This window comes from Lissotriton helveticus, chromosome 5_1, assembly GCF_964261635.1.
Source record: "Lissotriton helveticus chromosome 5_1, aLisHel1.1, whole genome shotgun sequence".
NCBI classification, from domain to species: domain Eukaryota; kingdom Metazoa; phylum Chordata; class Amphibia; order Caudata; family Salamandridae; genus Lissotriton; species Lissotriton helveticus.
Window position 1 is genome coordinate 2,135,784,072 of NC_136065.1, and position 72,089 is coordinate 2,135,856,160.

A 72,089-nucleotide genomic window follows, 5' to 3' on the forward strand; every position below is an offset into this window, starting at 1 on the left:
AAAAAGGCGAAGACAATCCTCGTGGACAATCTACCCCTTGAAAGGACAAAAACTTATCCATATCTTGGCATCACCATTGATGAGGAGTTCAAATGGAAAGAAGTAATAACCTCCCGTAAGCTATCACTTATAAGAACAGTAGGCGCCCTAAAAGCTTTCTCTCTTCGCCTAGGAAAAAAACCCTTGGTAGAGATGATAAAGATCTACAATGCTAAATGCATCAGCACGGCCATCTTCGGAGCAGGAGTTTGGGGAATAGAAAATGCAGAACAAATCCAAAGAATTGAAAATTCTTTCCTCAAATTCTTATTAGCTGTCCCAAAGAGCACGACTACCTTCGGATGCCACTTAGAACTTGGAGTGGACCACATCTCAGATCTCATCAAGATCCAACCCATAATGCTATGGCGTAGAATATGGGCTACAGACGAATGCAAACTTACCAGAGCAATTATTGAGGACTGCATGAACCTAGAGCATATGGAAAAGATAAAGTGGCTAAACTATGTAAAATCCTTCCTTGCAGATATAGGTCTATCAAGGTTTTTTGATGACCCGCAGTCAGTAATGGACATAGCAAAAAAAGAACTAAAAAAGACATGCCTGTCGCACTTAATCCAATTACGGATGATGACAGAAATAAACAAATCATCCGTACAACACTGCCTCATGATACAAACTGTTCCATCTATACAACCATATCTGCAGCAAGACCTGACCTATTTTGAAAAACTACTTCTTACCCGTTTCAGGTTTAACCTTTTCCACATCATGGTCTCATTTCCTACTCAGAGCAACTGGACACATAATACTACAGCGTGTCCCTGCGATTCCAAATCCCACCAGTCCATAATTCATGTCCTCTTTTTTTGCACCTTTTACACCCCATCTCGTAAAAGGTGGATTTTACCAATTCTAAAAGTAATGAAGGTCAGAAGATGCCGTCCAGCATACTTGGCATTGCAGTTCTTGGAGAACACCTTAGTGTCAAAACCCGTGGCACACTACCTTAGAATGTGCCTTAAACATCGTATGAACTTATGAGAAACACAGAATCTGCCTTATTATGAACTCGAGTAAACATTAGCATTAAGAGACTTTAATTTTAACATATCATGAATTTTTAACGTTTTTAATGGTTTTTTATTGTATAAATTTGTACTTTTGTGGCTTTCACACTGAAAACCGAATAAAGTTGATTTGAATTTGAATTTGCTTAGTGAAATAGACAAAGACACTCATTGGGCATGCAAGAAGAAAAATGAAGTTACAGTCTGAGAAAATCAATAAAGAATTTGAGAAATACAAGGAGGATGGCACCCTGAAAGATCAACTGAGTAGGATGGAGAAGTCCTTACAGAAATATGTTTATGAAATAATGGAAAGAAAAGCTGGAAAATTCATGAGAGACAGGCTCTATTACCAGTATGGCCGAGTCTACACATTCGCCAAAAAGTTTGATAGCTTGAGAGCGAAAGATAGATCTGCTCCAATTGCATGACCAGTACAAAGCGAGAGCGAAGTAAGTTCAGACGCTGGATCCAACATATACATGTATATACTGTAAAATTTAAGTAATAAATAAAGTTGGTAAGACTCCAAGTAATATAATTGCAGGTAAAGTTTATTCCAGTAAAGTGATCCCATCCATCCGGCAGGAGAAGTCAGGTGCAACTGCCCATCAACTGCAGAAGCATCAGGTTCTATCACCATGGTGCACCTTTAAACATAAGCAGCATCTGTGTTATGATAGGTACATCTGTGAAATAAGAAACTTTGAGTAACTTCAGGATACTACACATACATACATGCACATATATATATATATATATATATATATATATATATATATATATATATATATATATATATATATATATATATATATATATATATATATATATATATATATATATATACACATGCACACACCAACATATTCTTTCATTTCTAATGCCTGCCCTTATTCAACCCTTCCCTATCGTTTTGTGGGCGGGGCTTGTTTCGGGCTGTGCGGTGCCCTGCATGCGTTACCTTAAGCGTGGGCAAGGCATCTCCCCGGCTAAAGGATCCGCGAGATGCGCATGCGTACTGCGTTTGGTCAGTACAAGCGTAGCGCCAGGCGGAAGTGACCCCATTCCAACGGAAGTGATCCTTGCGCGGGGCGGAAGAAGCCGCTTGCTCCCGGGCGGAAGCAGTGCTCAGCGGCTTCCGGTGTCCGCTGTCCCCCAACTGCCTCGACATGGCTCCAGGGCTGTGGCTGCTGCTGCTCTCCGCGCTGCCCTCGGCCCTGACCCTGGAGCCCGTCAGCATGGGCCTGGCCATCGCCGCCGCCTCCGCCCTGACCGGCTTCCTGTCCTACCCGCGCTTCTACTGCGGGCGCTTCACGGAGTGCTGCGAGGAGGGGGCGCTGAACAGCACCGGTGAGGGGGCTGGGGCTGCACCAGTGCTGCACCCCTGGGGGGAGTGGTGCCTGTGGGGGTGGGGCTGCACCCCTGGGGGGTGGGGCTGGGGCTGCACCCCGGGGGGAGGGGGAGGGGAGTGCTGCCTGTGGGGCCGGGGCTGCACCCCTGGGGGGGGGGGGGGGGGAGTGCTGCTGCCTGTGGGGCTGCACCCCTGGGAGCAGTGGTGCTGAGGGGAGAACTGCCTGTGGGGTTAGTGCTGCACCCCTGATGGTAGCGCTGCTCCATTGGGGGGGGGGGAGTGCTGCCTGTGGGGCTCGGACTGCACCCCTGGGGGGAGTGCTGCACCTCCGGGGGGGAGTGGTGCATGTGGGGCTGCACCCCCGGGGGGGGGGGGGTTGCTGCCTGTGGGGCTCCTGCTGCACCCATGGGGGGGGGGGGAGAGCTGTCTTTGGGGGTCCTGCTGCACCCCTCGGGGGAAGGCTGCACCCCTGGGTGGGGAGTGCTGCCTGTGCCGCAGCTGCATAGCTGTCAGGTTGCTTATATGTGGCATTTGTGTGTTTTCCATATGCTTAAGTGTGACACTGAGTGACGCTTTAATACGAGCAGAAACTATAGGTTATGTCTCTCTCATCCTTGTCTCCTAATCTTTATCACACCCCCATCACATCTGTCTCTTCTCCACTCGAAAATAACCATCAGTGGTTCTCCCTTTACTGTGCACTTTCCTCTTCACAGACACTCAAGTGCTCTGTCCCCAGCGTATCTAGCAGGACACAGCTCCTCACCTGTACCAAGGAGTCTGCGGATTCAAATTTAAATCGCGCTCTGGCAGCTGCTGCTCGGGGCTCACCTGATTTGCGTGATAAATCAGACCCTGCGGGAATGCACCTTAAGTGCGTTAGTTTAACTCTCAATGTGACACATGACAGGGCTGCAACTGAGGCAGTGGCTTGGGGAGAAGAACACGGCTGGCAGGCAAGGGTGGGAGTTAAAAGGGCTAGAAGTCGAGGTACCAGAATTCTTCAGTCTTATAGTCCCAGGCTGCCCCTTTCTTATTTTTAACTTTGCATTTTGGGCTTGTTGTTTTATTTTAAGCGTTAAAAATTCAGGACTACGTCTACCAGAATGCAATGGGAAAAACTGGACTTGATTTTGTACATGTGCTTAGACCGGGAAAGCTTGAGAACTCTTAGTGAAAAAAAGTCTGGTTGAGCAGCGTTATGATGCTGCTGTTCGGTGGTATATTAGTGCTTTGCAAACATCAACATCATAACTGATTTGGTGTTGAGATTGGTCATGGGAGTAGTCGGCGAGGTAGGTGCTGGTTACATAGTCAAGGCTGCATTTCAGCTTCTACATCTATAGACCTTTTATGTTGGCTTCGTACACTGGGTCTCCTAAATGGACTCCCGGACCGACCCTTAGCACCCCTTGAAAGTGGTGGTGGCAGAAATGTTAGTACAGGAGTTTGTACCGCTACTTATAGCTTGAAATTGCATATTGACTCACCAGTAAATCTCTGCGTAGTCTTCCCTAACTGGGGTCCCTTGCCTATCATGCTGTGGGTGGGGTGTGTTGTAGGCGTCTGTTAACTAAAAGAAAGGTGTCCATTGGGACACTACACAAATCTAGTGTAGTCTCCCTACAACATCATTTTTTTTGGTCCATGGTGAACATGACAGCCTTCTCACCTCTGATATGTCTTTGTGAACTTAACAGCCTTGGCTCAGTACATCCTCCCTGAAACTAGTCTTCCCTCTAGAATTGGGAGTGGTGGCAGGATTGCCATGCTTTCCATTTTTAGGTCTCGCCCTGGCGAAAGCGTGAAGCGTGCTCTCGCCGCGAGACTATAGTCGTCGGCTCAGCCGACGAGTGAAGGCAAGAGATGGCCACGCGCAGCATTGTGCAATGGGATTTGGTCGCGCGCGTGAGCTTCTGCCATAGACAGCATGGCAGAAAGAATCGGATCACGACGCGCCTCGTGAACAGGACACCTTTTTAGGCTTTAGGTTTCGGTTTCGGTTTTTGGACTCGTGCATGGTGAGGCACCCCCGGTGGAGAGGAGCCGTTTTGCAAGTGATACCGCCTTTGTCTTATAGCGCTGCATTGTTGTGTAATGGATCTTTGAGGGAGGCTTTATCATCTATACGCATTCTTCCCCCCCCCCCCCCCGTATCGCATGTTCAGTGTTACACTGCTACAATATTAATATCCATGTAATACCGGTGCAAAATGCTGAAAGACATTGTCTAAAGTGCTGTACGATATTCAAATGCGCGTAAAGTGCTGCTGGGTATTAATAATGGTAATAGTGAACCATAGGCTGCCGCGGGATATTGATCTGGGTTTGTGATCCCCGGGTGCACATTGGATGTAAATTGCCAGCTGTGAACGAGCCAGGGAGTTAGGTAGGTACTCGCACGAGCAGGGCTTAAGATGAACAAGCAGGCCGCGCCCCCATCCACGTCTAGAGACCGTCAGTCCGCACGTCGCCTGGTGGTAGGATCTCCCTCGCAGCTGCAGCCTGCCATTACCACCTTCCCTCGGGGCCTCTCGCTCCGCAGTTTCAGGCTCATAAGCAGCAGCATCGCGTGCAGAGACGGGTCGCGGGTTGGAATCCCGCACATTCAGCGGGCCTGGTGCTGCAGAGACGCAGCTGCCCCAATAACATGGAGTCCCCAGGGGTGGACATTGGTTAAAGATCGGTGACCTGGCCTGCCATTGTCCTCGGTACTTGTCCGACCTGCGAGGCACCCTTGACCTGGTGGCCGGGCGATCAGAGTGCAGACCTGAAGAGTTCTTTACTGCTCATTGTTGGCCACAGCTCAGCCACGTGCTAGGCGCCCACATTCTGGTCACCCACGCATTGCTACCACAGCGTTACGGGTGCCCAGGTAGCCCATGCCAACATGTCTGGCATATGGGGTGTCAGTAATGTATCCTTTTAAATGGCTGTGATCCTCTGTCGCACTGGTGCGGCATTGGTACGATTGGTGCAACGGGTGCAGTGGCACCGAGGCCCAGAGTGAGAGGAACCCACGACACTCCCTTATGGTCGCTCTTTAGATCTAAGCCATGGGACATGAGGGCAGTTTCTCTGCTTGCACTATATCCTATTTGTCTAGTGCTAGAAAACTTCATGATGGTTGCGTTTTGTGTCGGAGTGCCGAACCATCACCACCTGCCACGCCTGTTTGTCGTGTTTGGATGTGTAACCACAACACTACGAAGTCAACTAGGTACGTAAGCTGCAGCAGAATTAAGTTTACACCTTTCATCGGTAGACTAGCCTGCCCAGGTTGGACGGCCACCTCTAGGCTGCCATGACTCACACCGCTTGATACCTTTCGCTGAGGGCTAGGCAGTGATCACCAAGTCTTCTCTCTGATATGGAAGCTATGGGTCTTTTTTCTGAGTTTTATATAGCGCAAATTTGACCCGAAGATATCGGAGGCTTTTACATGAACCCCAGTTGCGTTACAGACGGAAACATTCATTTTTGGTGGGCACGGGGAGATTTAAGTGATTTGCCCAGAATCACAGGATGTTGAGTGTCACTGCCGAGTCTCGAACTTGGTTCCACAGCTTCGAGGTCTACGGCTCTGGCCCTAAGGCCACATCCTCTCCCCTTAATACAAGCAGCAAGGCAGAATGACTGAATACAAGATTACGGTTCTGTATCAAAGCTGGTGGTAACAGAACAAAAAGATCAACAACCTTTTAGAAAGGAGCCAAATCAGCATGAGCATAACAAAAGCTACAGAACACATGTTGCTGTCTAGAAGCGAAAGATGGTACCCCATATATTGTAGAAAGAACACACCACCAGCTGTCAGTGCACGCTTTCACCAGGCATACACACCACTAGCCTTCCGTGCACGCTTCCACCAGGCACACACACCACCAGCCGGCAGTGCACACTTCCACCAGGCACACACACCAACAGCCATCAGTGCACATTTTCTACAGGCACACACACCACCAGCCATCAGTGCACACATCAATTGTTAACGCATCCACAGTTAACTATTGTAGCAATCGCAGTATGGTGCAGTTTACTTTTAAAATGTACAGAGAGGAGCAGTTGCACACCTGTTTCTCAGTTTTTCTCCAGTTTTTAGGGAAAGAATCCTTTTATGCATGCAGACTGGTAGCATGCCTCGCCTCAGCGCATGTAAATGAAGTTGAATCAATACCTTGCAGCAGAACTCTGGTGCAAAACCAGTCGCACAGCGTCTACAGAGCACGTCACAATCTTATTTTGATTAAAGTTTGCTTTTATTCTGTCGTTTTTCCACATGTAATCAAGTTTTTCTTGCTTAAACACGATGAAAACAGTCCACATATCCTTTAGCTTCACATAAAATAGTTGTGCCCATCCAGGCCTCGTGCTACTGCACGGTTTTGCACATTAACATAGGATTATGGGAGGTGTAGTTTTGGAAAGGTAACAGGAAGGAGAGTGAGGCGATTGGAAGGAGGCACGGGTTTCCGACACTTAATTAGAAGCGCTCTAGTTGAGGGGATTAACATAATTGGAGTCAGTGGCGCGAATAGGAGTGTTTAAATCACACAGCTAACGGCATTAGAGCTGCTTGAGAGCTAGACGAATAACGCATCACTGATGGTGTGCCGGTAGTATGAGGAAGGAGGTAGGTTGGAGTTTCTTTAAAATCTGGGAGATGGAATTGGTGGAGAAAGAGACAGGTCGAGTGCTTGTTTAAACTTAGGTTTATCCTCCTGGAGAGATCCCCGCCCCCTTTATGTGTATCATTAATACTGCCATGTGTAATTATCACGTCTTTAAAACAGCAGGTGCTAAAGGCATATGCACTACCCGTTCTACTTGCTTTAATAAAAAGAAGTTGGGATGGCCATTTAGAGTTTTCTCATTTTGGTAGATATGCCCCCTTTTGAGCACATTTTTGTTTTTTCCGGGGCAGCTAATAAAGAATGACTGACATCGAGTTGACCGTGATCAACGGGGAGAGTAGCACTTGCTTATCTTCTCTCCTCTATATCACTTGAGACGGACAGAGAAATATACATTTTCTATTTGGTCTGCTGTCTCTATTTCGTATCGCAGAGTGCGTATTTGCTCTCCTCGCTCAGTGGACCTTCTCTCTGCTGTCCAACTCTCAACTGGCAGAGCAAGACTTGGTTGTCCTTGCTTTGACAACTGTTTTAAGTGGCAGAGCAGAACCAGGCCTTCTTTGCTGCATCTCCCTTTTAGGTGGTAGGTTTCACCTGATGTTAACCTCTTAAGTGGCAAACTCTTTCTCCGTTCCCCTAGCTCTCCAGGCTCTTTCTCGGTCTTGCTGGTTAAAATAAAAGGTCTATTTGATTAGGAGATAAATTCTATTCAAGCAGAACTTTGGTTGGTCAGTCCTTCCATTTCTGCAACCATGTCACTTCAGCGTTATAAGGACTCGTAACCAGGTGCTGAATTTTAGGTGTTGCTTAATCTCCCTTGGTCTAGAGTTAAGCATTGATTCCTATTGTTGTGATGCGTTGGAAGTGAGAAGCCGGACAGTCCTGTTAGAAAGGAGCTGTAAGGATTAATGGAAGACTTGTACATGGTCTAGCTGACTGAATGTCTAACAGGAGGATGACTCTGAACTGAAACCATCTAGGAGCCAGAACCTTCCTGCAAGACTAAGTCAGAGACTAGCATTTATTTCATCATCGCTACTGAGGCTGCAGCGTTCCTTTCCTTTAGTTAGTCTATAATTGCCCCTCTCCAGTCTTAGAGGAGCCTAAACGACCCTCCACAACAGGTTATGGAGGGCTTACATGGGTCCAGATATCTTTAACCCCTTGGGCACGGCCGTGATTCTGCGCCTGTGCGGCCGTTTTAAAGAGTGGGCGGGTTCATGACGGCCCCCATCCGTCATCAGCTCACGGCCACCGTGGGGGCCGTCATCAGCATGGAAGGGGTTAAGGACTCATTCACCCCTTAGCAGGACTTAAGGTGTCAGTAGTGGCCTTTGGGCCTGTAGTGTTTGCAACTAGCGGCCCTAAAGTCTGGGGACTTCATAGTATTTGCTCCGTCTGTGTGACTCTTCCCCCCCCCCCGCTCCCCTAGTTGAAGATGTTCAGAGAATAGTTGTTTAGGTCTTGCCTACGCAACGCGCATGTGCTGCATAGGAGGAGACCTTTTGAAATCTATTCCCTTTTTCGCCCAAAAGACGTGCACACATTGCATTGCTTTCAATGGCAACGCGTGCATGTTTGGCGATTCCCTTGCGGGAGCGTGCTTTGGCGACATCTGTTTGTAATTAACTTGCAAACAGATGGTGCCCCTGCTCGCTCCTGCAAGGGAAACGCTGCGTGTGCTCTCGGCAGCACTCCCCCTGCCCCCCCCTCCTCGCTCGTTACTTTAGTCCTTTTTCTTATCGTGGGTAGCATTAAATTGTATACGATAAGAAATTAAAACAATATGCACACAAGTAATAGTGTCCCGCGTTGTATATTTGGGCCTGTTCTGCTGTGCAATGTAGCAGGAAGTTTTTCAGCCAAACTGCATCAAATGGGGGGCGGGGTTATCCACAGCAATAGAACCGGGAGATCAAAACAAGCAGGTCGGCAGGCATATTATAAACATCACAGAAAACTTGAAAAATGTGTGTTAAAATAGGGTACTAAATATATGGTCAAAAGTTCCCTCCCTAACTACTACCAGGGACGACAAAAACACATCTCAACTTTCAGCACTCCTTTAAAATGCTTAAATAGTAATCGAGCACAATTCGTTTATTTATGAAAATGTGAGTAAAAAAGACGTGTTATTGCAGCAAAAGTAATCGGGGATGAAAAAATGGCAACTCTGGTGAAGTTTTTATTAAGCGTTTACAAACTATTCGCAGCCCTTGACTCAGCAGATGTCTTAACCGAGACGGTGAAATTCCAGAGCATGCAAGAGCTCAGGGGAGACCGACGTCTACACAGTCAGTGCAGAAGCGGAGGGGACTGGGGTCAGTAGAGTGATTGTCACAGCAAACAGGTGGCTTCAGGTCAGCGCTGAGGTTTCTTTGCAGCTAAGAGGCAACTCGGGGTCAGCATCGGAGTCAGTCTGTATTAACAGAGGGGGTGTACTAAAGAAGCAAGCAGTATTGATTCACGTACCCATAGCCTTTTGTTCATTTTTGAAAATGTACTCAATTAAAAGAAAAACGAAACTTCGACAAGTCATTTTTTGCGTGTGCACTTTTTAGTTGGGGGGGGGGGGGGAAGAGCGGTAGCGCACATTTCTAAGGATTTTGTTTTTGTCTCGGGACATTAAATCCTTTACCAGATCTGACCCGGTCACCACTGGGTGAAGGCAGCAGTGCTTAAGCCACTTTTTAGGTCTCGCCTGAGCCAGCGCCTACCCTCTCTCGCTGCTGAGAGTGACAGCACAAGGGACTTAAAGCGCCTCAGTACGGACACATTCAGGGAGTTCACGCAGCTCGCCTCTCTTCTAGGCTGTGCTGTGTGCTGCGTGCTGCAGTCTGCGCTGAGGCATTGCCATCCTGGTGAGATTGGTGAAAGGATTCGCACTTATCAGCTTAACCTGCAAGTTTACACCTTCAAAAGCTGAAGGCTCATTCAGTATTTCCTAATTTTTAATTGTAAATTAAACAAATGGCATTATTTATTAAATTAGCACCTAGCATTAACTGTCCCAAAGGAAATTCACTTTAAAAGTGCAATACAAATATGGTCTGTTTTAACGTACATTCAACTCAAATGGTTAAGTAAGCCAGTCTATCGACTGGGAGCCAGGCAGCATTTGAAATCGGTACCAGTTGCTGTATCCACAGCCCCTTCATCATACCATCTCCAGAGCCTCCAGGCACATTTTAACGCTACCGCAACCTCTTACCCACCTCAACTTATTTAAAGCTGTGAATGTTACATGCCTTCGTAATTTACTGACCCTTTCTTCAATTTTATGTTTTAAATCGCATAGAATTATTATTAATTACCCCAAACCTAGCCCTAAATGTAACACGGCGATCGCTGTTTTTAATTTAGTTCAAAGGATTTTTATTCGATTTAAATCTAATATATGATTCCTCTGAATGCATGCCATCACCGTCTTCTTCCTAATGTACGTACGCAGTTTTGACGCCGGTACATACCCGCATGAGGACAGAGCCGAGCGCACAGGATACATCATTATCTCATGGGCAGAAGTCCCGGTGGAGGCAGGACGCTGTGAGTTCCAGACCCCCCATCTTTCTGGTAAAAGGCTAAATGCTGGTTTCAGTTTTAATTGCACATTACGCATGAGCGCCTTTATAATGGGAAAGCAGGATTCTCTTCCGGCAATGTGCCTTGTAAAACATGTGATTTGATGATGTCTCTTTGAGCAAACACTGGCTTGAGCACACACTATGTTAACTACCTTGTTGCATTCTGTTGTACATTTCATTCTGCCTTGCCCTTTCTCCTTGTTTTCCCTCTCTGGATCTGCTGCCTGGAATGTATGATGCGTGCCTGCATCTTACATCCTGGGTTCCAGATTCCAGACCAACTGTATCACAAGACCTGTACCTGAACCTGTTAAGATGTGCTGTGCTTCAACTCTTGCTATTATATTAAAACTTTCATGAAAGTCAACTTTAATCTGCCTTGGATCATTTTACTGGCGACGAGGTAAACCCTACTATTTCTGCCACCATCCTTGGAGCACAGGAGCAGAAAATTTTAATTTTTGGAACCAATTTACAAAGGAGGAAACCTGGGATACATCAGTTTGTCATCCTTGACAACACCAAATATTACTGAAACGTCGATTTTGCTACAAATTACGACATACCAGCGTTTTCCTGCTTATTTTAAACATTTCATGTCTTCAGCAAAAAAACGAAGACCACAATTTTCACAACGAAAGAACATCGCTTCTACCTCCATAATCGGCGCTTTTCCTGGCGTTTCCACCACTTCTACTCCGGCGGATGGGTGAAGTATAAAACTACTTTTCTTCAATTTGAAACGTTTTACACATTTCTTCTGGCGCGAGGCTTTTGCCAGCTCGAGACTTCCTCTGTTTCACGCGCTGTGTCGTCATCACGCGCTGCGTGATCACGTGTAACGCTTCACGCGCTGTGTCATCATCACGCTGCACGCCTCAGCGCCATCTTTGTTTCTATAGCAACGGAGTATACACTCTCCGTTGCGCTGAAAAACCGATGTCTCCTTAACGTTTCCACACGCCGGAAGAAAAAAAAGAAACTGCTTTTACACGCCGGAACGGATGTCGATGTTCTACTTAATGTTTCCACACGCTGGAAGGTAAAACAAAATACATTTACACGCCGGATGACAAAACAATACTGAAATAACTTTATTATCGCTTTTATTCCACATTCAAGTACTCTTACCGTTTTTTTTTTACATTCAGCATCTAACGAGAGGATATTTACTTGTGACTGCTATTTTACTATTTAAAAGGAATACTTTAAAACTCTTTTAACTCTTATGTACGTTATCATTTTGTGATATTTTTTTTTTTAATCAAAAAAAAAAAATAATAAGAGCAAGCTACAATGCAGTTTGACCCACCCTCAAAATTTTTGCAAACCAAAGGTGATCCACCCATCCCTTGGACCAGATGGAAAGAGGAATTCTTTACCTACCTTAAAGCCATGGATGGCGAAAGAATGTCTGCAGAAAGAAAAAAAAACATTTTCTTACATTGTCTTGGCTCAGAAGGACAACTTGTCTTTAGAACTTTACCTCCTGTGAGGTCAGGTGGTGATTCAAATGTTTATGATGAGGCTGTACACAGAATAGAGGGAAGGTTTAAACCAGTAACTAGTGTTGCCTTAAACAGGTTTAAATTTTATACCAGGGTACAAGATGAGAATGAGTGCTTTGATGATTTTTTAACTGCTTTACGTGCACTTTCCCTTCATTGCAATTTTGGTCTTATGACCGACGAAATGATTAGGGATCAAATTGTTGTGCATGTCAAAAGCAAGAAAGTACAGGAGCAGTTATGGATTTTAGGGGATCCTAGTTTAGAGACTGCCATTAGTACAGCTAAAGCATTGGAACAGTCCGACAAATGGATCAAATCTTTAGACAAAGCCTCTACTCAAGCTACTCCGTCCATTTCCACGGGTGAGGTTAGCACTGTAAATGTCAAAACTCAAAATTCCAACAAATATGAGGGCAAAGGTAAACAATTTTATTGTTTTAGATGTGGAAGTCCGGATCATATTGCCTCTTTTCCACAGTGTCCTGCTCTAAATAGACAATGTAACAAGTGTAATCGCACTGGTCATTTTTCTAAATATTGCAAAACCTCTGCTAAACCTGTTAATGATTACAAGAAGTCTTCTTATAGTACTCCCAGACGTACTAATAGTAATGTATCCTATGTTGCGGAGAGAGAGGATAATAATCCACTGGTTAGAGAGTCCGGTATTGTAATTTCTATACAATCTTCATTCGACATGACATTAGCAGATACTTTGCCTCCTCCAAAGAGTTCAGTGAATATTCTAGGCAAAACTCTGGAACTCATGGTGGACTCCTGTTCACCGTGGACCATAATCACTCATGATTACTGTGTAGAGTCATTTGGTAACCTAATTGATGTTAATTCTTTGTGTGAACCTGATATTGATGCCTATAATTTTGATACTTCCAAAATTAGCTTTATAGGTTTTAAAGAAGTCCCTATTATTGTAAAAAATAATTCAGCCATTATTAAGATGTATATAGCATCTAAAGGTGTGAATGTTCTAGGTTGGCGGGACCAAGCTAAGTTGGGGATCTCGTTAAATCCTAGGTTGAAAGATCCTGTGTGTGTCCTTGCCATAACAGATGGGGACTATGACTTGACATCCATGTCTAAAGAGATATCCATCTCTTTTCCCAATGTTTTTTCTGAGAAGCTTGGAAGATTGAATGGTTTTACGCATAAAATCAAAGTTAAACCAAATACTGTACCCCTAAAGCAGAAGTTGAGAGGTGTTCCCATCAGTGTCAGAGAGGAGCTCAGAGTCATGCTTGACAACATGGTTAAAGATGGGGTCATAGAAGAGGTAGAATCCTCAGAATGGGTTTCGCCTATTGTTTTGGCGATTAAACCTGACAAAACAATTAGGTTGTGTGTAGACCTGAGAGCGTTAAATAAATGTTTGGTTACTGACTGTCACCCGTTACCCAACATAAATGAAATGTTGTGCATGCTTGACGGTGCCTGTGTGTTCTCCACATTAGACCTAAGGTCCGCATACCACCAGATAGAGCTCACAGAAGACTCAAAACACTTCACCGCTTTTATCACTCCCCATGGATTGTTTCAATTTAAAAGAATGCCTTTCGGCCTAGCGTCGGCCGCTTCTGTTTTCCAGAGGGCAATGTATCACATATTCAGGGATCTGAATGTATATGTCAAATGCTTTCAAGATGACATTCTTGTCTTTTCTAAAAATATCTCTGAGCACGATTGTCACCTTAGAGAGGTTTGTTCCAGGTTGGAGAAATTTGGCTTGACCATTAAAGCTAGTAAATGCAAGTTTTTTTGTAAGACGGTAGACTATTTGGGCCACTCACTTTCAGGGGATGGAGTTGTACCAAAAAGAAACCTTGTTGATGCTATTGTTAAGGCCCCTTCCCCTGACAACAAGGAAAAGTTGCTATCTTTTGCAGGGCTTTGCGAATATTATAGCAAATTTATCAAAAACTTTGCTAACAAAATGGAGCCTCTCAGAGAACTTACTAGGAGTTCTGCCCAATTTATTTGGTCGGAGAAGCAGGAACAAGCTTTTAAACAAATCAAAGAGGAAATCGTTAATGCTCCTACTTTGAAGTCCTTTTGTGTCAACAAAAAGTGCATTATTACTGTTGACGCCAGCCTTTATGGCATTGGTAGTGTGTTAAGTCAGTCATCTGGTAAGGATGAATGGTGTGTTGCTTTCTCCTCAAGGACCTTATCTCCCACGGAGAGAAGGTACTCGGTAATTGAGAAGGAACTTCTGGCCTGCATTTGGGCTGTTGAGCACTTCAGGAATTATGTTTGGGGAAATCGTTTCGTACTACGTACGGACCACAAACCGTTGGTTGGGATTTTATCTCCTGGAGGTGGATGGAACTCCACTGCGCGCATAGCTCGTTTGTCCTCACGTCTTCAAGAGTATGATTTCGATATTGTGTATGTTCCTGGTAAATGTAACGTGACTGCTGATTTTCTTTCAAGGTTTCCTTGTGAAGATGCTCCAAACACGGATAATGACATTGATGTTGTTGCTTCTATTGGAGATTGTGTTTCCAAGGAATTCATCTCGTTACCGGAGGATGAATGGTTTGTTGAACTTGGCAAGGATGTGGTCTGCCAACACCTGTTTGATTTTGTTAGGAATGGTTGGCCACCCCATAGGGGTGTTTCTCCGGATATAGCTCCTTTCTGCCAGGTTTCATCGGAAATTGATGTGTTTTCTGGTTTGCTGTTCAAGGCTGGTAAATTAATTCCACCTCAATCCTTACAAGAGAAGATTCTTCGTCTCGCTCACCAGAGTCACATTGGCATGTCATCGATGAAACGCCTAATTAGAGAGAGCTTTTGGTGGCCGGGAGTGGACAAAATGGTGGATAGGCTGGTGAGAGATTGTTCGCATTGTGTTAACAGTGACAAAATGCTTCATGTGACCTCAGCTCCCCTCAAGCCTGTGTCTTGGCCCACTTTTCCATGGCAGAAAGTGGGTTTTGATATATCTGGCCCATTTAAACAGTTGCCCTGTAATGCTCGGTATGCCTTAGTTTTGGTAGACTACCACTCCAAGTGGCCCGAAGTAAAATTCGTTAGCTCTGTTTCTTCCCAATCAGTCATTCTTTTCCTAAAGGAGGTCTTTGCCAGGGAGGGATTTCCTGAAACCTGTGTCACAGACAATGGTGTTCAACTTGTGTCAGATGATTTTGAGAAATTCCTTAGTGCATGTGGAATCAAGCATTACACCACCTCTCTCTATGAGCCTAGGGAAAACGGCCAAGTTGAACGCTTTAACCGTGTTCTCAAGGATTGTTTGAATGTTGTGCAGACTTCGGATGATAGTTGGGTGGATGTTGTGAGGAAAAGATTGTGGACATATCGTATCACTCCTCACTCTATTACAGGTGTTAGTCCCTTCAGACTCCTTAAGGGTAGGGAGCCTCCTTCTGATATATGTCCCTGGTGGATTAAAAAACTTGATGTAAGACTTGATGTTAATAATTCTGGTTGTGACCTTGCTGCTGTGGCCAAACGGGTTGAAAACAAACAACTACAAATGAAAACCATGTTTGATTCCAAAATGAAAACCAAAGATAATGACTTTGTGGTGGGGGATTGGGTACGAATTAGAAAACCTGGTTTTTTGGTCAAGGGTCTTTCTAAATTTTACCCTCCTATCAAAATTGTTAAAGTCTTTAAAAACAGCGTTGCCACACAGGATGGTAGAGTGTGGAATGTCCGCAGAGTGGCTAAATATTGCAATCCTGAAAATGTACGTTGCTCTTCTTCCTCTACTCAGCGTAGTTACCAGAGGAGACCTGATGTGTTTCCCGTTTTGCCTCCACCCAGTTCTGTTCATCTGGATTCCTCTGTTGCCTCTAGAGTTAAAATTTCCAATAGGCATAAGAGTGTTCCCAGCAGGTATCTAGATTAATGTTTTTTTTTAAGGGATAAGATGTGTTGCATTCTGTTGTACATTTCATTCTGCCTTGCCCTTTCTCCTTGTTTTCCCTCTCTGGATCTGCTGCCTGGAATGTATGATGCGTGCCTGCATCTTACATCCTGGGTTCCAGATTCCAGACCAACTGTATCACAAGACCTGTACCTGAACCTGTTAAGATGTGCTGTGCTTCAACTCTTGCTATTATATTAAAACTTTCATGAAAGTCAACTTTAATCTGCCTTGGATCTTTTTATACCTTATTATTCTCACAGATCCTCTAAGGATCGGGCTGGCTTCAGTCTAATGGCCATATCCTTCATATGCTCATGTCAGATTGCCCTTCTCTGGCATCCTTTCAAAGACTTCATTCCTTTCTTGAGGATGGGTAACCTTTTGGTTTACACTCCCAAGTAAAAGAAATTCAGCCCTTCCAAAAAAAAGGCAGTTGGTAAAAGAAGAAAACGCATATTGTAAAGGAGGCTCAACACTGAGGCAATTCAAAAGGCAGTTTCAAAATAGTGTGAGGTTTAATCAATGCATCATTCTCTAACAGACTTTCCCAGATGTCAAATGAAACCGGGAATACAACGTGCTATTATATATAGATGTTTGTGCTCAAGCATGTAATAATGAAACACTCATTAGTTCAAATGCATGAGATAAACCACGAGCAGATAATAATGGTAAAACACACACAAATAATAATTGAACAGTCACAAGTCGAATGCAAGGAAGCAAAACATAAGCAGATAATAAAAATGGATGTCCAATGCAAAAAAAGCACTGCAGCAGGAATAAACTCTGTCAAATGAAAGTATCAGTTACAAAGAGCACAACATGAAAACTTCCCAGAGCAAGGAAACTCCTAGCTCTTGCAGCTCAGCATCCCGATCAGCTTGACCGGGAAGCCCTTTCAGTCATCCAGATGTCTCAATGGGACATAAAAACTTGCCCCGTGACGGTACGTCAATCTCACGAGTGATATTCTGTATGAGCGCCAATATTTCCTGTCTTTAATACCTTTTACTAAACGTGGAGAGAGACTTCTAGAAATTCCCCCTCCCTTTTATCTATTGCAAAACCAAGACTGACAGTACTGGTCTGTTCCAAGGTCAAGACGGAATCCGGCCAAAACTCTGTGTTTTGACTCCCAAGTGTGAGAGGGATGTCCTGTGTCTCAAATGCACATCCCTCACGCTCTGTTCCAGCAAGGCTGTTTTGCTCTGTGCTTAGAAGAAATGAAATCATCGTACTCTGAAGCTGCGAGACGGTATGAAATCAAAAGAGCGCAAAAATTATGTTGTACATTTAATATGGAGTCAGTGCAAATCAATTCAGTCAAAGGTCACCACAATCTCACAATGTGAAAATACTTGTAGCCCTACCGGTACAGAGAAGAGGTGTGGCGCAGCAGCCAGGGCAGCTGACTCCGGAACCTGGGGGCTCACCGTTCGATCCCCGGTGCTAGATCAGCCCAGCACCATGTGACTCTGGCCAATAGCTCACTTAATCTTCCCGGCGGCCCCCAGCGCCTTGACACCCTCGGGTAATTGTTCACGCTTTACAAAAACTGGACATTTACATCGGTGTGCTGCCCTGGACTTGGAGGGGGGCTCCATATCGCCAGAGCTGACGTCTTTCTCTGCAGCCAACCTGCCCTTCTTCCTCCAGGGCAATCTGTTCCATATCCAATGCTGTTTCCCACTCTCCCTTTCCTTCCAAGCACACCCTTCTTATCTTCCCCTTTGCTGCATCTCATCTGCCTGATGGGCCATCCTTTGTTTCTCTCTCAAATTACCTTCTCCGATAATCCTTAACTTCCTGGATTTCAGTTGGAGTTTGTCTCTGCTAGGTCACCCCCCCCCCCCCCCCTGCCGCCCTACCCTAAATAGAGGCGCATCCTGAGGCAGGGGGAAAGTTAACTTGAAATCGGGGGAGAAACACATCTAGGGGGAAGCGTGCACAAAAGTGCTCTCCTGAATCTTTCCACCTTATCTTCACTCTGCCCTGCTCTCTCCTTCCAAGCATTTTGCTATGTGGCTAACCAAGTGTTCCCTGTCCTTAACCATGTGACCCTCCACCCCCTGTCAGCACACATTTTCTTGAATTCATCCATGGACAGGTCCTGCAGTTCAGCTTTCTTTCCAGTGTTATCTGCCATTTCATATATAGCATATGGGTATTTAATGTACTTGTCAGCTGGTATCGGTGCCCACTGAAGTGCCCACTAAAGTCTAGTGATAAACACCGCTTATCCACCAGTGTGACAACTGGGTTCCTGGGGCACCAGGACAGCCAGCGGTGAACTACTCCAGTTGATGCAACTGAATCTAGTAACTCTTCACTGCCCTGTACCCCAGATTCCCGGCTGTGTCGCACATTATTTGCTATAAGGAGTGCTTTTCATTTTCCTCATTTGAAACCATGCAACCCCATGTCTTCACTGCTAAATGTTGGTACAAGAAAACAATTGTATTCATAAACTCAGATAAGAGCAAAGCTTGTCATTGAGATATTTTGTCTTTGTTCTGGTCTAGCTCTACAGCTTGCTTTAGAGCAGAGGCTGTTCGGACAGCACCTGGCCAATAAAGTGATCCTCCAAGCACTCAAGGGCTTCATGAACAACCAGGACCCAAAGAAAGCTCTGACACTGTCTCTGCATGGCTGGACCGGAACCGGCAAGAACTACGTCAGCAAGATCATCGCTGAAAACATTTACCCACAGGGACTGAATAGCAAGTTTGTGCATGTATTTGTGTCCGCCATGCACTTTCCACACGACCACCTCGTTCCCAAGTACAAGGCAAGTAGTGGTGCAGCAGTTCACATCTGGTTTAATTCTGTTGAGGTTTTGCAGCAGTAAATCTACTTTTCTCTTCAGACCATGCTAACCTGATCCCTACAGAGGATGGGTCATGCCAGTCCAATTCCTCCTGAATGAATGGCCATGCCACCCCTACTCCATCTCTCTGGCCACCACACCATCCTTATGCCTCAAACTGGGGGCTATGCCCACCTCATTGCTTCAAAGCCATGGTGGTCCCCAACCCACTCCATCTGTGCAGAAAGAAAACCAGTCGTACAAGAAAAATTACAAACCTTAGGAAAATAAGTTATAAAAGAACCTCTCTTTTTATATACCTAGATACAATTCCGTGCTTTGCATGTGTTTTAATTTTATTAAAATTAACAACCAGGTAATAAAAACATATTTTAACTCCCTGTTCTCTAATGAGCATAAAATCTGGGGTGGAAAACTAGCAGTTCTGTGATCACGGTCTTGTCACTGTGCTGCTGATTGGGCAACAAACATATATTTACCACTTATGTTATTGCTGCGTCAGGCTAGGGATTGGGTTGGTTTACATTTTTCCAGTCACCCATCAGTTGGATCTGGGATGGTAATGTACTGAGCATTTCTAAAGCGCACAGCTCCCTCTATGCGTTGCTGTGAATGACCTTCCACCCTCTCTGCAGGACCAACTTCAGATGTGGATCCGTGGAAATGTCAGTGCCTGCCCTCGTTCTGTTTTCATATTCGATGAGATGGATAAACTCCACCCTGGACTCATTGACGCCATCAAGCCCTTCCTGGATTACTACGACGAAATTGATGGTGTGTCCTATCGTAAAGCCATCTTCATCTTCCTCAGGTACGGAGAGGGTGTCTCCTACGAGGAGGGAGCTTTGGGTCGTGACCTTAAGTTTTATAAATACCAGAGTTTATGGTAATGATTCTGTAGTTGTGGTTAGGTCTGAGTTTCCATGAAAAAGGTGGTTTTTGATTGCTTAATACTTTGGCACCCTTTGACAAATCTGTTAGGAAAAAAAGTACAAATCTGGGTTAGTTTAGAAATGCTGCATAGATCAGCTTGGAAGGGCACAAAAAACCAAGCATTGGTATAGCCAATAGGTCTCGCTTTTGGGACCTTATAAGTGTTTAGTTATCCAGCACAATATCCTTGATGCAACAACATCAACTGTTGCATGGCTAAACACTTATAAGGTCCCAAGGGCGAGACCTATTGGCTATGCCAATGGCTGTTATAACAAGCATTGATAGCATCAACAAGTCTACTTAACTGCCCATGCCTCATCAGCTGCTGTCTGTTATTGAGGATGGACCACTGGATTAATGCAAGAATGAGTTAATGGTTAGATCAATAGCCTAATGATTGCGAGGTTAAGTGACTATGGATGAGATGTGGCAAGAGCCTGGACATACTGGCTCATTACTGAATTCACCCAGACGCCCATCCACTGTGTCACTCACAAAAAATGAACTAACAAATAAACAATTAGGATGAGCTTTCAGTTGGATGCGAGGCCTACAGGCTTTGTCAATGCCTTATTATGTTGCCACCACTCTCAATTCACATACTGCGGTTCAGTGCTCAGAGCCCCGATTTTATGGACTAAGACGCTACATAAAACAAACCATTACTGGGTTTGGAGCTCGAAGGGTCCACTTGTAACGTTTACATTGAAAACTCTAGGGCTCTCTGCTGCCACTAGGTTCACAAGGGGCTTAAGAAGCACAAAAAGATGCCTGTTGCTGTGATACACGACGCAGTCAGTCTGTGCATGTTTGTCCAACCAGTATTTGCATGCTTTAGCATCGGGGAACGGATGGGCTCAAATGAATCACCGAGGCATGCCGTTGTGAACAGTACGGTACAAAAGGGGGTGGTGATGGACGGAGCATCTGAACCAAATAAACACTCACACCCAGTCGAAAGATCTGGGTTTGATCCATCACCGTTCTTTAGCCCACTCTGCCACCCCAGTTCAGACAGGGCTATATGCAAATCAGTCTGACCCTGTGCCTCATGGGAACAGTCCAGCCCGAACTGCCAAGCCATGCCTTCCCTGGACCGGAAACAAGCTTCCGAGGACCGGTTTCTGGCATTACAGCCGTCTTCAGCCCGGCTTGCTTGAATCCAGTGGAAAAGTAAGCAAGGGACTCAAGTCTGAGCATACCCTGCCACACTTATGGCGGCCAAAGCGGTACAAAAGGGGGTGGTGATGGACGGAGCATCTGAACCAATCAAACACTCACACTTGTGAACAGTGCAGCATTCTATAGCGCCAAGAGACCCTTTCCCCGTCCAGGCCTGTACAAGGCAGGACACTGCATTGCAGGACTTACTATTGTGTGTGAAAACATACCAACACGTAAAGGAAGCGTGGCTACAAACAGGACTGCAGAAGCTGTCAAACAAGACCATGGACTCGCATATGCACTAGGTGTTCTAGCAGCAGTTCTAAACCAATGTACATGGAGGGTTCAACATTGCCCGAGCCTTGTTGCTCAACATTCACAAAGCATAAGCCTGGGAGTAGTGTGCACGTGCGCTAAAAGAAACCGGCTGCGAGTGATGTACGATGTGCGCGCACCATGACGAGAGATCAAAGCCAGATGGCGCCTCTGCTTGTCATTGTGCGCGTAACCGCACGCTCTATGCCAGCCAAATACCTGTGGTCGGCTTTTTAAAGCCAACGCACTAAATGTCTCGCAGAGCAGCGCATGCGCTGGCTCAGGCGAGACCTAAAAACCGTGGTGAAAAGTTTGCATGTTGCCTTTTAATTCTCATTAACTTTGCTCTCTAACACAGCAGCAGGCTGAGCAGTGTTATGGCAAACTGTATAAAAGTAGAATTTTGCTTGATCTGGTATAAATCGTTAAGTAATTCTTGAGTCTATTCTTTGAAAAAGCTCAGGCTGAGTTTGAAGGATTCTATTTTTTTTATTTGCTTATACATTTCACACTTTTTGGTGCAGATTTTAATGTAATTAGGCAGTTTGTTAGCATGTTTTAGCTGACTTTCAAATGGCTGACCTCTTGTTTTGTGCCAGATGAAGAGAGCATAACCTTAAGATGTCTCTCCCCTCTTGAAATCTCAGCAATCGCGCAATACTTTGGGAGGGAACCATCACGTTTCTCAAACCTAATCTATTTTTGTCTCTACACTTTTTTCAGCTTTGCTGGTTGGATCACAATTAATTGTTGCAGCTGTTTTGTTTCTTAATTTTACTCGTATTGTAACATTAACTTTGATCTTATTGTATGATGGCCACCATAGTTTACGGAGCCTTGACAGAGGAAGAACAGCCTCCCATCACTTTGTCTGCTCCACCTGTGTTGTGATCTGTGCGGTGCTTCTCAGGCTGCGGTCCTCTGAGTGACGCACTTGGGTGAGATGCTAGTGAAGTATGGGGTTCATTATTTCTTTTCTGAAAGAGAATATTTGTGCACAAGTTTTATTTTTCTTTCATTAATTTATATATTACAGATGCCAATTTTAGTGCAGGCGCTTGGCTGTTGTCCAATCTTAACTACCTTTACCTTTTACCAGACATGCTTGAATGATGCTGTCAAATCTGCCGAGAGCTGTAGGTCTTGGTCTTGCGCATGTAGTAAATATTAGTGTGCTCCTGGTTGCCGAGTACTCGGTGCGCTAACAAACATCACAGGCCACGCATCTGGGTTTTCTAATTTAAAATATAACACAAATCTGTAACGACCATGGGTTTAAATGCATGGATTTTTTTTTTGCCTCTTCTGTTGACCAGCGAAGGTGTTGTCGCTATGACGGGTATTGTGTTCTACAAGGGTTGGAGCCCGCCCATTGCTTATCCTTTGTTGGCTTCACTATCGCTGCCAGTCCAATACTTTTATTTGGCTGGTAGCCATAAAAAGATAAAAACATGCATTCAGATAAATAGTATTACATCACAAACAAAATTATACATATATTTCCCGGGGTACATAATGCAATTTAATGACATTATAAAAACTGACCAGGTTGTAACAGTCAAGGAAAATGGCCAGTTTGGCAAAGACTGTAAAAGCGGGTTGCAAACAAGGCAGTAGCTCTAGCCTGGGTTAGAAAATGTGGGCGTCTCAAGAAACATTAATGTTCTCCGTTTATTTAATTCTGAGCCCTTGTTGAGTATAACTTATGACGGCTTAACAGTGCTCCGAATCCAAACGCTGCAGACTTAAAATGTGTGTTCTAACACAATAATGAATATAAAAAAAGTTGCGATGTGGGGCAATCATAAAAAACACAAAAGAGCATAAAATGGACAAACGTTTGCTTGGATATGTTCTCACAAGGATAATGGGGTAAAGTTGGGAACCAAGTGCCCTACTGATGATAAGCTACAGGAAAGTGCTTAATCTAAAACTGGTAAAGTAAAATCTATATTCGGGATTCAAGATTGTTGCGGGGATTCTGCTCATGCACAGAACTATGCGCAGGAAACCAGGATCTCATTGAATTGTGGTGTACCAAAAAACTCACCTCCGTGCCCAGAACCCCAAACCGACTAGCATCAGTGTCTCATTTGTTCTCCGTACTACAGCAAAGCTACCAATGATTAGACAACCCTGAACAATGATTTAGTGAACTCTCAGGAAAAGTGGGAATCAAGTACACTCTTTTGTTTTTATTCTCATACAAGTCCACTGCGTGAGTAATCGGAGATACAGTAAAGTTTAAAATGTTTATTTTAACTACGCGCTCTAAGATGCAGTATTTTTTGGCTAACATAATAAGGCAAATGCTTAGAAATAAACCAATCAGCAGTGTTACAATTCCATAAAACTCAAAGGGAGAAATCATGTTATAATGATAGTGGAACCAGGTTTATAGCGCTTTGTGTACCACCCTCCCCTGGCTAGGAGCTAGGTTTTATAATAGATCTCTAGGTTTAAACGGGGAACCCCTTACCTCCAATATCAGATGCGGTGAATCACATCACAGGATCAGCACAGCTATGTAGATGGAAAGGTTTTCTCAAAGTGCCAGAATCATGCATGCAATGCAATATTAAAGGCACCCGAGTTTGGTATTTGCAGCTGTGTGCGTGTTGTGTCTAGAGCGTGGGCCGATAAACCTGAATCGATAGCATACATTGTTATTTGACCTTGGAGACAATGCACACACTGTACAGACTGAGGTCGCGGTGTAAGTCTAGGGATGTGAAAAACAGACCGTTCTAATGTGAAGAAAAGCAAGCAGTTTAACTTGCAACAACAGATGCATGTAGTATTGTGTGCAAAAGCGGCAAAGTGGCAAAATGGCGTTTAAGCTTTTAATATGCTTACGCTAACATAGCAATGTGTGCAAGCAGAACAGTGTCTTCACTACACGATCCACAATAAATATGGTTCCATTCCTTCTGCTGGTTTTATCTAGGAAACAGCAGAGCAAACTCGGAGATTAGCTTTTAGAGGGTCTGCCCTGATCTCTAAGTTGATAAAAGAGAGATTTCACCAAATTCTTTGTGCTGTTCTCAACGAAGGGGTGGGGTCCAAACAGTCTTGTCTGAAGCAGTTCTCAACGATCAATCGGGTAAATGTGGTGTGGGGCGAGTACCAGATCTTAACCCAAAGAAGCAATGGTGCAGCCTTAACCATGTCCTCCAAGACTGAAGTTCAAGTTCCAGGTGGACAATAAGACTGGTGATACTCTTGGAAGGAGCCAGCAATCTGCACCTACATGTATTCTCAATCGATTGCAAGCTTCCAGTGGAATGAAAGCCCCCATAAGCCAGCCCCATTAATTACCAGAGAAAACATTTGCTTTTATGCAAAGTAGTTGGCTCCTTGTGAGTCTTTTGATCTAATTTCTTGGGGTATTTAAAATTTGCGTCTATAGCCCCGGGGAATTTACAAGTTGTCTGGCTCAGGAGCTTGTCCCATTTCAAAGTATCCGTCAGCAAAACCTCAAGATAATTAAAACTCTGCACCTTGGTGATTGGGATACTATGTATGGTGTGTGTGCGTGAACGGGTTGTTTTCGGTCCACAGATATGTCATTTCTTGGTGGGTTATTCTCAAATTTAACCCCACTCTGGCTTGAAAATCATTTGCATTGTACATAATTAAAACTACGGCATCCGCGTAAAGTTAAACTAGAACTGGATGACGTCCAGCCATAACTCCTCTCTGTCAATCAGGTTGAACGCACCAGAGAGGTCCCTAAAGGTCCTATGGAGTGCTTCTCCCCTTGCTTGGATATTTTCCCAGATAGTAAAAGAAGATTTGGGGTTTAATCGGCTATACCAACCCCTCGCCGAAAGCCATATTGGCCCTCTCAGATGTTTCTCCACAGCCTAATCTTTTAAGTTTTCCAGGATTACCCTCCCATTGATCTTTACAGAGCAATCCAGGAGGGAAATTGGTCGGTAGCAGGTTGGACCATTTCTATCCCCTTTTTTATATATTAGGATGATAATCGACTTCTTCAAGAAATTGGAGATATCACCTCTTATCACTGCATGATAAACCTTGGTCAGAAGGGGTGCCCAGAAATTAGGACTCTGTCTGAAAATATCAACGGGCACTCCATCTGGCCCTGGCGCCTTTCCTGCACGTTCTTTTAATATAACCTCTAGTTATTACTCTAACTTCAATAGAATTACTAGGTGCTAGAATTTCGACAGAAGAGGGGGGGCTCACCTGGAACATGGAGTGGAGAGTCGTGGCCGAATATTTTAGAGAAGTGATTGACCCACTCTGCTTCGGGGGTATGACGTTCAATTCTTGGCTGATTGTCATCACTTCGCAAAAGGCCCTGGAGTGCCTAAGTTCAGAAACGGCTTGCAAATCCTCCCTTGCCGACCTCCTGTTTCCTCTTATCTAGAGTGGATTTATATGCGGAGATATATATATATATATATATATATATATATATATATATATATATATATATATATAACCTCAACATTGCGGGGGGTGTATTGGAAACTGTGTTTTTCTTACCTGTTTAAAAGCAACAGTGCAAGCATGAAACCATTTAAACGGGGAGGTAGTTGCCATTTGCTTTTTCCTGGCAACCAGCAAGCTTAAAGCTCGTTTACAGAGAACTTTAAAACTCAAGAACTTCCGCAACCAATGCCTCCTCAGATAGACAGAACACCACTTCCTCTAGATTTAGTGTGATTAAGCGCTCCAAGAATTTTACATGATCCACAATTGCCCATCTGTGCCGAATACCATGAAGATCAGGGGCAAGACTGGACGTTTGAGGTTTGAACAAAGGACATTTTAAGCTAGCAACAATAGGATAATGGCCACTGATTATGGAGGAAAAAATCTAAGAATCCTGAAAGTATGGGACTATATAAGGGTAAAACAAAAAATCTGTTGTAGATTGCTTCCCTGTATAAGTTGGCAGAATAAAATCACCTTCCTTAAAAAAAGAATCTGAACTGAAAAGTAGACTGGTGGGCTGTGCAACTGGGTTGAGGCCTGGACCCAGCATTTTGCAAGCCATTGGTAGCATGGTCAAGGACCGATAATAGAAGCCCAGTGGCAACGCACAAATCTTACACATCCTGTTCACACAATAGTCAATCTATGTAGTCGTTTTCCAAGCAGGGATTCCTGAAATTTACCACCACCCAATCGCCCCTTGAAGATTTAGGAGAATATCCTAGCCGGCCGACCTTCCTAACCATAAGGATTTCATCCACCAGGTCAAACTGCCAGCCTGAGCTTGATTTACACTAATGGACGACTTTATTCTTCAAGCCATACCAGTCTTAGTGCACGCCTGCGTTGATAGAAGGGTCGTCTTCAAGTATGATGATGTACAGTGTGCACTAGGGCAGAAGTTGCAGGCGGTCCCCAAACTCCTGCCGCTCTTTAAAACAGCTTGTTCGTGAGAGTGAATGTTCTTAACCACTGGGGAGAATTTGTGGGATGTGGATGAGCTACTAGGTAAGGGATGGCTTCGTCAGTGAGGGGGATTGGCGGGTTCTAAAGATGAGTGGCCCGTTCCAGGCATGACTGTTGCAGCCTCAGGATGAAAACTAGTTGGACGAGTGTGACCAGAGAAGTGACAGAAATCCGTAAGTGCTTGCACTCTGTCTCACAGTTACTCAATCTGCATGGTAATGTCTCGTCTGAGGTCCTTCAGAAGAGATGCCATGTTAGCAAACAGAAGTTTGCACATGTCCTGTAATATTGCCCCAATGTCCGCCCGGGTCAAGGTGGCTTGGATGGGAGCAGAGACTCCAGGTTTCGTATGAAACTTTTTCATGCCTATAGCAACATTTGTGGAGTAGTGTGGCTCACTGGTTAGAGGCAGCAGGCCCAAGAGCAGAAGTCAGCCTGGGACCAGGGTTCAATTCCCGACTCGGCAGGGTCGTGGACCTTGGTCAGCGGACTCGATAATTCTCGCTTCGGTGCTTACTCTAATCAGGGGTTCCACTCGGCAACTCTGGGCATTAGCTTGCCTAATCTCCACAACGGCCCCACCAATTCCGGGGATGCCTGGCTCCACCTTGGGGACTCCCAGCAAGGGACCATCCCACAGGGAAAGCCAGGACGGGTTCCCCAGAGTTATACAGCGCCGGGACGCCCCGTTGCTGGGGCAGCTGTGCGCTTTACAAGTATGCTACATTTACATTTTACATTTACATGGTCATCACGTCTTTTCTGCTTAACCGGTAGGGGCTTTTGCGCTGCTGAGCGAGGGCTGCTTAAGTTAACCATTCTTCACTCTTATTTGCTGCCTCCCAATTGACCTGCGCGTTTCGGCTTCACTTAATTTCTTTTGACTGGAGCATGGATCATCTACTGGTTCATCTTGATTAAGCTACTATTTTTCTTTCTTCTTCCTCTGTCCAAGTTGCGTCTTTTCTAGATGTCTGTTTGCTGCTTCCTGTTTCTGGTGTTCTGTGTTGCTGCTGCTTCTTTGTTTTGTTGCTTCTGGGTTTTTATTTTTTCCCCCCTCTTCCTGTTGTCTGTTTTCCCTAAACCGGCGCTTGAGAAAAGATCTGTGACAATGCCACTGCTGGCTGTGCCCTAGCTCTCTTTTCCCAACTTTTAGTCTGCTTCACAGATCAATGGCTAACAAGCATTGAAAATGCAATCGGTCTCTCCTTTGATTAAGTTAAAGCCATTTGCTTTGCAAATGGTATTGTATAGCAAAGCAAGTGGCTTTAACTTAATTGAAAGACGAGACCTTTGGTCCGACTTCACACTCGCCAAGACCCTTCTTGCTGTGGGGGGGGGGCAGAGACCTTTGTCGCATTGATCCCAACCTGCATGAAGGGAGTGTGACACAAGAAGTAGGCGAGAAAACATTTGCATGTCGACTTCCACGAGGTCACGCGCTACTAGTGACGGAGGCACAATTAGCAGCCACACATTGAAAAGGTCGCCAGAACTTCGTGCCCTTATCAATAGGTCATTCTCTTCAGACCTTCATCTCTTGGAAGAGAACGCAGAGCTCCGCACGGGATGCCAGAGCCAACTGGGCGGCTGTACTGTCATCCGTTGAACTGAGGCAATGTAACACATGTTGTCTTTGTTCGCCCTAAGTTGGCAGGGTATGCTCAGACGTGAGTCCCTTGCTCACTTTGCCACTGGAGTCAAGCAAGCCCGGCTGAAGACGGCTGCAATGCCAGAAACCGGTCCTTGGATGCTTGTTTCCGGTCAAGGGAAGACATGGCTTGGTAGTTCGGGCTGGACTGTTCCCATGAGGCACAGGGTCAGACTGATTTGCATATGGCCATGTCTGAACTGGGGTGGCGGAGTGAGCTAAAGAACGGTGATGGAGTAAACCCAGATCAGTTGACTGGGGGTGAGTGTTTGTATTGTCAACGCTCCGTCCATCATCACCTTTGGTTTTTCTTTTTTCAATGGAACACATGCGTCATGTGGGCACAAGATATTCTGCCGTACGCGAGGGAGGGCTGTCGGCATTTGGAATGGTGGAAAAATGTATCTGTACAGAAGGGATGTGCCAACTGCGGGTCCTCTTGAGTCATGTTTACACCAGAGGGATAACTGAATATTAAATCATTGCTATAACTGGTTATTCCTAAATCCTATTTATTTGGATAACATTCGTCCACAAATCTGTAATCAAATGGATACATAAACCAATTTCATCTAAAACTTAACTGTTTTCAAAAAGAGAAAATTCAAATAACGTTTCAATTTTAATGTAGTTTAGAAGCCAAGGATCAAGTACAAAAAAGATGTAACCTAGAAGTTTCTTTTATTCATATGTAATCCGAAAAACACTTAGGCAGCGGCGATACAAAGATTAACAGCCTAATGGAGGTCGCTTGTATCTCCTCCTAAACTGCCAGGCACGTTGAGTACATTTAGCAACTGCAAAAACGATGACCTTGTTATCGGTGGGCTGGCACATTGCAAGGACAGCAGGCAGGTCTGACCTTGTAATTCCTGAAATCAGCAAATACGATTTACTGTGCGCTCACTTATCCCTTGAGGATATCCTGAAAATATGGAGAGTTTCTCCGGCGAGTTGTTGTTTTTTCGGGACCAAAGTTGGACATCCCTCTTGCACTGAAAATGACTTAATAGTGCTTGGGTATATTGTGCACGAGAAAGTTCCTTAAATAGGTAAAAAAAATTTGGGCTCGCCTTCTGCATTGGTGCATTTTTCCACATTATCTATGATATGCATTTTGAGGTCTGCATTATGGATGATGTTTGCGTGCAGTAGCACAGTATCATTTTTGGTACCATTCAAAATTTTAATTTTCGGTTTGACTTCATGGCGCTTGTGCCACTCATGACAAATTACTGCATCTCACATACAAGAACATACATGAAGGGAGTAGGGGCTTAGTAGGTAGGACAGATTTGCGATTGGTTGAGAAAGATGTATACAACCATCATGGCTCAGACATTGAGTTTAGCTTTCTCACATGCTAATACCATTTTACCTGATGGGCCACGGTCCTGGGTGAAACATAACTGTAATTTGTAGAGCACTTGACGCTGGAATTTCTAGTAAAGCTAGGGGACCCGCATCAATGTCTGATTGTTGATGGTAACCATCTTTAAAGCAGGGCTCACTGTTATAGACATGGCATCACATTACAGCGATTTATTTATTATAAACCGTTGTTAGGGACAAAATGAAGGGAAGCAAATAGCTAAGCACAGTCAAAACAAGTGCTAAAAAACACAAGCGCGGCCTCTGTTGAGAGAGGGGGGAGCAGGAGGTGAGCACATGAATAGTGCGCGCGCTTGGGAGAGAGTTCACTTTTCAAGCACTTCACTTGTGCTTGTGGCACGCCCCTGCTCGCTCCCGCAAGGTGGATGCCGCCACAAGCAAGAGTGCAGTGCTTGAAAAAGTGAAGAGCGACTGCTAAAGGCCCTCCTATGCTACGCATGCGCGCTGCATAGGCGAGACCTAATTATATAAAAACGCCAATCGCTCTTGCAGCACCGAGAGGTATTTGCTTTGGCTTTCTTGTTTATTCACCGTGCTCTTTTCCCTTTCCTGATCTCTTCCAGACTCAGCCCGCAGACTGATTATCTTGGAGCACACTTGGCATAAGGTAGCAGGCAGGAAGGTCCAGTGAAATATGCGGCATTGACCGTAAAGATGCCTACGCCTTAGCAATAAAATACTCTCCTCAGTCTCAGCTGTGTAGCAGCTGATAACTCAGGGTGCTGTCAGAGCAACACCTGTTGATGTCCTTGTAAAGTAACTGAATTTCAGAACTTTTTTTGTGTTCCCTGTTTGTAATATTTTTTTTAACCATAGTGAATAAAAATAAAATATAGCATGCAACTGCACTGACCTTTCCTCTCCGAAGGATCACCATTCACTCTTCCTGCAGGGCAACCTAGCTATCCTGGTTGTTAAAATAGACCACTCCACTGCCAGGAACTTTCAACCCATCACGTTAGGGATGTTTGTCGTCTTGTATTCAGACCCTGGTGAGTGTACTTTTTAGGTCGAAGCCTACCAGACAGCATAACTGTGTGATTCACAAAGACATCTTGGTGACATTCAGAAAGCTTCCCTGGAAATACAATCTACCCGTTGCTTACCATTGGCTATGTGATTTGTAACTCATATTTTCTGGCTCTCTTTGGTGGTCTTGTGTGTTTAAGGCTGTCCAGCTTGAATTTGTCCCTCCCAAGGAACAAAGTTTATGTACTACCTCGTTGTATTCTTCCACGAATGCTTGTGTCGGTAAACAGGCCTGTTCTTGTGACATTTGCTTTGCTTTCTAAGTCAGTGGTCACATCACGGGCTCTGTCATTCAAGTGAGCTTGGTTTTTACTTTTTTTTCTCTCTGTCTTCAAAGTGAGAGGATTATGTGACAATCTTGCATTCTACGATGCTGCATTGTGGTGGTATTATACCTTTAAAAAGTGAAATTGTTATTGAAATTCTCACTTAACTGTTACTTTACACTTATTTTTCCAGTGACATTTCTAGATTTTTTCCCCAAACGTAAACCAATATTTTATCATACGTAAAGCCAACCCCCTGCTGCTCACAGGGTTGGCCACAGGGCCTGTATCCAAACCACCCAGAGGCAGCCAACCCCACGCTGGGGAGGTTGGCCACAGGGCCTGGCCTGTGTGTGGCCAGGCCTAGCATCCGACCCGCAGGAAGCAAGCCCACACTCTTGGTAAAGGAGGGGGCATATGGTCTCCTCCCAGAGCTAGAAAGGGCCCTGGGGCCGAACCATATATGTGAGGGGATGCTACTGCCTTCTTCGCCAAGTCAATAGTGGCTCTGGACCCCATCCCTTGAGGCCAAAACATATATTAACCCCTCCCCTGCTGATGACGGAACCGCTCCGTCATCAGCTGCGGTGGCGCCGTGCTGATGACGGAGCGGATCCGTCAAGGCCGTCTCGGAGCGCCTGCGCTGAGCGTTCCATTGAGCAGGCGGGGCCATGACGGAACCGCTCCGTCATGAGCACAGCTCAACCGCGGCTGGTGACGGAGCGGTTCAGTCACCAGCATGCGGCCGCCGTGCGGCCGCCCCGCCCCCTTAGCACTGCGGCGGAATAGCTGCCCCAGTGAAGGGGTTAAGGGAAGGAAAAGGCCCCCTTCCTCAAGCCTTAATTGGTCCCTGGGATCCCTGGGCCGAATTCCATTAAAAAGGGGGTACCAAAGCACTAAGTTGGAGCCAGTGGGGGGACTTCATGGGTCCCCGCAGCCCCAGCTGGCTTCCCGCATAGTGTGGAAGCTGGTATTGCTCCTCCCTGGAAGGAGCAGCCGTTTATGCTTGCTCCATCAGGGTGGGAGTAATGTCAGTTTCCCTGCCTGCAACAGTTCAGGCGGGGTCCCTTTGAAATCTCCTGCTGGCCAGGTGCCGGTATTCCTTCCCTGCCCTGCTGCTGCAGGCAGGTTTGCTCCCGTCTGGTGGGAGATTTAAAAATGCTCCTACTAGGCAGGGGCAAACCTAAGTTTCCCTGCCTGCATCAGTGTGGGCAGCGAAACCACTCTGTCCTGAGGATGGGGCTCCAGACGTGCTTCTCGTCTGACAGCAGTTTTGTATCTCTGCGACTGGGAAACCTGGATGGATGTACTTTACAGCTGTGAAAATAAATCTCCCACTGCATGCATCCCAAAGCTGGCAAACTTTTGTGGATGCAAAATTTAGAAAAAATCACTAATTCTTGCAAAACCCATTAATCCACAGGTTTTTAAAAACAAATTTAAATTAAAGAATATAATTTTTGCCTCATTACTGCTATTTCCCCATTTTCCTTTCGGAAATTCACAAGGCCTCTGTACGCTTATAATCTTCAACACGGTACAAAAGGGGGTGGTGATGGACGGAGCATCTGAATTAATCAAACACTCACACCCAGTCAACAGATATGGGTTTAATCCATCACCGTTCTTTAGCCCACTCTGCTACCCCACTTCAGACATGGCCATATGCAAATCAGTCTGACCCTGTGCCTCTTGGGAACAGTCCAGCCCGAACTGCCAAGCCATGCCTTCCCTGGACCGGATTCAAGCTTCCTAGGACCAGTTTCTGGCATTCCAGCCGTCTTCAGCCAGGCTTGCTTGAATCCAGTGGCAAAGTGAGCAAGGGACTCACGTCTGAGCATACCCTGCCACACTTATGGCGGCCAAAAGCGGTACAAAAGGGGGTGGTGATGGACGGAGCATCTGAGAAGCAGGAATATAAACCACCCCTGCCGGCGGTGCGCAGGAATATAAACAACCCCTGCCAGTGGTACACCGGAATATAAACCAGCATTGGCTTAGCCAATAGGTCTCGCCTTTGGGATCTTATAAGTATTTACTTATGCAGTACAGTATTCTTGGTGCAACAACATCAACTGTTGCATGACTAAACACTTATAAGATGCCAAAGGCGAAACCTATTGACTATGCCAATGCTTGTTTTCTCTACTTCGGAGTATTGATGTGTTTCCTAGACTGTAGCACAGGTTCTTTTGGCCTTATAAGCCTTGCTTTGATCAGAGATATGTGCCAGTTTTCTTTGCCTGGTGAAAGTCGCATTGTTTGAATGGACCATCGGTTTTGTGGTTGACTACTGTACTGTTTTGTCTCCTCTTTCAGCAATGCTGGTGGGGACCTGATAACCAAGGTGGCTTTGGATTTTTGGAAAAAAGGAAAGCGGAGAGAAGAGCTGCAGCTGAAGGACGTAGAGAGCATCGTGTCAGTTGGAGTCTTCAACAATAAAAACAGTGAGTCTGCAGAGGCATCCTGGGGAGGCAAGTGGGGAGTTGTGTGGCTTGTGCTTCAGCAGTGGTCTGTAGTGCACTCTTGACTAGAAGGCTCACCAGCTTCTCATAGGGAGGCATAACTATTGTTTGAAATGTTGTGGCTAACTAACCTTAATTTAAGACATTCAGTAATCCCCTCATTCTGTTTCTGGCTTTTTAGACAATTATTTGAAATTCTTCATTGAAAGTTAATATGCAATCTGAGTAAGTTAATGAGGGTTAAAAAGCTATCCTCCACTACATAAAAGGGCTGTATGCATTACGTTACCAAGGCATATGAGGCCTAAAGAGCATTATTAAAACTGTAAACTAGCATTGGTAATGCATTGGTTTCACCTATTTGATAAATAAAGAGCTGTTTTTATCAATCATCGTTCGGGAGAAGGAAAGGTCTCCCTGACCAATAACACAAGAGGGGAGAGGATGTGGGGCAGCGGCCAAAGCTGCTGCCTCGATAGCTGAGGATCCCGGTTCCAGTCTCAGTGGCGCAACGTCATGTTATTCTATATAATCACTTAATCTCTCAGGTGATAAATTGTTCTATAAATATGCTGCAAGAATAAAAAGCAAAAATAAGCAAAACTTTATAGAAAAATAGTTTTACCAAAGCGTATAAGTTTTTCAGCTGCAGGAAACTTATAAGAGAAGCAGGCGAGGAACCAGCATTGGTAAAAGCAGGAAAATATGGTACAGCCGATAGAAATTGAGGAAAAGTTAGTAGCACGCACAGGAACCAAAGAGCAGCCAGGAAAAAGAGGAGGCTAGATGTAAGTCTCTTAAGTTTATATTAAAACTATAGATTTCTCAAGCACAGCTAAACCTAAAAAAGTGTTCCACTGTAGTTTAACTTCTGCATCCATGTTAAGCAGGCCAATAAAGTCACTGGGCCACCGGTTTGCAGCCATCCGTGAAGACAGGCCACACACTACAAAGTTTGAATTCAATCTTTATTGCGACCCCCAACATGCACAGTAAAGCAGTCTGCCTTAGCCACTCCCCCACCACAATGACTCATGCAGATTATAAATCACAATCTTAAAAACAGAAAAAGCAGACTCTGCACATCTCCCTTTTTAAGAACACAAGAATAAAAACCAACAGGACAGAATGCACAATAAAAAAATTTTTTTAAAACATGAGCCAAGTTGGACAAAGAACAACCCAGGGAAAACACACTCCAGCACCACCAAGGGACCACCTGCCCCAGGGCCTTTTTAAATTGTTTTATTAAAGGGGAGGCAACTATGCACCACCACCCCCTCCCTGAGCCTCTTTAGGCCTTGGGGACCCACCCCCCAGGATTGTACATGTAATTTTATTAGAGTTTTATATAGCGCGGACTTGGCCCTTGGGTATCAGAGCTCTTCACAGATACATTTGGAACATTTGTGATAGTGCTAATAGCTATATATAATTCCTGTACATGATTTTCTTATCAATTTCAGCAAAAACAGCAGCATTACTATATATAATATTCCTGTACATGACATTCTTATCTGTTTTAGCAAAAGTAACAGTATTTCTGCACACATGGTTCTGATGTGCTTTCTATGAGTTCTACAACAGGACCAGTTTGTGATCGACGTTTGGGTATCAATCATAATGTTAAAGAACAGTCTAGCCTTATGGAAGGAACTTTCTCATTAGGGAGCTCTTTGCTTCCGTCTTGAATGTTGCTATGTTTGGAACTTTTTCTAATGTTAGGAGGGAGGGAGTGTGTTCCAGATTCTGGGGGCTACTCCGGAGAAAGCTCTTTCAGCAACAGTTCTCTGGTGCTCCTAGCTGGTCTGCTTCCCCCAGCCCCCAGAGAGCTCTATTTTCTGAGCTAGGTACCTTGGAGTTTTGTAGTGGAGCGCTTGGTGTGTAGTACATGCCAGTTTGAATTGAATTCTGGCTTCGTAAGGTAACCGGTTTAATGCTTTTAGGTGAGGGGAGATATGGTCTTATTTTCTGGATCCAGTAATGAGTCTTGCTGCCGCATTTAGACATGCTTTTAGTGGCGCTGTGGACATTTTTTAAAGACCTGCCAGAGTTGTACATCCATATTCAATCCTTGAAATAACTGACTGGACTGCTAGTTGAGGTCTGCCGTAGCGATGAGTGGTTTCATTTTTCTAATATAGTTCAGGTGAAACCGGGCACTTTGTCATTGATTAGATGTGTGTATTCATGTCTAGGTTCTTATCAAGTGTGATTCCCCAGTGATTTTACGGATTCAACTAGTGTAGGGGTGCAGTTTATTGCTATGATCAGTTTGGTCCTTTCTTTCACTTCTGTGGGTTTTTTCTGTGGGGATATTAATAGAAATTCAGTTTTATGTGCGTTTTTAGTTTCAGATGATTACTAGTTAGCCAGTGTAATTACATTTTTAAGGCCTCATTCATTTTCTTTGTCTTCCAGTGACGTTATCTTGATGTAGATCTGAGTGTCTTCAGCGTACATGTGATAAGATATGCATGCGCCTTGGAGAATTTATGTATGGGGTTCGACATATAGGTTGAATAGTGATGGGGATAGTGTTGATCCTTGAGGGACTCCAGTTGAATTTGGGCATGACGGTGAAAGCGTCTGGTTGACTAGGAATCTTTGAGTTCTGTTCTGGAGGAAGGATTCAAACAATTTCATAACTATTCCAGATAGCCCTTCTTGTCTTCGAGCCTGGCTAGCAATTTTTCATGGTTTACAGTGTCCAAGGCAGACGACAGGTCAAGAAGTACTAGTAGGCATGTTTGATTGTGGTCTAGGGCCTGCAGCGCATCATCCACTATGTGTAAGATTGCTGACTCCGTACTGTGGCCTGGTCTGAATCCGGATTGGCAGTCGTCCAGCAGCTTGAAGTTGGCGATGTGGTTGCTAAGTTGATTTTGTTCACATTTCTCGATTAGTTTGGCAACTATAGGAATATTGGTTACTGGGCGAAAGTTATTTGGCTCTGCCTGGTCCGCTGTAGGTTTTTTGATGATTGGGAGGACTTGACCTGTTTTTAGGCAATCTGGTAGGATCCCTTGAGATAGTGAGGCATTTATTATCTTTGTCCATACTGGGACGACAATATGATTGATACTTTTTAAGTATTTAGAGGGGAGGGATCTCTGTAGTGGTTGATAGGTTTGATATTCGAGAGAGTTTTGTCAATGGTATTCTGGTCATATAGCTTGAAGGTTGCCCATTGTGCATTGTTTTTCAATCTATTATGATCGTTTGTCGAGCTATCATTGTTTTGTGATGGTAGTTGACTATGAAGGTTGTCGGCTGCCAACCTGAGCTCTCTTTCTAGGGTGTTGGCCTTGTCAGTGAAGAATGTAGAGCATTCTTTGCATCTCAGTTGAGTTTTAGTACTTTCTTGTGCAGATTTGGCCTGCTTATTTGACTGTTGCTTTAACATCTCAAATAGTTTTCGCAGACTTTTTTTGGCGTAGTCTAGTTCCGATCTAAAGAATTTCTTCTTGGAGTGGAGTACTTTTTTGTTGTACTCGTTTATGATCTTTCTGAGTGTTTTAAGCTGGGGGGATGATGGGTGCCATCTCCATTTTCTTTCTGTAGGTCTCAGTTTACGCCTATCTTCATTCAGTATCTCATTAAACCATGGATTTTTAGCCTTCTCAGATATTCTTTTTAGCTTTAGTGGCATGGTGGAGTTTACTATATTAGTCATTGACTTGGTGTAGTGCTCAGTGAGTTCGTCAGCGTTCAGCAAGTTATACAGATTTAGTTTTTCTCGCATCTTGCTATTAGAAGCTCAATATTAGGATCTTTGATGTCTCTGGTCCATGTTTTCAGTTTGACCGGCTGCGCTGTTTTGCTCCTTTTTTATTTTGGCTATCAGGAAGGTTATGGAATGATGATCTGACCAATCACAAGGAACATTACCCAATAAATCAAAGAAAAAAGATAAAAATACCCAATGTAAGGTTGCTCCTTTTCTAGTGGGTTGGTTGTGTGCAGGTTTGAGTGAGGTTCCGATCTGTTAGAAAGTCTATAAGTGCGTTTATCTGTTTGTCATTGTCATCCCAGTGTAAATTGAAGTTGCCTAGGAATATTTTATTAGTGTGACTGTTAGTTAGCAGTGATGATCTCCATTAACTGTTCTATGAAAGTAGTATTATTGCCTGGTGGGTGGTAAAGCGCATGCAGGTTGCGTCTTTAATTGCCTGCTGTTCTTACATTGAGGCCTAGGTATTCACAAGATTCGAGAGGGTCTGACTGTATTTGGTCGATCTCGCTATTCGATCGGTGTATGCATGCTATACCGCCTCCTGTCTTTTTTTGTCTGTCTAATCTCACAATGTTCTAATGAGGGGGCACCAGAAGATCCATGAACGGGGAAGATGATTCCGTAAGCCATGTTTCTGTTAGGATTGTTACGTCTATTTCCTAATTAACGATGAGGGCAGTGATGTCCGAGGCATGTTCAAAGGGGTGGGCCGTGCTGCCTCCCACCTGAGCCTGGTTAGCGATGGGGACACCACCACATGGCCCCTCTCCCCTGGTCGATAGCAGCTCCGGGTACCCCATCCCCCAGGGCCTGAGATGATTTTTATTTTATTTTTAGTTGAGTATTGGCCCCACGGACCCCATCTCTTAAGCTTGATGTTTAGGGGAGGGTGAAACCCACCTTGCTGATTTCAGCCTTTGGGACCTGTGCCAGTCGGAACCCTCCATTTCTAAATTGCCACACCGCGAGTGTCTCGAGCCTCTTGCGAACCCAACCGTCCAGATATGTAATTATGTTTTACCCTTAATTTCTCAAAACATATTGAACAGATTTACACCAAATTCTATAAAGCACAATCTGTAGACCGAGGTCTAGCTTCCTGCCAAATTTGGTGTAATTTCGTTCGGCAGTTTTTGTGTCGCCTGTCTTAAAGAAGTCTATGGAATATACATTGGGATTTTGTGTTTGGGACCTCCCCCCTTTTTTCTCAGCCCCCGCTTAATGGATGACCCGGTAACTTTCCAGAAAGCAGCTGAGGTGGATGAACTTCTTTTTTGGCAAAGTTTTGTTAAGAGTCGCCAAACCGGACCAAATTATTAGCATACCAAAACATGCCATTTCTATAGAAAAGCAGACCTAATTATAACTAGCCAATGGCGATTGCCACTAGGTAATGTATATGCAAAAGAAAAGTGCAGCGCGCTGGGTAGTTCCCTAGTTTAGGTGGAGAGCATCTCCTGCAACACTCGGAATCTGCTCACCTCAAATGTCTGTTTTTCACACAAAGTTTTCAAGTATAGGATTAGCACAGTGCCATCCTCTCTGAACTGTAAAATAAAAGCTTTTTAGCACCCCAGAGAGAGTATTTCAGCTTTCGATTGGTAAAAACAAATCCAAGCCTAATTGGAATGAATAAAAGCAACCCCTGACACATGTTTTCTTTTACTATAACTCTTCAGAGAGATTTAGCTTTGTTCAGATAAAAGGGAGCATAGAATGCAAGTCAAAACACTACCCTTTCAGGCTTAGAGTGCTACATAAATTATGCAAAATAGAAGCTGAGAGCTCTGGGTAGTTCCCAAATTTGGTTTGAGAGCAGCTCTTGTATAGAGCTCCCAACAACACCAATGACACTACTAGAAAAACCACATTTGTGGTGAGCAGATTCAAAGTTTTTATATACATGTTTAATATATTTGAACCTCCCGTACAAATAAGAACGGGAAGTTAAGTTTAGGCTGCTGTGCTGAGTCCATATCAGGGGTGCCCAGTGGTTTGCTGTACAAACCGAAGTTTTTTTTTGGGGGGGGGGGGGGGGATTTGAGCGCACATCCCCTTATAGATCCCAGGATCAGGGCAGAACTCCATACCAGTTTTCCCTCTCCCCCCCCCCCCCCCCCCCCCACCCATCGCATCCATTGCCTATTACAAAGTAGACTCATTATGGCTGAGTAAACCATCTGTAGGGGGGCCCAACCTACAGTTATATTTGTCAATATTTTCTGTCTTCAAGTCACAAGCTTTATTTTTTTTTAAACCTATAAAGCTAACGACTCAACTTGTTACTTTTTTTTGGGTATGTTTGTGCTCATATTACAATATGTTAGAAATGGGGTTGCCAATTCTATGGGGCGTAGCATGGAGCAGAGCGACAGTCCACACTCCTGAGGACATGTGTGAAGCATCCACGCAGTACGCACAGACGACACACCAGGCACACCACAAAAGACACACGACACCGGTTTGGATGTAAAAGAATAACTCGCGTATTGTCTCCAACCTGCAAAAGTAAGACACAGTAATCACAGTGGGGCGCCAACGGGCGCCAGGGCAATGTACACCAGGGGGATTATTTATAGGGGTAATGGGAAAAGAATAAAAAGGTAAGTCCGTTAGTTTCCAGGGCTGAAATAAAACAAAGCGTTATCATTTGATAAGGCACCTCAGGGTCAATATTGCAGGGAAAACGTAGGCGTTAATTCTTAGCATAACCTTAGCGTAATCACCTTAGCAAGGGGCATCAGACACCTGGTGCAGGGCCTATAACATTAGGATGCGTCAAGTGGCCATTGGCATCAAATGCATAACATTAGGCTCGGGTCACAACATTCCCTTAAAATTCAAGCAACATTTCTCATGTAACCAGGGGTCCCACTCCCAGTGACGGTCCCCTCTACACCCTACAAAAGAGGCAACACTTTTGGGAAGCGTAAACATATCATCAAAAAGTTAGGCAACATTTCATGGGGTAGGCCTAAATATCCACAAGAGACCTCGGCAGGATCAATACTACAGCATTACATGGGTCCACAAGCACCTAAACCCCTATGGCATGGTACGTTAATAACAGAACTCGGCTTCCTGCTTAAAGGCAGGCTACCGTGAACACTCAGTCCCCCCCCCCCCCCCTCCCCCCCTACCCCGGGGTTAACTTGATTGTAAACAAAGTCACCAAATGGGGCTAATAATTAAGTTCCGGGGACCTTAGTTCCTTCTCGGCCGTCCTTGGCTCAGCAAGGGCCAACGGGGCCCGACAACAGTTGCCAGTAGGGGCAGGGCTGCCTCAGGAATCCTTCCAGGCTTTCCCCGCAGCCCTTCCACAAAAAAACACTGGTACCGGGGGTTGGCACCGACCCTGTGCCCCAACACACCCCCCTCCCCACTCACCGGGCCCCTCCAGGGTCTCGGGCCGCCCCCCTCACAGCTCCACTCACCGGCTGTTCCGGGGCTCTTCTCCTGCCTCCTCAGGCTTCGCTTGTCCTCCTGGTAGGCTCACGGGGCCCCGCCTCCTCTCCAATGATGGCCCATCGTGGAGCAGCGACCGGCAGGGGGAACTCCCTCCAGTCCCCTGCCGCAAACGGGGATTCCTCAGCTTCTTCCTGTCTCACCCGGGCCCCTCCTCTCTCACGGGGACCCGGGACTTCTAGACCGCCTCCGCGAGGCTGCGGGCTCCTTTGGGACCAGTGCGGGGTAGGCACCCCCCCTGGCTCCTTCACCGTCACGGGGCTCCCCTTAGCTCACAGGAGCCTCTTCCGGCTACTTGGACGAGCAGCCAAACTGTGCGCAGCGTTCGGGGGCGTGGCCTCTGCAGCCAATCCGTGCTCGGCGGCTGGGGGGCGTGGTCGGTCACGTCACCGGCGCTCCAGCCATGTGATGCGGGTGGCAGCTTCCAGGCCTAGGGCGGCCCACTCTTTACTCCGGCAGCCCTCTCCTGGCTCCTGGGGCCGCCGCAATGATACTCTTTTCAGCGGGAACCTCCACAGGCGAGCGCTGGGCCGCGGCGGAGTCCGCGAGGCCCAGATATCGTTCACACCACGGGGGCAGCACCATCAATCTCAGGGCCGCGGCGGAGATGTCCCAATAGCGCTTCAAAGCCACAGCGCTTCCTCAGGTACCCGGGCAACGGCGGTGATCTTCTTGCAGGCACAGCGCGGGGTAGGCTCCAGCTTTAAATTAAATCTGCATTAAGGTGCCAAAACGCGGGGTAGGCACCCGCTTGGAGGAGGGGGGCAGACACAGCACCCTCCTTTCCCTAGCCCCAGGCAGCGGCGGTGTTTCTTCTCTTCGCCAGCGCGGGATAGGCACCCGCTTTTACTGAAATTAGCGCCAAGGGCAGCTTCTTGCGCTGTAGCGCATAGATGGCCATGATGCAGGGCACAGCAGGCTACAAAAGTCCTTGGCAAGGATAGCCCTTGCAGGCACACATCGCTTCTTGTAGGCACAGCGCGTTAGGGTTGTGGCGCTTAGGGGGCAGACAGTCCCAGCAGCAAGCCCCAGGGTAGCGCTTCTCACCTCCTGGAGGGTACAGTCCAAGGTGCTCCCTCCCTTCCAGGCGCTTTTAGGTGCAGCGCTTGCGTGGCGCCAGGTCCCTTTACTTCTCCAGGGGCCAGGGAACAGAGCAGCAGGCACTACTGGGCCAGGTCAGCAGTTTGTGCGGACTCGTCAAAACAGGGCGGTAGGCTTTCACCATCCTCCACTGTAGCGTGGCCCTCCTCCAACACAGCAGCCTGAACTCCTGAAGTGGGACTTCCACTAGCCCTGGGGACAGTAGAGGGGTTTTAGATGGGTGCAGGGTCCAGCACACAGGCCCAAGTGGCGGTATCCCCTGGCAGCAGGTCCCCTCACGTTCCTGTCCCTGCTGTCTCGGCACAGCCCCCTTATTTATATGTCCCTCACCCCACCTACCAGTCCGTGCCAGAAGCTTCTGGAGTTCTCAGGGGAACTAGTTCTAACTGGCTCTGGGGGGAGGAGTAGAGCACCCTGGGTGCCAGGCTTTCCCTCCAAATGCTGGGATTGCTGGGTACCAGACAACTAGTCCGCTAACCTACTGCAGTCAGGTGGCACAACACATAGCCATGGCATCCATTTTAAAAATTAGCAGTTCACCAGGGTACATTTCCACAATGGGGGGGAAAATAAGCGCACACACCATTGCATTACATTGTCACATTAAACAGGGCATCTCATACCACACATGGCCTATACAACTCCTAACATGGGGGAGACATCCTAAAATTATGGGGGGCGAAAAAGCGAAACATTTTGGGGGGAAATGGGCCAAGTCCAACACAATACAATTAGTAATCTTTTAGGTTGCCAATCTGAAACCTGTGGCTACGCATGCTAGCGGCCGGTGCATTATCCCACAGAGCTCAATTATTTTACAAGGTGTAGTAGTGTTCGTTCTATCCTTGTTTTGCAAGTGTGCTCTCTTTCTGTTTTCATCATTACCATTAGATTTCGGCATCTTGTCGCTCTTATCTTGCTACTTTTGTGGCAAGTGCATCTAATTATGGTATTTCTAATCAACCCGATCTGCTGCTCCCTCAGGGAACGTCTTCGTCATTCAAAAGTACTACTTTTCAGCCATTCCTAAAAATACTTGGAATGTTTTTGGAAACGTTATAAACTCCAAGACTGAATTTGGAATACTAATTACGCCTCCTGGAATATATGGAGTAAAGTTGTTCTTTCTCCAAATACTCTAGGGCTGAAGGTAGAATAGTGATTTGAACTTCCAGTGTCCACCATGCCCACTGCTGCCCTGGGGCGTAGTTCAAATAAACACGCACGGGCTCTTATTATGCAACCATCTGTTCATTCCATGCAGTGCTAAGCTCCGGATGCACCTGGCAAGAGATTGAATGCACCCTCCAGGCCTCCACTGCTGCAGCGCAGGAGGGCCAGGGCTTCAAGTGGGTGATAACGGCTTTACCTGACCTCACCAGTGATCTTTAGCTTCATTAATGCGTTCACCCAATTACCTGTTTGCTTTTCTCTTCTTCTCTGTGCCTCACTATCTGTCAGTCTTACTGTTTTTCTCTTCCTTTCTCATTTCTACTGACTCTCCCCATTTCCTCTCTGCCCTCTTCCTATCGCCCTTCCAGTCTCTACATTTCTCCCCTAACATCCTCCCACTCTTGTTCTTTCTCTCCTCCCCTTTTCTACTCTCTTTCTTCCCACTGACTTGTTTCCCATTTCCCTCTCGTACTCTTAACCACTCCCCATCCCCCGTCCCTTCAATCTTGCAGTATAAAGTAGTCCGTTCTGGTTGCCCCATGACACTTTTTAGGTCTTTTTTTATTTTAAATCCTCTAGTTACCCACCCACACCCGGTTGCCAAAGCCAATAGCTTACCCATGGTAGAGACCTATTGGCGTTTCCATTGCATGTTTTTGTTTTCGAGCCTATTTGGGTAAAATCAGGCATCTATATTTATGTGCGTACTCTACTTATCTTCTGCTGCTGCTCCTTTTATTAACCTTGACTTAGTCTTGAATGCTTCCAAACACCACACGTTTGTACAATCCTTTTTAGGTTTCGCTGGAGGGCGGAGCTCTTAGCTCCGCCTCAGAGAAATCTGTAGTCTTCACAGTAAGGGCACTTGAATACGCCCTCTGTTCCATTGGCTAGCTCCATAAATGGAGGCTAGCCATTGGAACAGAGATCTGTCCGTCATTCACGGACCAGATTCGTGGGCGTTCCCTCGATTATTTTTTTTTTTGAATTTTTTTTCTCCCCTGGGCGTTCCCTCTGTGGAGTCATGCGGCGGTGGGCGGAGTTGTTTTTGTTTTTTTTCGGCGCCATGTTGCTCTCATTCTGCGGCCGACCGACGTTGGAGGAAGTCCAGGTGGGTGAGTGCTTGTTTTTCCATTTCCTTGCCTTCCCGCCCCCCCCTCCCGCTGACCGTGTGCTGTTCCCGCCCCCCCCTCGCTGTCCTGTGCCCTGTTCCCGCCCCCCCCCTCGCTGTCCTGTGCCCCGTTCCCGCCCCCTCCCGCTGTCTGTTCCGCCCCCTCCCCGTGTGTCCGTTCCGCCCCCCTCCCCTTTCACTCTCCGTTGCTTGTTTGTTTTTGGTGCCCAGGGGGTTGCATTCAGACTTGTATCGCCCAAGCACGTGGTTGCCATACTATTTAGAGCAAGTTTAGGCTTCCTATTTGAATGCAGTTAACAAGAAATCATCTGGAATGCACTCGGTTTACATTGCCACTAAAAACGCAAAGGTTTAAATGGTTTCTTCTGTATGGCTTTTATCTAATTGGGAGCAGGGCATGGTGCTATTAAGAGGATAGCAAACTTTTGATTAAATGCACTATGCCTTGAATTTCTTATGTTGAAGTGGACTCTTTTGGCAGTAATCACATCGCCAGGAGAATATTGAACACCGTGTGCTGTTCCCGCCCCCCCTCGCTGTCCTGTACCAGGAGGTGAGTGACCAATACTCCTCTGACTGACTGGATCCAAAGCCCACTGTGTACATCATTTTATTTTTATTATGTCTCACCTCTGTCTGTTCTCAATCAACATAGAGAGAGAGAGGGTTCAAGGGCACTCTTAGTCCCCAGTCAGTAAGCAAATAACAAAGGAAGAGTGTCCGTTGGAGAAGCATTAAGAACTGATTGTAGCACGTAAAATATGAGGCCAGATGAAAGTGGTCAGATGACTAGACCAAATTTCAAGAAAAAATGCTGGATTTTTTCAGGAAACCCTCACTCACCCTAGTGGTGACATGCTTCATCATCGGGTCCACCGGGAGAGATCGAATACCTCCCCGGTGTGCTGCGACGCCAGGAGACTGCGGAGCAGGTTGTGTGAGAGTGAAGAGTGAAAAAAGTTAAGTGTGGTTAAAAATGTCTAAAGTTGTACCAAAAATCATTTATTAACTGGTCAACCCGACATAATAAAATTTAAATTAACTATGTGCAGGGAAAACTAGCCAAATAAAATATACTGGTGTTTCCCTGTTAGGGAAAGGTCAACATGTTTCTGCCCATTGTATGTGTGAATTTACAGGGCTTTCTTCAGGACCAATAAGCGAGTGTTTACCTCGACAGGTGTGGGCGCGCTAAGGCCCACCCTGCCAAAGGTTGTGAAAGTTAAAAATAGCACTATGTGTAAAATTGGTGCATAAAAAGTACAAACCAGTAGGCTTGGGGAATTACCTCTGTTGCGAGGAACCTAGAAGTTTGTACATAAAGTGAACCACGCCCCATAGATTCAGGAGGGGGGTGGGAGCGACAATGGCACACCGCCCGCAACGCTCTGCACCCTCTCGGCACCTAGCTGTCCCCCGCTGGATCTCGTGGATGCCACGAGATCCTCGCAACAGAGGTAATTCCCCAAGCCTACTGGTTTGTACTTTTTATGCACCAATTTTACACATAGTGCTATTTTTAACTTTCACAACCTTTGGCAGGGTGGGCCTTAGCGCGCCCACACCTGTCGAGGTAAACACTCGCTTATTGGTCCTGAAGAAAGCCCTGTAAATTCACACATACAATGGGCAGAAACATGTTGACCTTTCCCTAACAGGGAAACACCAGTATATTTTATTTGGCTAGTTTTCCCTGCACATAGTTAATTTAATTTTATTATGTCGGGTTGACCAGTTAATAAATGATTTTTTGGTACAACTTTAGACATTTTTAACCACACTTAACTTTTTTCACTCTTCACTCTCACACAACCTGCTCCGCAGTCTCCTGGCGTCGCAGCACACCGGGGAGGTATTCGATCTCTCCCGGTGGACCCGATGATGAAGCATGTCACCACTAGGGTGAGTGAGGGTTTCCTGAAAAAATCCAGCATTTTTTCTTGAAATTTGGTCTAGTCATCTGACCACTTTCATCTGGCCTCATATTTTACGTGCTACAATCAGTTCTTAATGCCTCACCTCTGTCTGTTGCCAGACGTTTTGGTACTTTACAGTGGACTTAGCGCCCGCCCATTTCTACTTCGGTTCATTGTCACTCTCCTTTGCTTGCTTGGAATTATTAGCTTCGGTAGGTTTTCCTCCCTCTACTTTATTTCTTTGTTTTTTTTTTCTTCTTTAGCGTTATGGACGCACTGCTGTCCATCCACGGCTCACTATTTCAGGTGGTACTTTTTTCTTTTTATTTAACCCCTTCGACGCTCATGACGAGCTGGGCTCGTCATGAGGTAGCCTCCTGCTACGCTCATGACGAGCCCAGCTCGTCATGAATAATGGGTTTTTGTAAAGAAGAGCACAGGAGGGGAATTTCGCTAGCGCTCATGTGGTTAAGCACCACTTTATGAGAGTGCGTGTTTCCTCCAGCTGGCTCCCTTGTGTACTTCTCCCCCTCTGTGTTTCTCACTCATTCTGTTCCTGCCTTTCATCCTTTGTCATTTTGCTTGACCCAGCATCTCCTACCCATCCTTCGTTGTCAGTGTGCTCTCCCTACCCCCTCCTGCCCACCCTCCATTGTCCATGTGCTCTCCATACCCTCTCCTGCCCACCCTTTGTTGACGTGTGCTTTCTTTACCCTCTCCTGCCCACCCTCCGATGTCCGTGTGCTCTCCCCACCCTCTCCTGCCCACCCTCTATTGCCCGTGTGCTTTCTTTACCCTCTCCTGCCCACCCTCCGATGTCCGTGTGCTCTCCCCACCCTCTCCTGCCCACCCTCTGTTGACGTGTGCTTTTTTTACCCTCTCCTGCCCACCCTCCGATGTCCGTGTGCTCTCCCCACTCTCTCCTGACCACCCTCTATTGCCCGTGTGCTTTCTTTACCCTCTCCTGCCCACCCTCCATTGTCCATGTGCTCTCCATACCCTCTCCTGCCCACCCTCTGTTGACCTGTGCTCTCCCTACCCTCTCCTGCCCACCCTCCATTTTCCGTGTGCTCTCCCCGCCCTCTCATGCCAACCCTCTGTTGCCCGTGTGCTTTCTTTACCCTCTCCTGCCCACCCTCCGTTGTCCATGTGCTCTCCCTACCCTCTCATGCCAACCCTCTGTTGCTCGTGTGCTTTCTTTACCCTCTCCTGCCCACCCTCCGTTGTCAGTGTGCTCTCCCTACCCTCTCCTGCCCACCCTCCATTGTCCATGTGCTCTCCATACCCTCTCCTGCCCACCCTTTGTTGACGTGTGCTTTCTTTACCCTCTCCTGCCCACCCTCCGATGTCCGTGTGCTCTCCCCACCCTCTCCTGCCCACCCTCTATTGCCCGTGTGCTTTCTTTACCCTCTCCTGCCCACTCTTCATTTTCCATGTGCTCTCCTCACCCTCTCCTGCCCACCCTTCGTTGTCCATGTGCTCTCCTTACCCTCTCCTGCCCACCCTCTATTGCCCGTGTGCTTTCTTTACCCTCTCCTGCCCACCCTCCGATGTCCGTGTGCTCTCCCCACCCTCTCCTGCCCACCCTCTGTTGACGTGTGCTTTTTTACCCTCTCCTGCCCACCCTCCGATGTCCGTGTGCTCTCCCCACTCTCTCCTGCCCACCCTCTATTGCCCGTGTGCTTTCTTTACCCTCTCCTGCCCACCCTCCATTGTCCATGTGCTCTCCATACCCTCTCCTGCCCACCCTCTGTTGACCTGTGCTCTCCCTACCCTCTCCTGCCCACCCCCCATTTTCCGTGTGCTCTCCCCGCCCTCTCATGCCAACCCTCTGTTGCCCGTGTGCTTTCTTTAGCCTCTCCTGCCCACCCTCCGTTGTCCATGTGCTCTCCCTACCCTCTCATGCCAACCCTCTGTTGCCAGTGTGCTTTCTTCACCCTCTCCTGTCCACTCTTCATTTTCCATGTGCTCTCCTCACCCTCTCCTGCCCACCCTTCGTTGTCCATGTGCTCTCCTTACCCTCTCCTGCCCACCCTCTGTTGCCAGTGTGCTTTCTTTACCCTCCCCTGCCCACCCTCCGTTGTCCTTGTGCTCTCCCTGCCCTCTTCTGCCCACCCTGTTGCCAGTGTGCTTTCTTTACCCTCTCCTGCCCACCCTCCGTTGTCCACGTGCTCTCCCTACCCTCTTCTGCCCACCCTCTGTTGCCCGTGTGCTTTCTTTACCCTCTCCTGCCCACCCTTCCTTGTCTATGTGCTCTGCCTACCCTCCGTAGTCCGTGTGCTTTCTCTACCCTCTCATATTTAATGTACTTATAAGACCTTTGGGATAGCTCCTTTCATCCATTGGTCTGTTTCTGCATTATTCACATTTTGCTTCCACCCTCCAACACATACACCATAGGCCTGCGGTCTGCGCACTTCAGTCGTTTGGATCCCCCGGTTTATGTATGGCTCATGACAGCCCCAGCTCCTTCCCTATTCCTCTGCCTGGCTCACTGCAGTGTCAGTAGCTTCGCAGACTCGGCCTCCTACTCTTGTTGCAAATGGGAATCATTGCAACATGTGTTCTATTTTGTTCAGTATAAACATTTGTTGTCAATTTAGGAGTACTATTCTCAATATACTTTGTAAGGTGCACAGCGGTTACCCTAGACTCCCCCTATAACATGTGTATTGTGAGTATGTGAAGAAAAAGTTACATGCCTGTGGTAACGACCTATCTGGTGGATGCTCGGTCTACCTGCAGATTTCTTACCTGTAGAATAATCCCAAGGATCACGCTGGATACGGAAACTTCAAAGCTTTCAGACTGCTGTTAGTGGTACGCTGGCTTTGTATCGATGCCGGAAGAGGCATCAGATGACATCACTAAACATCCTGGTGTAACAACATTCAGTTCCCATCCATTATTTCCAAGCCTTCAAGGCGAGCTGAAGGATTGGCATTGACAAAAGTAGTACAAAACTAAATTTGAATCTGGGGATTTTATTAGCTTTCCCCAACAAAAATCCATCAGAGAGGCGGGCTGGTTGCTAAGGTATTATATATATGAAAGAGCTTAAAGATTACAGCCTAAATGGTATCAACGGTCAGCATCTTTTTTTATTTGCTACATATGAGAAAAAGCACATGGAGGTCAGCAACTGTCGTTAGTGACAGTGGAAGAGTAGACTGTATCCGACATTCGATACCCGACAATCTCTGTAGGTCAAAGGCCAGCGATTCTGAATATTCATTGAGGTAACCAATTATTCATGTATATAGGAACACAAAAAATTAGCGCCTGTGCTAATTTGGAATCATTCACTTAAGCGTTTTTTAGCTATGGTGTGGCAAAATACTCTTATGGGAATATGAAGGGCAAATACAAACTATTTCTCAGCTCTAGAATTCCTTCTCTCCCCTTCAATATGTATTCATCAATTTGCATAAGCCTTTTTTTTAATTAACTTTAGTTACATGAACTATTTTTGGTAAAGTTTCATGAAAATTATTGAAGTGAAGTTATGGTTAGGTTATCGCACCAAAAACTGTTTTGATAAAAAAAACCTGGAAACGCACAAAAACACGCACGGTGCAGTTATGATTGTGAATTAAAGCCTAAAAATCCCACTGACATTAACAATCCATAAATTGCAAAATAGTCATGCAAACTATAACTCGGTCACCAAAGGAGAACTAGTGGATTTGCCAAAAAGAAAAAAAACAAGCATTTACAATGCAATGGTCTCGGCATTTTTAAAGTTGGAGCTATTGGCATTGCTCATGACATTATTTTTATTTGTTTATGTTTAAAAAAACAAATAAATGGCATTGTCATTTACGATGCCAATAGCAGGGCAGAAGAGCAAGCACAACGAACGAGGGGGCAGGACAGCAAGCACAAGCAACGAGCTATAAACAGACACAGAGGAGGAGAGAATCCCCAGGTACATGGAACACTTACCCAATCAACAATTGTGAGACTAAAGGTATATAGGAAGGCACACAAAGCACCAGTTTCTAGAAGAAAGTATGTTGGGGAGCTCATGGGAGGTCAAATGAGAGCAGAAAGAGGTAAGGGGGCGCTTGAAGACTGGAAGGGATCGTCAGAGCAGAAGTCATGTGGGGAGAACAGATGGCCAAGAAATAAGAGTGCAACAGAGAAAGGTAGGGCAGGGAGCAAGGAGAGAAAAGGCAAAAACATTAAAAAAGTGACAGGTTAGGAGATCCTAATGATAAGGGGGTACAAATGAGGGCAGAGAAATGCACGCAAAGGGAAGGAAGTCAAGTTGTCATTTACAATGCCATTAGCTCTAACTTTTCCAAAGGCGAAACCGTTGCATTGTAAATGCTTGTTTATTTTTGCGTTTTGGATAGGTCCCTGAGAAGGTTGGGATTTAGTTGCCTATTCAAGGAAACCTTAGAGGTGACCTGATGTCCCCTTCCAGTAACTTTATACTAGAACAAAGTATGTTCTGAAGTTGAGTTTGAGCTGGAAGAATAAGTTGAAGTAAATTATAGTGTCCTGCTGAGCTCGGCAAGGGTCCTCAAGGAAACTCATGTCACTAAAACTTCTCAAGGGCCTGTATCTGAAATTGCTGTTCCCATGATTTAAAAAGTGCCTGATTGAATGTAGTTTGTGGGATCTTCCCAATTAACCCTTCACCTAGTTTGGTTTGGGCGGGAGGTGGGCATTTTTAACTTAATTTTGATGGACTTCGTTTGTTCATTTTTAACCCCATTTTAAAAAAGGAGGTGGTCTTTATTTTGGTGGTTTTAAGTTCTGCCGCTGCAATAGGACTCTTGTTGAAGCACCTTTGTTTTATTAAATGGGCGGGCATTGCTTTGGTCAACATTGGCCACAAGGATCATTGTTAACTCCTGATCTTCATCTCCTTAGGTGGCCTGTGGCACAGCAGCTTGATCGACAAAAACCTGATTGACTTCTTTGTGCCTTTCCTGCCTCTGGAGTACAAACACGTTAAGAAGTGTGTGGCTGTGGAGATCCAGTCCCGTGGGTTTGAGCTGGATGAAGACCTTATTACCAGAGTCGCAGATGAGATGACGTACTTCCCTAAAGAGGAAAAGATATACTCGGACAAAGGTTGCAAGACTGTCTCAGCCAAGTTGGATCTGTCCATGGAGCTCTAAGCGGCTCGCTCCCCGGCACCGTCTGATGCTGCAATACCTGCAGGGACAGGTCAACAACTGAAGCACTTTTCTTCCAGTTTTAAATTCTCCTACAGGTTCTAAGAATCCAAATTTTATTTTTTTATGGATGAATGTACATAAACAAGCTTTCACACAATCTGCATATAGCACAGACGTGTGACTCACCAAGTGAGCAATCTGTGTGGTACAAGCACTTTTAAAACCATCGGACTTTCGCCTCAATAAGAGAGGATATATATTGTCCACGTTCTTGACACCTCTCTTGGTGGGCGAGGGGTCCTTGTAGAGGGTTCCAGTCGGAAGCGGCCATCGGAAGGAAGTATTGGGTGAATAGGAGTACTTTTTCTCTTCCTTCACCCAAGAATACTTGCACTCACAGAATGAGATTCATTGATAGTTGCTTCGGGCACCTGACCCTGATTAGTTTATAGGGTGTGAGTTCTACAGGTTGACTTTTCTGTGGATTCTTGCAGGTTTCTAAGGTGTTGTTATCTCACTAAATGATGTAATTTATTTTAATTCTGTATTTTAAATATCATTTTTTAATTATATGAATAACTGAACTCTATCCTATAAGGCCTGAGGTATTCTTTCATTGACTTCTACCTGGCAGAGTTGGACTTCTCGGGTCTAAATTCGGTTGCTGCATGCACGAGTACCCATGGGTTAGTCCACGTGTGGTGTCCCAGACAGTGGATGTGGAATTCCCAGATTGGGCCAGACTGCAGTGAGGCGCTCTGTCATCAGCGACAGTGTCTCGGCTACGGCTGTGTGAAATTAGTTTGTGTTGTACAGAGTTGCCAAATCATGGCCTTCCATATCTTTAACGGAAGGGGCTTAAACCTTCATCAGGTGACCCGATATTAGGAGGAGTCTTGTCATTTTGGAAGAGTCTGCTCCTGTCTAATGTGATTGGAGTCTGATACATGAAGATCCCTTCCCCCCCACCCGCTGATTGGATCCTCAGTATCTTCCAGGTACTGGGTTGTCTGGTGCTTTTTCAAGGTTATGGGATAGAAGCTCTTGTCTTGTATCCATCTGACCCCAGACTGAGTTGTCTTCTGACCCTCATCGTCCACATGTCCTAGCACAGTTGCCAATTGGCACTTAGAATGGTGGCTCCTTTACTTTTATTTGGTGATTTGACACTTGCAGTAAGATGTTGGACACATGGCACTTCTTCACTGAACTTGAAAATTCTGCATTAGATCCCTGTTTCTCCCTGAAACTTCCTTGTTACCTAAGAAGCGCAAGCCTGTGATGAGCGCTCAGCTGACACTTATTTTTCGGTCCTCTGTGCATTCTATATGCACAGGAGCATTTCACGTCCACTCTGACGGACACTGGAGAGGGTGGGTTCCAGGGTCTCTGTTTAATATAATTTTAGACACTTTTATGAATGTTCACAGGTAGCCAAAGAATGAAAACATTTATTGAATGCACAGTTTTTTTCCCCTTCAAATCAATCACTACAGACCAGCTTGGGCCATCTGGTCATTCTTGAAAGGCTGCTGAATCTGTTCTGTAAGACAGTCATCCCACAGAGTCCACAGAATTATTTGCACACCCTCCAGTGACTTATGGTCATGAAAAGTGCCCCCTGGTCAGTTGTCAGCCTGGTCTGTGGGCAGTTGTCGGTCCATTACCAGTAGTCTGGTTTATGTACAGCTGCAAGTATTAAAACCGGGCTCTCTCTAGGCGCGGTCTTGTGTCCTTTGGACTGGAGCGTCTTTAGTTTACATTTTTAAAGTTGTAGATTAATCGGGTGCCTTGTATGAGGTTTGAAAGAGGAGTAAATGGTTTTGTACCTATGATGCATTGGATGTGAATTCTCGTCGACAATAAACAGATTCTACTGATCACAGGTGCACTGTTGTGATTGGGGGTTGCAATAGAATGGATCCTATAGACTGACCTTTAAAAAGAAGAAAGGTTTACTTGTTTCAGTGTTTTTATTTACATTAGACATGGTCTTGCTTCTGCTGGGACTGATTACATACCAGTAACAACAAGGGGAATCGCATCAAATGGAATAACACATGATGATCGCATTAAGATATCCTCTTCACGGCCTAGAGAGGTTGTTTATTTTGGATCCCGTAGTCCGACAAGTAATCATCCAGGCCTCTATCGTATCTAGGCTGGACTATGCCAGTTCACTTTACCTGGGTGCTAATAAGGCTGAAATCCTACATTTGCAAGGGGCTCAAAATGCGGCTGCCAGAACCTTACTTAGCCTTCCAACAACTTGCTCTACGAACGCCATCCGCAAATTACACTGGCTGTCGGTGTCAAAATGCATTGAGTTCAAGGCCCTCTGCATTGCCCATAAAACCATGAATCTTTCTTCCACAGATATCCTGGCCAACCTGCTCTCACCCAACATACCTACTTGCCAGCTACGTTCCATGGGCCAGCATCTGGCAGTTGTCCCTCGGGTGAGGAGGGAGCGTGCAGGAGGACGCTCTTTCCGCATCGTAGAGGCAAAACTCTGGAACTTCACGTTGCACATCCGTAGCATCATTAAAACATCTTTTTCCTATACTATAGGCTCTGTTCCTCTCAGTATCTCCCCTGCTACTGATGTAGTTACAGCTGGGAAGCCCCTTTGCTGGGGCAGCTGTGTGCTCTATAAAACCTGTAACATAACGTAACATAACATTCAGAAATGACTGAGTGACACCGTAAAGTGGACTGGTGCCTGGAAGAAGCTTCACGATAATGAAAGCTGGAGCAAGGGGCAGATTCCTCCCTGTAGATTTACCACTGTGTTAAAGCCCTGGTGTGTGATTTTGTCATCACTTCCTGGGTTGTATTTTTGAGCGTCCTCAGTCATGGCACTAGTGTGGAGGTGGTTGTTTCCCGACAGGAGCAGTACAGTACACAGACTCCTGGGACTCAAGGCGCATGGGTCCGGATACATTCCGTCACCATCTCTGCAGGTGGAGAACAAGGCATGACCTCTGTGTGAAACAAGACTGGAGCTGTGCTGATGCTGCTGCTCAAACCTTTGAAAGGGACTGTCTTCCTGAAAGCTATGCTTTGTGCGGGGAGGATGTTGCTTCTCTGAGAGATGCATGAATCGCCTTCATGCACCTGCATCAGGGCGCTTTAGTGCAGGTGAAGACCCAAGGACTGTGCTTTTTAGGAGTTTCTCTTGTTTTTGTCACTAACCTCCCTCTCCATTCCAAAGGCTGAGTGAAGAGTTGTTCTTTATAAGCAAAATGCGGCTTGTGCCACTGAGTCCTTCCCTCTGCATTGAGATTGAGAGCAATGCTCCTTACTTCTTTATTTTTTTTTTTTTTTCTTTCTTCCCAAAAAACTTTATTGTACCTTTGAATTTACACAGTGGTAGGCCTACAACCCAATGGGCTGGCCGCCATCTCATTCTTTCTTTCATCTTGCAGTAACTTCGAGCTGGGATTTAAAGTTATATTAGTACAAGTCTTATAACTGCTTCAAGGAACAGGTACTGGATAATTCACTTTTTGTTTTTTTTCAATCATTACAGGTTTTTCGGTTTTCTCTTTTTCAAAAACAACAACAAAACCAAAACAAAACTCAAGGAAACACAGTACGGTCATGCAGTGTCAATTCTCGGTCGTTTCAGCTAGGCAGGGAAGCGTCCCCTTATCGTTCCTTCCATCTGACTCCCCCCCCCCCCCCCCCCCCCCCCCCCCCCTACCCCAAAACCCGGAAGCCCGAACGCTCAAGGATCCCGGGACGCTATCCCCTTGGCATCTCCCCCTATCTAACTCTCAAGTCTATTCTGTAAAGCTCGGTTTCTTCCTTTGCCCGTGGCCCCCCTTCTCTTGGATCCTGTGTGGTCTATTATTCCTCCTCCCCTTCCTCATCTGACAAATCCTGATCTTCTTCCGGCAAGGGGTCACATATCTCCCCTCTATACACATTCCATTTGGTCCAGATTTTGTTCCATTTCCCTGGACAGGCTCTGTTAGAGTACACCGCCCTCTCTGTCACCATAACCCTGTCCATGTTGAGGCACCATTGTGTCTTTGTTGGCACTTCCGCCGCTCCCCATCTCTGTGCGATGTCACGTTTAGCCACTATCATGCCCACCGTGACCCAGGTTTGACCATGTCTGGATATGTTGGTCGCCTCCCACACATTTAGGAGGCACCTCCGTGGGTCGGGAAGCAACGAGACCTCCAGTGTCTGTGATATTGTTCGCATTATTTGTTTCCAAAACTCTTGTATGTGGGGGCACTCCCATATCGTGTGAAAAAAGGTGCCCTCCTCCCCGCACCCGCGAAGACAGTAAGGGTGTTGTGTTCTATTAATACTGTGTAACATAGTTCTAGTGTAGTATACCCTATGTAAAACTTTCAGTTGTACAAGTCGCAGCCGTGCGGAGATGCCCACTTCTTTAGGTGACGCCATCGCCTCATTCCAGTCCTGTTCGTCCATCTCACTGGTGTCCCCCCACCCATTTCTCCTTCAACCGGTGCATTGGGTCAGGTAGGTTATTAAGTAGTTTACGGTAAGTAAGCGAGGTCGCCCTCTCTACCATATAGTCAGTGAGAAGTCGGTCCTCAAGTGGGGATGAGTCCGGCAACTCTGTGTCCGGGGGTATGGCAGCGAGTAACGCATGTTGTATCTGAATATATCTGTATAGGTCCCTCTCTCCCAAGTCATACATCTCTCTGTCTGTCGAAAGGCACTACACTGCCCCTTTCCCACAGATCCCCAACTGTAGATATTCCTATAGTATCCCAGTGGGAGAAGCCTCTGCTGTTTCTCAGGTTACCCAATGCTCGGGAGTCCCACAGTGGTGTAAGCCTCGTTATTCTCCCCTTCCAACCCAATGCTGCGGTCGCCGTATGCCACAGTGTCACGGTAAGTTTGGTGGGTCCTTCCAGTTTGTGCATTTTGCTCCTGTCATATAACTGGGATAGTAGAGTACTTGTGCCCAGTTGCGCCATATCTGCCTGAAATGCTGGCTCGTTTTGCGGAGTCTGTATCCATTGGTTGATGGGTTTCAATTGTGCCGCCCAGTAATACAATTTCAGATTAGGCAATGCGATTCCACCATCATACCATCCCCTGTGTAGTTTGGCTTGCGCTATACGTGGCGGGAGATTTCCCCACAGTAGATTTGACACCAATGCCGCTACTTTCTGAAAGAACCTAGGAGCCACCGGATACGGGGTATTTTCAAGTACATACAAAAAACGGGGCAAGGACATCATTTTGTATAGGGCGGCCCTCCCCAGTAGCGTTAAAGGCAGCCCCGCCCAAAACTTAACATCCTGTTTAAGTAGTTCCATGGGAGGCCCCAGATTTTTATTCATGAAATCCGCTGGGTCCCTCGTGACATGGATACCTAAGTATTTGAAGGAGGACCCTGCTGTCTTCAGAGGGCATTCTGGACTCAGCGCTGGATTCGGACCCTTCAGGTCGTACATCTCCGATTTGCCCCAGTTTAACGTATACCCCGAAATTCTACCATAACTGTCGCAGATGTGTAAAAGTGCCGGCACCCCTTGTTCTGGGTCTGTCAAGTAAACCAGCATATCGTCCGCATAGAGGGAGAGCCGGTCCTCCCACCCCCCTGCCCAGCGTATCCCCTTCAGTAGCGGTGTGGTCCTTATGAAGGTGGCCAGTGGTTCCAATGAAAGTGCGAATAGCAACGGCGAGAGTGGGCAACCTTGACGAGTGCCCCTCCCCAGTGGGAACGTTCGTGAGATATGGCCGTTAGCCACCACCTGTGCTACCGGGTCAGCGTACAATAACCTAACCCATGCAATAATCTTGGGACCAAAACCCAAACGAGACAGAACCTCAAACAAGTAGTTCCACTCTACTAGGTCGAAGGCCATCTTGGCATCCAACGCCAATACTACTGCTTGTGTTGCGAGCGAGTCCGCCTTTGCCAACACCCCGTGTAGCCTACGTAGATTTAGCGCCGTGTTTCTGTGTGGCATAAATCCAGATTGGTCCGGATGTATAAGACGGGTCAGATGAGGCAGGAGTCTGGTCGCCAAAAGTTTGGCGAGGATTTTGACCTCCGCATTCAGTAGCGAGATGGGGCAGTAGGAGGAGCATTCCTCCGGTGGTTTCCCCGGCTTGGGGATGGCTACTATAGTGGCTAGTCTCTGATCCGGCGGAAGTATCCCCTTCTCTAAACATTCCTTGTACATGGCTAGTAGATGTTTACTTAGTGTCTCAGGCGTTGATTGATACCATTCTATAGGTATGCCGTTCGGTCCTAGCGCCTTGCCCGGGTTCAGTGCTTTAATCGCCAGTTGGATCTCATCCGCAGTTATGTCCGCTTCTAACTCTGTTGCCACCTCCACAGGAAGTGTCTGTACCTCAATCCGCTCCAACGCCGCTCTAGCCATTTCAGGTGTCACTATTCGCTCAGGGGTATATACCCCTGCAAAGTAGGTCGCAAGCGCCTCTACTATTCGTTCAGGGCTTGTGTGCACCACCCCCCGTTCGTCCCTAACTCGTTGGACACCTCTTGAGCTGCCTCCCCTCTTATCTAGCCATGCCAGCATCTTACCTGCCTTGTCTCCTACTTCATAAACCCTGTTTTGCGTGTCAGATATATGTCCCCTCACCTGACCCCGTAAATGGTCCATGTAGAGTTGCTGTTGAAGTGTAAGCGTATGTGCCGTAGCCGGTGTGGGGTGCCTTTCATGTGCTGTTGACAATTCCTGCAATTTTAGTTCCAGGTTAGTTAATTCCAAAGCCTTTTCCTTTTTGTGGCCCGTGATCGAATTAATGGCTTGCCCCCTTAACACTGTCTTATATGCCTCCCACACAACCTTTGAGGAGCGTACTGAGTCTACATTTTCTGTGAAATATTGTGTCGTCACTTTTTTAAGAGTCTTGCGAACTTGGGGGATCTTAAGGTATGTAGCATGTATCGGGTATATACGTTTGCGTGACTTCTCCTGAGTGGTAAGCACTAGGGTGATCGGGGAGTGGTCCGAAATACCCCTAGGGTGAATTTCCACGGTTTCTATGTGCTGGAAGCCATTGCCGAGGGCCAGAAAGTGGTCCATTCTCGACAGGCTGCCGTGCACTGTGGAGTGGAAGGTGTATTGCTGAGCCTGGGGGTAAAAATGCCTCCATATGTCGACTAAACCCATGGCTGATAGAAATCGCTGGAAGCGGGAGGGTCCCCCAGTGGGAGCCGCCGGCGGAAACCTGTCTAGCTGTGTATCAACAATGGCATTAAAGTCACCCCCCAGAACAACATCTCCCTCAGGAAGGGTCAGCAGAAAGTCGGCTAGTTTCGGGAGTTGCACCGAGTGAAGCGCCGGGGGTATGTATACTGAAACCAAATTGAGGAGCCTTCCTTCCCACTGTCCTTGCAGGGCCGCGAAGCACCCCTGGTCGTCAGTCTTAGTTTGCAATTGAATGAACTTTGAGGCTTTTTGTAGTAGGATACCAGTTCCCCTAGACCCTGATGTAAACTCTGAATGGACTACCATTTTGTACCCTCTCCTATCCAGGGCCTTGGAAGCCCCCCCCCCGTTAAATGCGTCTCCTGTAGTAGCGCTATATTCGGTTTCTTCCTTTTCAGTGCGGTCAACACTAGTCCTCGTTTTACCTTATCTCCTAGCCCTCTCACATTCCGTGTCAGTAACCGTAGGGACAGGCCTCGTGAGTCCAGGTCAACCCCTGTCGTACTCATTGTTGGGTCGTCTATCATTCACGGTTTTAAAGTCATTGGTGTGTCTGACCTGCTTCGTGTCCCGAATGCCATCACCACCCCTGTTCCGTAGACTGCATAGTGTCCTCACATAAGAGCTAGATCTGCTTTGTACATACCGAACTTTTGTTGCAACTCTCAAGTATCGTACCTTATTCCTTGACCATCTCTGTGTATTCCGAACAAAGTCAAAACAACCCCCCCTTACCCCTCCTCCCTGCCCCCCTGCTTATCGGACTTCCAACTGCCCGCCTCCCAACTGAGCAGAGTGCTTAACCCATCCCAAACCCAGAGTACTTGCGTGTAGGGGGGAGAGCGTCCCCCCGAGCAGGCGGCACCCCTGCTCACAACCAGGGCAATCCAAGCCAGCGTCCATGTGCAGCTATAACCTTAGTTCCAATAACAAGAGGCAGCGTTCATTCTTGGCCCGCCTACTCCGGGTCATTCTTCTCCATCTGCGTTCGTGAGATCCCGAGTCGGGGATCGTTCCGGTCCCCCTCTGCCTGACGTTTGTGACCCTGTCCGACTGCCGTCGCGATGCCCCCGATTCGACCTATGAGTCTGCCGTGGCCGGTCCGTAGTGTGCCATCCCTCAAGCCAGTCCCGAGCCGCATCAGGGGAGTCAAAGAACCAAACCTTTTTATCAGCTACCACTCGGAGCCTGGCTGGGTAGAGCATAGAATAGGGCAGTTCCTTCTCTCTTAATGTTTTCTTAACTTCAATAAAAGTTCGCCGTCTCCGCGAGACTTCGGCCGTGTAGTCCGGGAAAAAGGACACCCTGGAGTTCTGGATCTGGATGGCGGGAGCCACCCTAGCCGCTTGCAAAATGGCGTCCCGGTCTCTAAAGTTAAAGAGTCTTGCCAGTATTGGTCTCGGTGGGCCCCCTGTCTTCGGCTTTCCCCCCGGCACCCTGTGAGCCCTTTCAACTGAGAAGAAGTGAGAGAGGCCTTTGGGCTGCAGTTGATTCCTGATCATGTCCTCCACCTAAAGGTCAATTGCACCCGTAGTTTCTGACTCTGGTACGCCCAAAATTCGGACGTTGTTCCTTCGTGAGCGTCCTTCTTGGTCATCCAGCTTCTCTTTAAGTAGTTTGTTATCCGTTCGCAATTTACCCATTTCGATTTGCAGTTCCGAGACATCCTCAATTAGGGATTTGGTCACCACTTCGACCTGTTTTACCCTCTCGTTCATCTTCTGAAGGTCCGCACGTATCAGGGTAACTTCAGTCGCCGTGGCCCCTGCTGTTTCCTGCACCCGAGCCAGTGCTGCCAGGACATTGTCTAGAGTTGCTCTCTTTGATCCTTCTGCGTCCGCCATTTTCCCCGCAGGTCTGCGTTGCTCCTGCGGGGGCGTTTGCTTTTCGTAGGCAAATTTGTCAAGTTTGGCCTGTGTGGAGTTGTTTCTGGGGCCTCTGTTCGCCATGTTACACCGCCAGAGATTGGCCTGTTTGTCAACAGGGGAGCGGTATTTGTCAAAGGAATGGATTCCGCACGTGTCTCTTGGGTGGTACCTGTGTAGACGTCGTGGCAGTCACTGCGGAGATTGTGATACAGATCTCCCCGTGTGGGTTCTCATTAACTGATTCACCTACTGATGATTGCGCAGGTTCGGGTAGGCTCCTGTGCACGCCGTTTGCTTTCAGGGTACTGCTTCTATCCTATTCCAAGTGCCCTGCAGCGTGCTCCCCTTTCTGCCGTCTCTGTTCGGTGTCGCGGTAGGACTTCCCTTCTGGGCACCTGAGGACACGCAATTGCTTTGGTCGGCTTAATTTGAGTCTGCCACGCCTGCCCCCGGAATTGTCCAATATATGGGCTTAGTACATGCCCGGGGCGTTCGTTCACCGAAGGGTTCTTCGTGTCAGCCCATCCAGCTGTCCGGCTCTGCCTCTAACCCAGCAATGGGGGGTGGGGGGGCGGCAAGTCCTTGCGGAGCACCGCTCCCTGTTGATGACTGTCCCCAGTTGTCTACGGGGGTCACTTATCGCCCTTCCCCCCCCCCCCCCCCCCTCTCGGCGGTCTTCACCCGGACCCGTAACTTCAGGCGTGTTCGCACAGGGGGGTCTCGTACCTGCTTCGCATGGGTCCCGTCGTCGGGACAGGTCCGCTGCGTATAATGGCTGCTCCGCCCCCGGAGCCGCGGTGTCCTCCGCTGTTGCTTCCGTGTGCCGTTTATGGCCGTGTCCGCTATATTCTCCCTCCGCCAGCCCGTATGTGCACCTTGGTGGCCGTTCTTTCGTTTTCTGCCGACTCGGACGGAGGTCCGGGACTTCCGGTTGGTTGCAGCCGCCGATGCTCAGCTTCCGCCCGGTCACATTCCGCCCGCCACCACGCTGCGTCAAAGTGGACAGTAGGCCCCTCCTCGCTCTCCTCCGTTCCGCCGATTATCAGGCCGCCGCTGCCTCAAATTTGCCACATTTGGTGCCGCACGGTCACCAGACCCAGTCCGCCCCGATTGATTGAGAAATTTAACGGAGTATGGTTGCGGATTAATGTGGGATGCCGCCTCGCCGCGGGAGCCTCCCTAAGCTGCGGCCGCCATCGTTGGCTGCTAGCCACGCCCCAATGCTCCTTACTTCTGGTTCAGTGCTAGCCTGGCGCTGGTGTCCTGTCTACGTGAGTGGAAACGGAGCAAGTCTCTCTTGCCACAAAATGTTGAAGGTTTCCCTACTAAGAATGACAGCCGCATGTTTGAGGACTTCGTCTCATTTGCACATGGCACTGCAAGGGCCTCTGGGATGTTAAATGCAGGCCTGAACTCTAGGCTAAGAGTTGATAAGTACTTGGGGGTCACTAGTGTCTTGTTAGGCCACCAAATCTATTTTGTTCTAGCAGGGCAGATACATGGCATCTGTTTCGTGTCTTAACCCGGAAGGTGTACGATACAAGCCTGGCTATGGTTTTAGATGCTGCCCAAGTTGTCTGCTTCTGGAAGCATAAAAGGGGCTTCGGTTGCACACTTCTAATTAAACTTGTCCACTCTTCAATGTATGTGGCACAAATAAAACCTGCACCTTTAAAAAGATGACTCACAAAAATTGCAGAGGACCACCAACACCTGACTGATTCTAAACTCACTATACCCAGGGAGCTTGGGAAGGAAGTGGATCTCTGGTTCTGCGCTAGAGTGTACAAAAGGGTACTTTGGAGTGACCGGAAGAAGGGTGTTTGAAGTCCTTTTTATCAAAAGGGAGGTTGACGGAGGATAAAACTGTCAGCAAAAGAGTTTAAAGGTAAAGGAGTCCCATAGATCCTCGACACACAAGAGGGGAGGTTCTGATGAGCAGAAGCCTAACAAGCTCTTTTTCAAGCCTAAGTGCACAGGCAGGGTAGCATATGCCCTAGTGTCCCTTAGTTGGGAGGTGGATCCAGAAGGTAAGTTGCTGGTCCTTCAGGAATGAGAGGCATCCCTTTCACCAGATCACAGCGAATGTGGTCCTACCACTGCTCTTGGGGATACCTGTGCCAGCCAGACCATGGTGGTAGAAAAACTGGTTTCTCCAGAGCGGTGTCTGCCAGGACAGGTATGCATGGCTTCTCTGGAATGGGTCAGGGGTGGAAGTGGTCCAGAGGAGGGTTATTGTCAGTCCCCAGATGTCCATTGACCTCTTCCTCCTCCATTAACTTTCAGCGGTTAAAGGCTACCCCAACTCCTCAAATTTCATGGTGTACTGTTTCCAAACAGTGTGCAGGCCTGGATGGGAGGTGGAAGCATTCCACAGTGGGATGACCAGTAGGTCAGGAATCTGAAAGAGACACGTTAGTGATAGATTCTTTACCTTAGAATATCCCCAGACGTCAGACTGGATCCGGAAAGTTTTGCTTAGCAGTGCCCCTGTGCGTCAGTAGGTGGCGTCCTGCGGCTCCGCGTGCGTCACTGGCGTTTTAAGCGCTGAGATGACGTCACTGAGACTACACCCAAGCACGCTGACTTCAATTCTTTCTTTTCCCGCGCCAGCAAGCGCAGATCCGGATAGAGCACGTACCCAATTCACTTTTTGACTGCTTTTTGAGACTTTTGTCTCACCCCTTGTTTCTCCTGGTGCACGTAGGGATGCCTGGATTAAAGTCCTGCGGGGCCTACCGCCATAATGTCGGTGGCGGACCCCCATGATGTTTGCCTCTGCTGCCTGGAGACTGATCACGACGCAGCGCCGGAAGTTGCTGGAGGCTCGGCACTTGTCATACCGCCGCTCCGGGTCTAGAGGCCGTTCCCGGGACCGCTCGCAGGACTGAAGTCGTCGCTCCTCAGGCGCCAAGTCTTCACCCTCCGGTAAGCAACGCCATAAAAAAGAAGTGAAAGAAGCGTGTTTGCTCTTCGACGTCCCCCCGCCGCTCCTCGGATGTGTACGAGGGGGACAGGGGTTCTGCCCCTGCGGCTTCTCTGGAGCCTGGGAGTCCTGCGGCCTACCCACCCTACTCTGGTCCGTCCGCGACTCCCAAACAGGTGCAAGAGTTTCCTGCTCTCATGGACTGCCTTTTTAGGCCTCGGGCTCCCGCCGTAGCACCTTCGGGCCTTGCAGTCCCCTGTCCAGATCCTGTTGGCCCGTCGGCGCCGCCTGCGGATCCAGCTTGGGAGCCACAGGATCCTACGCTGTTGGCTCTGGCGCTGAAGAAAATAAGTTTTCACTAGGTACTATTAATTTCCTTACATTCCTCCATTTCTTGCCATCTTGTGACAAAACCCTGCCTACAGCCTCCATTTTTGCTGATGCTAAAAAAAACTAAAACATATCCAGCCCCCTGTTCTTTGCAATTAGTCAATTCATCAACAGAAAGCCATGAGACACCTACGCCCTGTGTAAACAAGCTTGTTTTTCATCTGCTCCCTGCTTGGTAAACATCCTTGACACCGTGATCAGGTCATCTGCACAATGATCTGACTGACTGAGCCTTGATCAAGCTGATTGAACAATGGTCTGAATGCCGAGTCTTGATCAAGCTGATTGAACAATGGTCTGAATGCTGAGTCTTGATCAAGCTGATTGAACAATGGTCTAAATGCCGAACCTTGATCAGGTCATCAACTACAAACACCGCCCTGATTGAACAATGGACTGAATGCCAAGGGAGTGGAATAAAAATGTATATAAGGCTTGTTCGCTGTGGAGTAAAGCAGCAGCCTCCTGGGCTTTGTCTCTGACTAGCTTGGGACGCTGTTCCATAGCTCGGGCTATTGTAAGAGTGGTGGTTCTCTCCTCAGACGAAGGTTTCCAGGTCCACTTTATTATGTAAGGAGGGTAAGAGTAGACTCGGGTGATTCCCGCACCGCCAAACCCCCACTCCTCCTTGAGGTGGGCTTTTCTTGGTTCTACAGCGCCACGAGGTCCAGCGCTGCCGGCTCCGGCCCCAGTGTTGCCCTCGGTGCCGCAGTGGGTGCCGTTCATTCCACCCTTGCCCCGGTTCCAGGACCCTTTTGTTCCTGCCTGGGACCCGCATTGGGAAGCAGCGCCGGTCCGGACCCGGCCGGCGCCATTCTCGGTGCCGTTTGTCCCCTCTCTGGCTCCTGTACCGCCACCGCGAACGGCCCCTACTTCACCAGAGGCGGAGGAGGACTGGGAGGGGTCCGAGGACCCTCTTGCCCAGCAGTATGACTCCGAGCAGGATTGGGTGGATGACCTGGAGGATGCGGGCGACCTCGATGTCTCTTCTGACCCAGGGTTTGCCTATCCCCCGCCTACGATGGAGGAAGGCGCTTCCTACACGATGGTGCTCCGTCTGGCTGCTGAGGCCCTTAACCTCGACCTCCCCAAAGTGGCCCTCAAAACTAACCTAACCGAGGTGCTCCAGACAGCGTCTACTTCGTCTGAGCCATTGCTTCCCTTCAATGACGTCTTTACCAAAGTCCTCTTGGGCACTTGGTTGCGGCCGGCCACGGGGGCCCCTGTGGACAAGAATGATGCCACCGCCTGGCACCTGGCGACCCCGCGTTTCTGGCCACTCATCCCACGCCTGAGTCTGGTCATCCAGGCCTCGACGTCGCAGAGCGCCTTTCCCACGGCCCCGCCTGACAAGGACTCTAAGAAACTGGAACAGTTTGGGAAGCGGTTGTTCTCTTCGGCCAGCCTGGGGCTGCTGTCGGTGAACACTGCCTGCTTATTGGACCGCTACTCCCACGCAGTATGGGATACTGTTGCTCAGGTGTTGCCTCAGTGTCCTGAGGAGGTCCGGGCTCTCCTTTCTCAGGCGATTGCTGAAGGTAAGGACTCGTTGGGCAGGGAGATTTCTACTAACGTGATGTTGCGACGCCACGCCTGGTTGCGTTCGACCGGGTTCTCGCCCGATGTCCAGAGCTTGCTCATGGACATGCCCTTTGATGGCACCCGCCTGTTTGGCGATAAGGCCGTTAGTGCACTGGAGCACTTTAAGGACTCACGGGCCAAGGCCAAGTCCTGGCCACTCCTGGTTTTCGCTCCTTTCATGGTCAGGGCAGAGGCACCCAGGCACGTTCCTTCAACAAGCCTGTGCAGAACCAGCCTCTGTGTGGCGGTGGTCGCGGCTTCCGCAGGGGCGGGTCTGGGAATCAGCGTGCGGGTCAGTCCACCTCTGCCCCCGCTGCTCCTACCTCAAAACCTTCCTAGTCCGAGCTTCACAGAGCACCCCACGCCGGTGGGTGGCAGGATCCGCCACCACCTCCCCCACTGGCATGATATCACATCAGACAAGTGGGTGCTGCAGATAATCCGCAAGGGTAAATCCCTTCCCTTTCAGTCCTCCCCTCCAGCCATGCCACCTTGGTGCCACCGCATGTCGGGGGATCATTTGATTCTTCTCCAACAGGAAGTCCTGACCCTCTTGGCCAAGGGGGCCATCAAGTATGTTCCCGGGCAGGAAGTGGTTGTTATTCCCACTACTTTCTGGTCCCCAAGAACGACAAGGGGGGCCTGCGCCCCATCTTGGACTTCCGGGACGTCAATCGCTTGCTTCAGAAGGAGAAATTGAAAATGCTGACTCTGGCTCTGGTCCTGGCTGCCCTCTACCCTGGAGACTGGATGGTAGCATTGGACTTGCAGGACGCTTATTTTCACATTCTCGTCCTGCCGGCCCACCGGCATTACCTGCAGTTCATGGTTGGCCATGAGCATTTTCAGTTTGCCGTGCTCCCTTTCGGCCTTACCAGCGCCCCTTGGGTGTTCACGAAGGTGATGGTGGTGGTTGCAGCTTGACATGACATTGTTGATACAACACCCTATACCAACAATGTCATGGAACTTCCATGGGCAGCACTTTTGCCCCAAGTGTGGCCGGTCTTTATGTCAGCGACTTTAAAGGAACTCACATACAGAACATCCACAATCCTTTCCATCACATGATATTATTCTGGAAGCGCTACACAGAAGACAACATCCTCATCTGGGAGGGTGACCTGGAACGTCTTCAAGAGTTCCACAGATGGATAAACACCAGGGACAAGTGGCTGAAATTTACATACACAGCGGATAAAAAGAAACTCGATTTTCTGGACATAACAATATATACCGAAGGCAATACTTTACACACAAAGACCTTCGTTAAACCGACGGCAAAGAACAGTCTGCTCTCATACCAGAGCTTTCATCCTCGTCCACTTAGAGAAAACCTCCCCTACAGTCAATTCTTGCGACTGAGGCGTAACTGCAGCAAGACAAGAATACAAAGAACAGGCAAACGATCGCAGTGAAAAACTAAAAAATCGAGACTATCCCCAGAGAGTTATTAACAAATGCAAAACGAGGGCAAGAAACCAACACAGACAATCTACTAGATACCACACCAGAAACACTGGAGAAAGATCGAATGACCTGTGTCACAACGTACAACATAGCTTCCAATAATGTAAAAAAGATAGTCAATAAGAATTGGCGAATTTTTACTTCCGCCTCCATTAACTGGCCTAAACCAAGATTTGGAAACAAGAGAACACGCAACCTTAGAGATATGCTAGTATAGACCTGCTCCAAAAAGACGTGAAGATGAAATTCCCCCACTGTGGAACAACCCCCCCCATTGCAGGCCACTACCCATGCGGTTCATGTTCCGTATGTGACTTAACAAAAGCAACCAAATTCATTCAACTACTACCTGATTTCAAGTGGACTATAAGAACCCACGCAAATTGCAATACTACACATGTCATCTACATGATCACCTGTCCGTGCAATATGCGCTACATAGGGATGACATGTTGCAAAGCAAAACAAAGGATATGCGAACACAGGAGCAACGTAAAATGCAAGGGGAATACCACAAAGATGAGTAATTACTACATAGAGACAAAACACACGGTGGAAGATTTAGAGTGGATAATTCTAGAAACACTAACAACAAGAACTCCCAATGCCGAAAAAATACTCTTTGAGACGGAACAAAGATGGGTACATAGACTAAAAATGGATACCTTAGAGCTGAATGATCAGATACCTTGGCTGAGCCTAAATAGTTGAATGACAAAGGAAATGACATATGACAATATCACATGAACTCCCAAATGAGCCATATTCATTCAAATGTCCCCATTACGATATTACTCCTCCATTAAACATAAACTAGAAATACTGGGAGGACCACTGACCAACTGGCAAGAAACATGTGTGATGGATAAAAGCAATCACATAACCACTTTATCAGTATGTGATTCTCTAACAGAAACATGATTAACAGCATCTATCTTTATTCTTATTATTCTCATTGCCCGGTTCACTGAAATATCCAAAACATGAAGTCATAACCATTTAGATCACAATACAAAAACAGACCACTTTTTGAAAAAAAAAGATTATCACCCGAACTCCAGTCTATCTTCGTTTTTCATTCCAAACCCCAAACATAAAAAAAACACCTGGAAACGGAGCGAATGATCCAGGCTCAGAGTAGCAGAGTCAGCACAAGTCGTGTTGACAGGATGCCGAAGGTAGATGCAACAACTCGAAGCGGACTCCACATCTAAACCGTAATGTACCTCTCACCCTTTTTAATTTAAGCCATGTTCTTTATCTAGAAGGCATAAAAGACTCACTGGCAGCCCGTTGAAGCAGGTTTCAGAATCACGGAAGGTATGTGTGAGAATGTTAAAACGGGCGCCTCACGCCATTAAGTAATTGTACAACGCGCCCATTGCATAGCCATCTTACGCACAATAGTACGTTGATCGGGCGTATTCAAATTTATTTATTTAGAAGTACGAGTCCTATTTCCTCGCATAGACACGTGCCGCTAATTCTCAACTCCAAATGCGGACACGAATGCAGATTAATAATTTACGATGTATGAATGTAAGTTATCACATTGGCCGCTATACCGGGCGGCCGCTGACTGCATGCTACCATTCGTACAAGGTTAACACACATGAGTGGCTACAATTCTAGAAAATACCGAAGCCGCATCCCTTTCCTTCCCCAACACAACAGTAAGCGAAGTATGAGGATAGGCTATACTAAGACACCTATTTTAGAAGTGGCGCATGGAGGGGATTAGACACCTTAACAACCCTCAACCATTTCTTATTAACTGAACAAGCAGAGATATTTTGCCTATTACGATACACAGTCATTTTATGAACATACCGTTACTCGCTATCTTTCTAGAACGGAGAGAATTTTTTTTTGCCAAACATGAGAGTGGTGGTTTAGTCTTGAAGTATTGCCATTTTCTAGTTGCTAATTCTGATTATTTGAAATAATTATTTGAAATAATCAAAGCACAAACAAACCGACAGCACTGCAAGGAAAAGTGACCTACTCAATCCATCTGTATACGTTTGTGTTTCCCCCCTTCCCTCCCCCACCCTCTTCTTTTACAGGTACCGCTGGACCTTGCCAAGAATTAGATTAATATATCTTCTTCTCACTTCTCCTTGACAACGAAATTTTTTTGAGGGGCACACACTCGGAGACACTCAGTCTCACATCACCTACTCACCCTGGTCCTGAAGAAAGCCCACCTGACCTATAGAGGCAAATCAAGGGCTGAAACATGTCGACCATTTTAAAGGACTCTTAACAAGTGCGGGAGATCCATAACTCAATCTCAGAACGCACGTAACTTTATTTTTTAACCTATATCTCTAATCCAGATCTCTGGCTGTACGAGTATTTTTAAAGCCACACCTAAGCCCTAAAAATCACTTATCACTACTGCACTAACCAGGGGTTCACCTCCGGGTGGAGGAAGCATGAGCACCAACCCCATGATGATGCTGTCACGTGATTAAGAGGCGGAGAATCAAGATATACGGACAAACCCATCCTTTACACATGATTGAGGGTTTTTCATTGGGACATTGAACACGAGGAACTGCTAACCGAGGTTATGCAGGACAGGTGATCCATTCCCTACTTGATTTTCTGTTCCAGTTGGCACAGCATCAGGGCAACCTGTCCGCTCATGTCCAGATCTCGGAGGGCACTGCTCAACGATTGCAGTGGTGGCTCACGAATTGAGATTGGGTCAACGGCAGATCCCTCTTCCTTACCCAACTGGAGCACACAGTGGTGACGGATTGCGTCCCTCCTGGGATGGGGAGGCCGCTAGGGAGAGGTGGAGATCAGAGGCCTCTGGTCTCCGGCAGAGTCCTGGCTCCATATCAACCTTCTGGAGCTGCGGGTGATCCGACGTGCACTGAAGGCATTCCTTCCCTCTGTCTGGGGAAGTGTGGTGCAGGTGTTCACAGACAACACCACCGCCATGTGGTATTGCAACAAACAGGGCGGGGTGGGGTCCTGGACCCTATTGTTAAAATCTAGATTGCGGCGTAAACATTATCGGCGCCATCTTGTCCCTTTTCAGGCTCATATGTGCGTGTAAGTAGCAGCCATTTTGAATGCCATGGCCTCTCTGCCCACTGCCGATAGCCAGCGCGTCTCTCTCTCTCCCTCTCTGACCTCGCAAGCATCCCCCGCGCACTGACAGCCCCCGCTCTCACATGCCTGGGCCATAAACCACCCCTTCAGCACGGCCCTGCCTCGGAGCCACATCCCGTACCCGGCTAACACCTCCCTCCGTCCCTTTCATGATCGCACATCCTTTGATGAACCCCCTTCCTCTGTGCCCGATTGTCCGACCCAATCCCAGGCCATCACCTAGCCCTGCGGATGCGGTTTATTGCCCCCTACAGTAGGAAGCTGTCCCTCTTCAAAGGATCTACGACTGATCAAAGCCCCCACCCCATGAGATTCAATCAGCCGCACACATTCCGGGAATCGGCGGAATGTCCAGCTGCGTGACAGTCATCACCTACTGAGATCAGGGTGGGGACTTCTACTGTAAATGTGTGTGGGAACGGGCTTGAAGTGGGGATTCTGAGGATGTCTTTCCGTACATCAAAGTGTTGACAAGAATGTGTTTCATGCAATAAAGCTATAAACCAGTGTATAAGAGGCCAGGCCTCAGAGATGTTGTTAGAGCACCTCGAGAAGATACCTTGCTGTCTGATTTGATGTGTTCTGCTCCGTCGGAATAAACTACTGTTTCCTGCCTTCCAGTCTCCAGCGCCCGCCTCTTTGTTTGATCATTTCGAGTGGTATGAGAGGCGTAACGCCGGGCAATATTTAAAGGTTATCGGTTGAAATCTGCCTACCCTTTTGCAATTGGCGTCCAACGTGGGGCCCATCAGCGACACGTGGATCCAGTGGGAGAGGTCCTGACGACAGAGTGAACGACTGCAACGATCGGGAGTGCACCTGCCCGATAGACCCTCGTCTGGGAGCCGATCATGCGAACTTCACCGGTTCCGAGCAGACCTCTCTCGAGTGATCTACGGTCCTGACTGGGAACAATCAGGAGTGCCGCGGCAATTACGGAGAATAGAGGACGATCGGGCGCTGGAAGCGGAAGACTAGAAACTGTCCATGCGGTCCGGATAAGGTCGTGTAACACGACAAATTGCGAAACGATTGTTTGATTGTTTGAAAATACTAGTATTACTCATTGATTCTTTTTTGAGATATTCTCTGCCTGCAAACGGGGAAGAATAGAAATATTCTCTCTTCCTTTGCAGATAGTGAAGGATAGGTAGCGCGGACCTTTGTCCCCCTTTGTAATCTGTTGTGCCTATTTTTCTCCCCACTGATTGATTGTCCGAACATTGATTGTTCGAAGTTGGTTCTTTTTGAGATATTCTCTGTTTGCAAATAACGTAGAAAAGAAATATTCTGTCTAGTCTTTGCAAGTAGTGAAGGATAGGTAGTGCGGACCTTTGTCCCCCTTTGTAATCTGTCATGCCTATCTTCTCCCCACTGATTGGTAGTTGGTTCAGCCCAGACCGCTTATTAGAGATGAACCATCCAGCTCCACTGGAAGGCACCCCTAATAAGGACATGTTCACTAAATATGGACTAGTCGCCATAGCCTATAGTAAGCTATGGCATAAATATACAAGAAAGGATCAGGAAAGTCAGTGGCCACTGATAGGATCCTTTGATGACAATAAAATAAACGTGCTGGAAACAGCCCTTCGTAACAATAAGACAACGCTCACTATGCTTGATAGTCTCTGCATGTGGCGCAAAGAAGCAGAGCATCGGAAAAAGAGAGACGAATTTAGATTAGAGAAAGAGCTACGAAAAGCAGCTCACCTAGCTGCTAAAAAGTTAGAGGAAGAGATAAAGGAGAGAGAGGAAGCCAAACGGAAGCAAGAGTCCGAAACATCGGGCCAGTGCCCCGTTAGAACACCCTCTACACTCTACACTCTACCCTGAGTTAACCTCGAAACAACGAGCGAATGATGATTTATTACTAGGTCCCCCAATCATCTACATGCCCCCTCCATACGCCCCTTCCCAACCCTTAATACAACACCCGCAGCCCCCAAGTACAGGTGAGAATAGTGCCAGGACCTCGGTCCTCACGGCCTCCGCGCCGGCTGAACCCCTTGTACTCAACGCAGCTCAAGCAGTAACACTAGATGACCCAGAAGCTAGAAGGAAAGATTCCACTAGAATGAACCGATTAAGCAAAGATGAACGAGCAGGGATCGATAAGATAGTGAAGGCACTGGTGGAACGAAAAGAGAGCGAGGAATACGTAACGGATATGTACAATTCATATGCCAATAGCCGCAAACGACACTTTGTTGTGCGATTTTGTTATCACACCCTCAATACCTATGAGGATCGATACCAAGACAAAGGTCCTGAGAGCCTAATGACTCAGTATAGGAAAGTTGACATTGGGGATGAAGGTGAGTGTGATGTGACGGACCTCTTCACGC

The 72,089-nt window shown here is 47.0% G+C and overlaps 1 protein-coding gene across 1 annotated transcript; it reads left to right on the forward strand.

Moving 5' to 3' along the window:
• Positions 1–2,152: 2,152 nt before the first annotated feature.
• LOC144756416 (torsin-1A-like) lies at positions 2,153–53,083 on the forward strand. The gene is made up of 5 exons (XM_078646242.1): positions 2,153–2,423; positions 18,592–18,857; positions 19,532–19,707; positions 33,402–33,529; positions 50,952–53,083. The coding sequence occupies exons 1-5, from the start codon at positions 2,243–2,245 to the stop codon at positions 51,200–51,202; spliced, it is 1,002 nt and encodes a 333-aa protein (XP_078502368.1). The 5' UTR covers positions 2,153–2,242; the 3' UTR covers positions 51,203–53,083.
• Positions 53,084–72,089: the final 19,006 nt, after the last annotated feature.

What these genes read in the sequence shown, in the direction of transcription:
- LOC144756416 (XM_078646242.1), top strand. Translation starts at nt 2,243, where the DNA reads ATGGCTCCAGGGCTGTGGCTGCTGCTGCTCTCCGCGCTGCCCTCGGCC. An exon ending in GCCATCTTCATCTTCCTCAG is followed by an intron (nt 19,708 to 33,401) that starts GTACGGAGAGGG and finishes CTCCTCTTTCAG; the next exon opens with CAATGCTGGTGGGGACCTGA. An exon ending in AGTCTTCAACAATAAAAACA is followed by an intron (nt 33,530 to 50,951) that starts GTGAGTCTGCAG and finishes TCATCTCCTTAG; the next exon opens with GTGGCCTGTGGCACAGCAGC.